The sequence below is a fragment of the Pezoporus wallicus genome, unplaced genomic scaffold (genome assembly GCF_028554395.1).
Source record: "Pezoporus wallicus isolate ANWC-B61680 ecotype Strahan unplaced genomic scaffold, APGP_CSIRO_Pwel_v1 contig_7613, whole genome shotgun sequence".
Classification (NCBI taxonomy): Eukaryota; Metazoa; Chordata; class Aves; order Psittaciformes; family Psittacidae; genus Pezoporus; species Pezoporus wallicus.
In genome coordinates this window covers 293,927-366,015 of record NW_026638362.1, presented here as the reverse complement: position 1 = coordinate 366,015, position 72,089 = coordinate 293,927, and the positions used below count along the sequence as shown (strand labels likewise).

Sequence of the window (72,089 nt, the reverse complement as noted above, 5' to 3'; positions counted from 1 at the left end):
AGTAAGTTTGTGTTAAATGTCTGCGTAAGTGCTATAAACTGTCTCCTTGGCATTGTCTCAGAAATGACTCAGTAAAACTGTACTGTGATCACTCAACTGTGCTTATAGAGTCATGGAACATGCCATAACACAGTTTCAATAGCAGCTGAATTATTAACCCCTCCAAGTACTATTGTATTCTGTAATTAAATGTGATGAGCCTGTGTTTGGTTTGATTTGGTTTGGTTTGGTTTTACTCCAGGATGAAGGGTTTTGTCTGTTTTCACTCTGATGCCCTATGAGCTTCAAAGCAGATAATACAGGGTCACCACCTCCTGCCTCTTCTAATTACTGACAATGCCCTCAGTTTTTGAGGTACTCCAGCACTTCCTAGGTCCTCTGTAAATTCACTTTCCATTAAAGGGAAGTCAGACAAATATGTCCCTTCCACTACTATTCCCCATCTCCTAGAACTCATTTTCTTCTTTTCTGCAGAAAATAGGTGTTAGAGTAAGTGCTGCTGAAAGTATTTTCATCAGGTTAAAACTTGTCTCTCTCTCTGAAACTGCTTTAAATGAAACACTTAAAAAACAAAATGTAAGTGGAATTTGTAAGACCTAAGCTAGAAACTGAGGTCTTTTAAAAATATATGACATCCTCCAAAGAAAAGTCATTTAAGCTAGATATAGAAAGGTACTGGCAAATTAATTTTACAAGTATTTTTAAAACAAATTTTAAATGAAGGTGAAAAAAAAAAAAAGAAAAAATTTGAGTTAATCCTGGCAGTTAAGATAGGCTGTATTTTCCCCATAATTTAGCAGAAAAGTCCAACTGCTAATAAAAAAAAAGAAGTTGCTAATAAAAAAAAAGAAAGCCCTGAAATATTTATAGTGGCACAATTATACATTTTGTGATGCTTTGATGAAACTTATTAGCTCATGGAGTAATTCTGAAGGAAAATGCTTGCAATATTTTTTGGTGTGCTGAATGCCTAATGCAGTGTAAGGAGAGAGAAATTCAGATTGCAGTTCGGAAGCCAATACTAACTCAAGACTTGTGTACCCAGTATAAAGATATACAAACTTAGTTATAATTTTCTCCATCCTGATTTATCCATATCTTGTAAATCTACAGATTTGTTCCTTATATCCTTTCCTTTTATTTCATTCAACACTGTGACAAAGCCAGAATAAAAAAAGTTGTTTCTGAAGAACTCACCTTCTTGGTGTTGTTTCTTTGTATGGCTCTAGCCATATTGTATTGTTACCTCTAACAAGCAAGACATGATTTTCCACTGAGACAGAACTGAGATTTTCCAGTAACAGTAAATGAGTGTCACCTATACAAAATTATGTTTGTTATTTCTGCTGTTCTAGGACTGAAGGAGATAAATGAGTGTATTTTTGAACTAACATACTAATAATAGAAGAGCAACATCTTGGCTAATGAAAATACCGTGGAAAAAAAAAAAAAAAAAAAAAAGAGTATGTTGAGAATGGTAACATTTACCCTGTCTAAAGTTAGTACATTCTCAAAATATTATTAAAGTTATGAAGGTGAGATAAAATTGATGAGGTAAAATCGACAAGATGAAGTAAAAATGTTGCATTACCAGAGTTCTCCACTGTGACACATTGATCATGCATGGTGATTATCATCTTTATTTACAGTTTGTGTTTTTCTTTGCAGATCTGGTAAAAACTTGCATTGCTGTTTTGCTGTCATGTCTTAAATGTCTTTGGTGTGAATATGGAACTTTAATTCTAAAATCAAATTCCTTAGTAAGAATGAAAGGAACAGACAGAGACAGGGATGTGTAAACACAGGTGAAAAATCTGTATAAAGTGTGTGATTTGAATTTCTTTTACCCATAAGATAACATAATTTGCATGACATTGCTTAAAACACATTTAAAGAGCACAGGCTGCTTGCTTGGATTTTGGCAGTTCACTGTGAGAGCTGAGACTTCTGTTATATTAACAAGTGTCTTTCTCACTATTTCTTGTTGATTTCAGACAAGCCAATTCTTTCAGCACACCATAAAGAAAAATGGAGACTCTGCATTCGTACAGAAGGAGGCAATAACAAATATATCGACGACAGTTCTCAGGTGAGACAGAGAATATGCTTTCAATGGCATCAGAAGACAAGTCCAAACATACTTGGCTCTTGTAATTTTTCATTTCATACACCTGATGATGAGTAAATAAGTAACTCCCAATTCTGAATAGTTTCCCATTCCTACTTAGCAACTGAGACTCATTCTTCTTTTAAGGTCCTTTTGTCACTTTCAACTAAATCAGACCAAACTGGTTCTTTGCACCCTTCATCAGAGAGGGCCAGTAAACCCTGCAGCTCTACCTCCTTCCTTGCTTTCCTGGCAAGTGTAATTCTGCATGAATTGTCATTGCCATCTCCCAGCACTTACAAAATCACAGGGCCATCTTGTGGTCTCTGGTGTGCCAATGGCAAACACTCAGCAGATCTGTTGCCTCTCAGCTAGTTTCATCCAGCAGTGAATCAGGGGTTCCAGTCAGGAGAAAGACGACAGAATAATAAAGCAGTTCGAGTATGTCTATATCTCATCAAGATCACTTTCAGCCCAGAAATCCAGTGAAACACATTTGTTCAATAGAGGTACAAACATTTCCTCACTCTGTGGTGCCCCATGTATACATTTGATCTCACAGCTCTGGTCCTTGATCCTACCTGCTACTCTACTTTGCTTGCTGTCCTGGATACTCCTTGCTCTGTTCCTTGCTCCTTTAACCACAAATATTTTGGTTATTTAAATCATTTTAGAATGCATATATCCTGTAAGAGTCCACATAGTCCTATTGTTTGTGAAGGTCCAAGCAACTCTGAAATAAATTTTCTTCCCCTCTTTCTTCTTCCCAGGCTTTAACATTTATACCCCAAAAACTTGGGCAGACTTACTAAAGTCTGTTAACCCAGGTTTCTGTGCACAGTTGCAGTACATACATTGAAATACTACATATATTTTCTGAGCATACTCTTACACATCATGATTTCTTTTATTCACAAAAGTGTCTCCCAAACACACAAGAATGGAGTGAGAAGTTCTTCTTCTTGGAAAAGTCAGTCTAGCCCACTGGCCACATGCTGTGAACAAGAAGTAATGCAGTGAAATGGTGCTGCTAATGATAGGTCATGTTAATTCCATACCTGGAAGTGGAAGTGAAAGTGACCTCAGACTGCATTTAATACCAAAAATAATCCTTCCTGTGAGACCAGGAAGATCAGATTTTAAATATATGCTAGTCATAAAACACAAAAATGTAGCTGTTTCACTAAAGCTCACTCAGCTAGAGCTGTGGGAGGGGTTGAAGCACAACAAGGTGCAAGATGATTTAAATACCAAACTTAAGCACCAGGTATTTATTGAAACACTGGTATGTCAGAGGAAACAAAAATAATGACTGAGTTTTTTAACACAATGATCCACCTGTGTTTAACCAAAGTAATTTTCTTTTCAGCTTTATGCTAGTCACAGCTTCTAAATGCAATTTCAATTCATAGCTCTTACATAATCAGAGCACATTTTCAGGGGAGAATTTGACCCTGAGGGTGGCAGGAGGACCAGAGAAACTTGCTAATAGTCATGTGGTAAAAATAGTCTTTTCATAAGCCCTGCATGAAGCACAGAGAATGCCTTGAAACTTGCCCTATCTAGTGTAAGAAATAGCTGAGCCAGAGATGAAAAGTATGCTTCTGCTTAAATGTAAAGGAAAAAAAAAAAAACCCAAACCCTAAAATATTTTATAGTAATCCTTATGAGTCACTCCAGTGTGCTAATGAGTTCATCATCAAGCTATCATATCTGTAGAAGAGGAACTGGTTTGAGACCATCTTAAAAATCTGAACGTGCACAAGTCCATGGGTCCTGATAAGATCCATCCACTGGTCCTGAAGGAGCTGGCAAATGAAGTTGCGAAGCTGCTGGCCATCATATTTGAGAAATCATGGCAGTCAGGTGAAGTTCCCAATGACTGGAAAAAGGGAAATATAACCCCCATTTTCAAGAAGGGGAAAATGGATGACTGTCCTGGGTTCAGCAGTAGCAGTCATGTTTCTCCTCCTTGGTAGCTGGTGCAGTGCAGTGTTTTGACTTTCGGCTCGGGAACAGAGCTGATAGAGATGTTTTGGTTTGGCCAAGGACTTTGTGAGCCTCATGCTCTGCCAGGGAGGAGGGGAAGCCGGGAGGAAGCAGAGACAGGACACCTGACCCAAACTGACCAAAGAGCTATTCCATACCACAGCACGTCATGCCCAGGATGTAACTGGGAGTTAGCCGGAAGGGCTGGGAGACTGCAGGGTTGGAGGAGGTATCGGTCGGAGCTTGGTCGGGCTTGGGGGGCGAGTTATCGATCAGCGGGTGGTGAGGTGTTGTATTCTGTTCCCTTGTTATTTCCTTTATCATTATTATCATTGGTGGTAGCAGTAGTGATTTGTGTTATACCTTAGTTACTAAACTGTTCTTATCTCAACCCGTGGGAGTTGCATTCTTTTGATTCTCCTCTCCGTCCCTCCGAGAGCAGGGGGAGGGCAAGAAAGGGGGGGAAGTGAGCGAACAAATTACCTGACTGGGTTTAAACCACGACAATGACCCAGGGAATTACAGACCAGTCAGTCTCACCTCTGTGCCTGGCAAAATCTTGGAGCAGATTCTCCTGGATGGCATGCTAAGGCACATGAAAATCAACAAGGTGCTTGGTGACAGCCAGCATGGCTTCACTAAGGGGAAATCCTGCCTGACCAATGTGGTGGCCTTCTATGATGGGGTATGGAACTAATGGACAGGGGCAGAGCAGTTGATGTCATCTACCTGGACTTGTGTCAAGCGTTTGACACTGTCCCACATGACATCCTTGTCTCTAAATTGGAGAGACATCAGTTTGATAGGTGGACCACTCGGTGGATAAAGAACTGTCTGGATGGCCACACGCAAAGAGTTGTGGTCAATGGCTCAGTGTCCGGCTGGAGACCAGTAACGAGTGGTGTCCTTCAGGGATCGGTGTTGGGACCAGTCTTGTTTAACATCTTTGTCAGTGACATGGACAGTGGGATTGAGTGCACCCTCAGCAAGTTTGCTGATGACACCAAGCTGTGTGGTTTGGTTGATATGCTGGAGGGAAGGAATGCCACCCAGAGGGACCTTGAAACACTTGTGAGGTGGGCTGATGCCAGCCTCATGAAGTTTAACCATGCCAAGTGCAAGGTCCAACACCTAGGTAGGAGCAATCCCAGGCACAGCTACAGGTTGGGCAGAGAAGAGATTCAGAGCAGCCCTGCAGAGAAGGACTTGGGGATGTTTGTTGATGAGAAAATGAACATGAGCCAGCTTCAGTGTTCACTTGCAGCCCAGAAAGCCAACTGTATCCTGGGCTGCATCAAAAGGAGCGTGGCCAGCAGGTCGAAGGAGGTGATCCTGCCCCTCTGCTCTGCTCTCGTGAGACCTCACTTGGAGTATTGTGTGCAGTTCTGGTGTCCTCAACATAAAAAGGACATGGAACTGTTGGAACAAGTCCAGAGAAGGGCCACGAGGATGATCAGGGGACTAAAGCACCTCCTGTATGCAGACAGGCTGAAAAAGTTGGAGCTGTTCAGCCTGGAGAAGACAAGGCTGCGTGGAGACCTCATAGCAGCCTTCCAGTACCTGAAGGGGTCCTATAAGGATGCTGGGAAGGGATCTTATCACAGTATCACAGTATGCTAGAGAGTGGAAGGGACCTCGAAAGATCATCTAGTCCAATCCCCCTGCCGGAGCAGGAATACCTAGATAAGGTTACACAGGAATGTGTCCAGGCGGGTTTTGAATGTCTCCAGGGAAGGAGACTCCACAACCTCCCTGGGCAGCCTGTTCCAGTGTTCCGTCACCCTCACTGAGAAGAAGTGCTTCATTAGGGACTGTAGTGATAGGACAAGGGGTCACAGGTTAAAAAAAAACTTAAAAAGGGGAAGTTTGGATTGGATATAAGAAGGAAGTTCTTTACTGTAATTTGGTGAGGCACTGGAATGGGTTGCTCAGGGAGCCTGTGAATGCTCCATCCCTGGCGGTGTTCAAAGCCAGGTTGGACAGACCCTTGAGTGACATGGTTTAGTGTGAGGTGTCCCTGACCATGGCAGGGGGGTTGAAACTGGATGATCTTAAGGTCCTTTCCAACTCTTAACTATTCTATGATTCTATATTATGAATGACTGCAACAATTGACATTGGTCAAGAATTAAGTGAAACCTGTCATTGTTAAGAAACTAAAATGCCTGTATAAATTATTTAAAAAGTCTCTAAAACTACAGCCAGTCTGAAGCAGATATTTTTAAGTAGGTGTGTTGCCGGAAATCAGACTAAATCAGTGATAATACTGTTCATTTATATACACTATAGAAACCCCAGAAAATCCCAAGATAGTGATAACATCTGTGTTTGAAGTTAACTATGCATAGAATTTGTAAACTATTTCTTGTTTGCTCATAAAGAGTAAGAACCTTACAATAATCCACACTTGCATTTAGAAAGAGTTTATTAAAAAATGGTGTAGAAAGGTATATCCATGAGATTTTGAGCAAAACATTTACATTTTCCTTTCTGGTAGAATTCTTCTTTGTGGCTTATTTACTTCTTATTTTACTGCAGCATTACAGCTGAGGTGTCCTTGTCACTGAACAGCAAGAGCAGGGTGCTCCACAAGACAGGGATATCCATGGTGACAGCAAGGTAGTGTCATACCAAACAGAGCCCAGTGCCTGCAGAAGGCAGACGTAGACGGTTTGTAGAGGAGACAAGTCCACAGTCAAGCAAGGAAGTCAAATCCATATATCAGGGTCAGGATTCAGATCAAGAGGCTGCTTGGCCAGGTATGGTTATAAGTGCAGCATAGCTCTGGCAGAATACAAGTGTTCTTGCCCAGTAAAAGCAGCTCCTGGTGAAAAGTGGAGAGCCCCTATAAGGGCTTCTCAGGCAGCTCTCCCTCATACAACTTTGCTGGGTAGCTGCCCTATCAGTGTTGGCCCTGAAACCAGACAGCATAACTTCCAGGAGAAAGCGGTATGCTTAGGGTCCTGGTAGCATCTCTGTTGAAACTGTGAGCGTTTCCTTTTATTACTCACTGTAGGAATACTTGCACAAAAAACAGAGGAGGTTTTTCCAAGGAGTAAGTGACATTAAATCATGAGCAGATTCAGTGGGCATCAGGCCTGTGGCTGCTATTTATGCTTTTGAGAATTTTAGAAAACGAAAGATTATTGTAACAGAATTGAGGTGTCTGGAGGGAAGTGCACAGTGAGAACACAGAGCTCAACTTCTAACTAGTATTTGTCAGAGCAGAGCAATGACATACTTCATGGCAGAATTGTACTGACACACCATGCTTCTTGTTAACCAGACTGCTCAAGCATTAAGCATATCCTCTCCAGTGCTGTCTGAAGGAGGAAAGATATCAAAAGACAGAAGAAAAAGCTTGTTAGCTGGTAGCCCTGGGCAATACAGGGGCAATACAAAAGTGAAATAAATGAAAATAAAAACCCTCTGTATAAATACTAACTTACTATGCCTATGTTTGTCTTCGCAGAGTGTTCTCAAGTTCTCCATTCTGGGACTAGCATGTAATTGGAAAAAACAAAGGCATGTGCCAGAGATTTCAGTGAAAGTGAAGCTGAGCCTTAAATTAGATGATGGTTGCATGCTACTACAAAAGGATGCCTTATTTTATCCCAACACATAAGTCACATCAGGTATTTGGATTTCAAATTCAAACTAGTTTTCTTTCTTTCTCTTTTTCCTGCCAGCATTAGAGCCACTGTTCCTTGTGTCAAAGCTACAGTGCAAATGGTAGGTTGATCTCTGTGTGCTAAATGTGACAGGAAAAGAAGATGCTGGCTCCCCAGTGTTTTCCGTCAGAAGGCATGTCTGACTTCAGCAGAGAAAATAGTGTACCCAAAGAACCAGAGAATCCTGAATGGCAGAAAAATCTTTTCAGGTTCAGTAGCATCTGAAAATCCTCGGCTTCTCCCAGAAGACTGGTTCTGACAACCAGCCAATCACAAAACAGTCTGCAAAATGGCTTTGTGCCAAAGGACATTTACCAAGTTCACTCCACTTGATCAACAGATTTAGAAAGCTCATTGAGACAAAGTCTCCATCAGTATAAAGTCTGTGATGTTAAACAAACAGTTTTTTTACTTTCTGGAAATGTGACATTTATTTTAATTACAGTATGAGAGTGGTCTCATGATTATGATCCTGGGCTGCATTTGGAATCACTTGTTTACATCCAAAGATCCAAGGAGAAAGTGTTCAACCCTACTGTTGAAATACCTGTTCTGCTTAGACTTATACATTTTATCACTCTTTATTCCTGTACAATGTTGCTGAAACTAGGATAGTTCTTTTTCTCTCTGAAGAAATGTGAGAATACATTTGTGTTAGTAAAGACTTCAAGCATGTAGCAACTATACAGTACATACTAACTGTTCTCTGTGTGGCTGGGATAAGTACTGAACTGAAATTACAGCAAGATAGAATTTGGTGGGACCACAGAGAAAATTCTCTAACATGAAAGTGTAGTGAAGCACAAAGGAAGGGGTAGAGGCTCCGCTACTGAAGGTTATTAAAAACAGGTTAAGTACCCTGACATATGCAGAAATTATCTTGACTTGGGAAAAGGAAATAGTTTGGACCTCTGTTTCAATTTGGGCCTGTTCTGAAGAGATGATCCAAAAGGCTAAATGATCCTTCAGTTACAATAGCCAAGAGACCCCCTGTCTTTGTGACCTCTTGGTATTTCTTGGGAATTCCTGTTTATGTGAGACCTTAGAAATTTGGAAGCAGTTGTGGCTTATGAGAGTGTCTTTAGAAGGGGTGGAAAATGCAATGTCCACAAATTTGCAGTGCCAATGTGCAAAAAAATATGGGCAGAAAATCATTCAAAAATTCTGGAAAAAGAAATGAGTCAAGCAATGACAAGTGAGGAGGAGAGAAAAAAAACATTAAGGCAAAATGCAGATTTCAATTGAATGCTGCTACAACCATGGAATGACCAGTGGATCCTAGGAGAATGATGCAGGTAAGAATAGAAATGTCCCTCGGCTGCTATCTGTCACTGACACACAGATCCTCTGCAGCAGATGTTAAGAGCAGCCAAGCTTGCTGTCCTTAAGCACTGCAGATACCCATAACATTTCAGCCTGTGTGGGATGACTGAAGATGGGAGACATTTGAGAACATCAGTGATGTTCTGCTCAGTTTCTTCCTAAACAGAAAACTAAAAATTATTTTGTGTTAAACTGAGACCAACTCTTCTTAAGCCTCTCAGGCAATCATCCTGTAAAGCTGAAATTTATTCTCACATTCTCAGACTTGCTGAATGTCCTTTGAACAACTACGGCATTGACATGCTGCATTATAGTAACAGAAACCCAATGATTTATTCAAGCAAAGCCCTGGATGCAGAAATCTCTTCTAAGTTATGTAATTAAGCTAGGGTTTTCTAAAGGTTAACTTGGATCACTTTGGAAGTGAAGTTTCTGTTGGCTTCTCTGAGAACTGTGAGTTCTCTTATCCAGTCTCCTTAGAGGTTTTCAGTCGTGTTATATCAAATTACTAAGACCAACATAATTTCCACTAGAGACATAATCACTGTTACCTGTTAGTTTTCTATCTGTGAGTATTCTCCTTGCAAAATTCCAGATCTCATCATTCATTCTTTCCAGTCTTTCTCCTTAGAGATTTCCTTACACAATGAAAATACTGGAATGTTGCTTTCCTTCCACAGCAGCTCAGCTGCTGGTCAGTCCCCTAAACAGAGAATAGTCCATATTCTTAAACAGAAATATTTCTTCATCAAGTCTGTGACATTTCCCAGATATAGTCTTTATACAGCCTTCAGGGAGTATACATGATATGTCTTGTTTCAAGTTTTTATGTATTTTTTGACATTTTTGAAATTAATTATTTAAGCTTGTTTAATGCTGCAGATCAAATCCAAACTGTGGCAGCAGAACAAGCCTTCCTGTGATGCCCCATAAACTAGAGTGGACCTGTGGAATGCATGTATAAAAGCATACATTTGTTCAGCATTCCCAATAACTTAAGAATCCATTGAATTTTACCTGCCACCTTACCAATAAATACTATTTGCATTTTTGAGGTTTCTGTGATTTTGTGAGGCATGTATAACATCATAGGTGGTAGTCAGAAGAAGCTGTTTCATAGCTGTGGTTTTCAGTGCCTCTAATTATCTTTTTACAAAATCTTTTTCTGATTTATTGTGCTTTCATACTGCCTCTCAGCTCTTTTCCTTTGTGTAAACTGTGTACCCCCCCCTTTTGCTGTAGTTGCATTCAACTGTCATCAAAGATTGATCTTTAGTAACAAATAATTACTTCTGTTTTGTTTTATGATTACCATTCTTTTAGCTCAAGGCCTCTTTCTTTGGAACTCTCTTAAACTTCCAGTATCTGGGAGAGTGTGTGAAATGGAGAGATACTACAAAATTAAGGAATGGTGTATGTGCAAGGCTGAGGAGCTTGCTTGCTGCTCACCAGCATTTCACCAGATACACAGCTGTTGCCTGTTCAGCAATCCCAGCAAACTGATGCCACTGGGTACTTCTGAATCTACTCATCTATCTCAAAACTTATGGCAATGTTTAGTCTTTTAATTAAGTTACCAAAAATTCTGGATAAAATCAGATGTTGTTTTTTTTAACCTTGCTAATCCAGGCTAATCCAGGGAAGGGGAGGGGTAGAAGACTATCAACTGCTGCCACCAAACTTCCAGGTGAGAGCCAGAGATCCGGCAGGCTGTCTGCTACACTGCTTCTAAGTGCTTCTTTTGTGGCAGCTGGTGCATCAACAGCAGGCTGTCCTTCAACCAAACTGCACACAGCAGGGAGCCTGCCTGCCGTTGTTCTGCAATGAGGCCACTAGAGGGAAGTGTCAGAGTGCTCTGGCCATGCCTGCTGACTAGCCCTGCAAGCTTTTATCAGAAGCTTTGCTGGCCTCTTTCTTTGGCTCCAGTTAAGAAAGGCTCTCAGACCCTGTGCCATTTAAAATGCCTTTTATTAGAGCTAACGCTATGAAATGAGAATAGGGTAGATATTCCAGGCTAGGAGCCTGGAGTGGTGTAGCATTGAGCAGGATGCTAACACATGTTCAGGATCAACATAGTCTTTGTAGTAGAGTTATATTTCAAGAACTGAATTTTTAACTACTGATTTCACAAATTACAACGCTGTTCTAATAAACACTATCTTTGTAATTCCATCATACTGAAATGTCAAATGAGTCTTAGTTATTATTTTTTTGAGATTGTTTCTTGTTGAAAATATGTATCTAGCTAGAAAAGTGAATCTAATTAAAGATGAAACAGTTTTAAAATCTCTGTTTGAGCTTCAGTTGTTATATCATCACAGGAACCATCTGGAAAGTTTGAATACCAGAAAAAAATAAATATTTTTAAGGATATTTGAAGACCTTATCACAGCAATTTTTGTTTTGGTTTATTGCTGGAAGTCACTTTCCTAAAATACTTGAAAGCATATAATTAGCAAATTTTATTCAGTAATATCAGCAATAATTATGTTGTAAAAATAGTGCATATTTTTATTTTACTTTTAAGACTATTATCAAAACATTAACTAAGATGCATGATTTTACCATTATCTACATCTCATTAAATGTTGAAATAGCTTTATTTTCCCTCTGTTTGATATTAGAAATTGTTAATGAGTTAATGAGCCAAATGGAAGTGATGTAGCTTAAGGGAGCATCTGAGCACAACAAACACAACAAAAAAAAATCTGTAAACATAAAGTTGTTTGATAAACATTTTAATCAGTAGAAATTACCTATTTTTATAGACTAAGAGATCCTTCTAGGAGAAGAAGCCAAAGAACTGTGTCATTGCACTAAGCCAGTCAAGTGTCAGTAGGCAGAATTTAGTTAATCTGCACTTGACTTGAGTCTGACTGTGTTAATAACCTCATTCATAGTATGATGCAATGTTGTTAATGAAAATTATGTGATTGCATATAACTTGCAAAGAGAAAAAAAAATGTAAAGCAAAGATTATTAAGTTTGACCATCTCACTTTATTCACATCTGTTTCTGTTTTCGTAAAAGAGTTGTAGACCTAAAGACTGTATTACTCACTAACCTGTCAATCCTTTCTTTTTACTAAGGTTCACATATTTATATTACAAAATAGTTCTCACTGGTTTTCTTTTTATAATTTCCAGTGCTTAAATGCAGAAGTGACAATGTGCTTCTCAAATAGCTGAGGTAGATTGTTAAATGAGAAAATCATGAGCCATTCCAACCCATACTTCTTTAATTCAGGATTTCCAGAGCAGTTTCTTGTACATTGCTGCTCTCCAGGAATTCTGAACTTGGTGGTATCAAGTAGCTATAAAAGTAATATATGATTTTTTGCAGTTTTTGAATCATGATATTAATGTCATGTGAATATTTGACCATCCTATTAAAGAAAAATAGAATCAGTCTGGTAGTCTTTTTGCTGCTGTAGGGTGTATCAAGATGTAATCCTTAGCTTCCCTGCCAGAAAAATCCTCATTAAGCACAAGATATCCTAAACCAAATCACCAGCAAAAACTCTCCAAGATGCTAATATATGAAGAGTTCTTTTAAGCAGATATTTCTCTTTCTACCAAATAGCCAGAGGAAATACTATATATTGAAATCTATGATTTGGGTGAAATGGTCAAGTGAAGAAGCAACATAAATCAAGTTTAGGATTTCACTACAAACATAATTCCAGCCTAAAATGTTAGTATTGATTTACACAAATATCTCTTATGAGTTAATCCAGACAGATTTTTTTGATTGATCTACAACTCCTTTCAAAATGAACTGGGCACACACTGTATTTTTTTATGCAATTTTTATGCAATAAATAGTGAAGTCCTAGCATTTTGATTAAGATTCCCTGTGTCAGTTTGGGCTGAGAGCCAAACACAGGGAAATATTCAGGAAAGCTGAATCGCAACTGAAGTTCTGTGTTGGCAATGATTTCAGCAAACAGAAATAGTTGTGGGCACATCTATGTCTTTATCATACCAATATGGCTTGGCAGAAGTGTTTCACCTGTGTATGTAATGGCATGCTTCTCAAGAAGAAATTGTCCTACACCTCCAGGGGCTGAGAAACTGACGTTGTAGGATCTAATACAATTTGGGTTAGAAGGAACCTCAGGAGATCACCTAGTCCAACCTCTATTCTTACAGTTTATCTTACATAGGTGAAATTTTCTTGCCTTGGAGCATACACACCTCTCCACCCCCAGGGCCACCTGTGTCTCTGTTATTTCCACAGTATTGATTCATCTACCTAAGGGTCAGATGCTGCCTAAGTTCGACAAGGCAGTGAAATAAAATCCTTCCATTGCTTTTCCAGCTTTGAGCTGACAGAGGCGCAAACCTCAATGTTCCGAGAGCAGGGCTGCCCCTAAAACAAGTGATGGTTTTTCAGAAAGGTTCAGCAGAGATTGAGTTTCCACCAGGCAGTGAGAAGAAGTGGGATAGGGGAGGAGAGTGAAGGAGGAGGCAGAACAGCTGCAGCAGCTGGAGTTGCCAGGATCAGCTTGCCTAGCAACCCCCATTCTTAGGTAAGGGCATCTAATTCAGTAGCAACAGCACATCCGAAGCAGCCCTGACTTGGTGAGCTGGGTGCATGCTAGGAAGCATGGGAGCTGTTAAAACACCAACCTTAGGGCTCCGAAGCCTTCTGAGTTTATTGGTAGGTAAAATATATAGATCCTCTTACCAGAACCTGTTCCTGTGGTCTGTTCATATGGAAAGAATTGTATATGGCTTATTTCAGTAAGACAGCTATTTTTATCATTTGTTGAATATTACTTTAGTAATGTAGAAAACAAGAGTAATATTGAAAAAATGAGTTGTATAGTTCCATCTTATTTCGTGAATGCTGTGATTGCATAACCGAGTAAATTATTACCCTCCAATAATATATGGAAAAGTCATAGCTGAGTATATGAATAGAAACTGTTCTCTTTTACTAAAGGTGGAATATGACCAGGGTGTATTAACATAACATTTTGTTCTGTTCATGTATACCCTGGAGTGTGTAGTTTAATATATGTTTAATATATCTATTGTAATGTATAATATGTATTTTGTTACTCTTGCAGTTCAATCTGTATCTATTTTGATGCTATATTCTACCTGTAATAGGCTTATGCAATATGAATATTATCTATAATTATATATTTTAACATTTATATAATTAACAGTTCTATTATTTTATTAAAGGTATAACAAAAATGGCTTTTTATGTATAAAATATTAATAGAAACTAAGTACTTTGGAGCAGAGGGGTTGCCATTTTAACAAATTTTAAACAAAAAAAGTCTAAATCCTAGAACCACATCGTTTTTTAGAGAAAACCTTTTGCAAGAGAAGGATTCATCACGTCCCCTCATTGCTTCAAGGCTAATTTCTGGATAGATCAAAATAATATTGCATTCGTATACCCCTAAAAAGTTGTCATTTTTTACTCCAGAAGTTGAAGAGAGTAAAATATGCCAGGCTATGTGTCTGCATTTGTTTGATTTCTTTGGAAGAAATGTAAACTTTGAAGGTAGAACTTATCCTTCCCCTATTTCCATACTGACTTTTTTGGGTCTATTCAAATGCTTTTTTTTCTGGCAGGTGATATCCGTGGAGGGGTGGCATGATTTAGATAACAAAGACTATGACTGTTGGCCCCTGGAAAAACCAGATGAGTATAACATGCTGGACTGTGGAGGTAAGTGAGTCCTGGAGCTGCTCAAGAAAGATCGTCTTGTGCCAAGGGAATGGTTGAAAACCCAAAAGTGAAATACTTGGAATCATACTTGACTCATGAGGAATGTTATGCATGGTGAAAAGTATCTGAATCGGTGTCAGCCTGTCTTGCTAGGGAAATAAGTGAATGAAAACAACCAAATACACTTCAGAGCTATTATTTGTCCAGTATTCATTTGTTCCAGAAGAAAAAGTAACAGCAACAGCTGAATCCCTTCCCCCATAAAGAAACTGAAAACATTTGATTTCTCATTAGAAAATCAAATGCAACTTAATCCAAACAAAGCAGGCAGGCAACTCTGCATTGCAGCAAACTCTATTGAGTCATTGCTGGCATTTTGCAGTGTCAGTTCAAAAGTGGACTGTGTTTAAACCCTCCAGCCAGGAAGCAGAATCACCAATTCTATACATCATGCTTTTCCACCTTGCTCAAAACTGTGTTCTGTGAGTACTTAAAAAACTTCTGATACATTTAACCACTTTTTTAGTCAGTTTCAAAAATTAATTCACATGATGAGATAATAAAAAATGGAGTAATTTTTTTCTTTTCTGTTGAAATGGATTGTTTGAGATTGAAAAATAATTAAAGAGCAACTGAGATATGAGAAATTGAATTTAAATATAAGAAGACTCTTTTAGACTGTAAGGTGATCAAACAGTAGAACAGGTTGCCCAGAAAAGTTACGGTTTCTCCATTCACAGAGATTTTCATAACCCAAGATCTAGAGCAATCTGCTTTAGGTGATCCTGCCTTGAGCAACACAGGGTTAGGCCAGATGATTTCCAGATATGTCTTTCAATTTTAACTATTCTATGAGTTTGTGACTCTGTAACTGATAAATAACTGATGTAAAGGAACACTTTTGTTTATGTTGTAAAAGGTAAGACCAGAGACAATGTGTTTCAATAGGTTTTTTCTAAAAAACTAGAACCCCTGAGAAAGTAACACTGGTAAAACACTCCAGGCGATAAACTGTTGGGTCACATTCTCAATTCAGTATTGCAGTTAAACATTTTCCAAAGAATTTTGTTGAAAAAGTGAAATTCAAGACCTATCTACATGATTGTCAGCTAGGACTTTTATACCTGTATTAATTTACTATTGCTGACACTGAAACAACTATTTATCAAAACAGCTGTTCTTACGAATAATCAAAGTGTGAATTGAGTATAAGGGAAACTAATATGAGCAGGTTGCTTAATTAGACTGTACCCTTTAACACCAACTTTAGAATGAACTCCAAGCTCTATTCTGCCTTTCTCTGTGGTTCTTCCTTGTCATATTCTGAGCACTACTAAAAGCAAAGCAAGAGCTTTGTATATTTGCCAATATACTGTGGCCTCATTGCTGGGGATTTAACACAAGATCTTCAAAGCATCTAGATGTGAGAGTATCTGTCATTGAAAGAAGTGTTTTGTTTATCTTTGTGAGAACTTTCAAGGAAAGTAGAAAGTAATTTAACTGAAATTTATGCTGACCTTCTCTGAAGCACAGCTCTCATGCCTTTAGTGCAAATGATTTTTCATATTTTTTTATGTTGTAGTTTCTCTCATAATATTAGCATTTATGATGTGTGTTTACTTTTCAAGGAAGATGTGAAATCAAGAGGTTATTTTACAATTTGCTTCTTTACATCTGAAAGGGAATTATGTTTAAGGGAAAAAATTGCAGCTTCAGTAACAGTGAAAGTGAAGAATACCTTGTAAAAGCAACTTCAGAGTAATAAAAGTTTATAATTGAAAAACAACAACAACAACAAAAAAAAAAAGGTAGGATCTCTTGAAGGTCAGGTTTACCCATCATCTGCAGAAGGGATTTAGAACTTCCTGACAAACTGAGAGCTACAAACTTGCATGATGTGAGTAATCTGATGTGGTGCAAATTAACACCTTCATCCAACAATATGGAAAGAGATAGGTGGATGGAGAGGGAAGATTTTGATAGCATTGTTTAACATATGGATTAAAAACTTCTCCACCTCTTATCTAAATTCATTCTCCAGCTCAGAGCAGGTAATACAGTGTCTCAGAGTCAAGACAGATGGCTGGGATAAATTTTCCCAGTAAGAGTGTGGAAATGGAAGATGACAGATGTCTGAGTAGCATTCCTTCCAGTCATCAGTTCTAGATGTGATACAATGTTATAAAATGAGAATGCTTTCTTAAATATATCATTATTAGTATATGTAATTCATGTCTCATGAGGTTAAGGATTTTGACTGAATTTCATGTGTGCTAGTTAGCTGTTCTTCTTCTATAATAAGGTGTGCCTCATTATGTCGCCAAGAATGAAGAGCAGTGTTGGCTTGCCTGACGAAAGAAGAAAGCAAATATATCAGGACAAGTAGCACTGAACTATACTGGGAGCAAAGCTACTTTAGATAATACAACCATATTTTTTGTCATATTTCTGCAGTTGTTTGATCTTTTCTAAGTGAATGTCAGAAGTGTTCAATTAATGTGTATTTGTGTTTAGCTATACAGCTACTAAAATGCATAATTGTTTTGGGCTCATAAAAAGCAATGGGACATTAGACACCGCAGAGAAAGTTTAACATTTGTATGCATCTGTAAAGTAGAAAAGTATAGCAAATATGTTTGCCCATGATTATGTTTTTTCTAGGCCTGGAGATGGCATGGGTTCAAAGGCCTCCAGAAAAGACTGTGAGTGGGGAATTCTTCAACGTGACCTATGCAGTCTTTGCATCAGACAGCTTTTTTCAGTATGCAGTGCAAAATGGAATCCTTTCTCACAGGTATTACCTCCTATAAGAATGCTTTCATGGTCATGAGTATATGAGGATTCTGTGCGTACGTTTTTAGTAGCAAATTGGAATATACCTCTGGGACTCCTTGCTAATTCCTTGCATCTCTTGAGGTCTCTTATAGTTATTTGCCAATGGCTTTACTCTCAGAGCAGCCATCAAGGCATGCTTACCTTGGATAGGGTACATCAACCTGTATCTGCATTACTGTCTCAGTGCAATTCTGAACATCATTTGCTGCCTTCTCTCCACAAAGAGTTTACAACTGAAGTTTAAGCACAAGTCCCAAACTAACTATGTATTATTTTAATCAGAAGTGTGTTTGAGGTGCACAGCATGTATATGAAAGAGGCTGGCCCAATCCTGAATCCACTGAATTTTGTGATGAACTTATTTTGATTTCTGTAGGACTGAAATCAATCCAAAAGCTTATATAGATCAACTCAGACACTGTGTTGGTAACTATGCAACAGAGGTTAAATACAGAATATTTATGTGTTCAGCTCCCAGTCACTGAAAGGGTAATACACCCTGATTTTACACTTTTGCCTGTACATAGCATTTCTCCACCCATATACAGCAATGTCTGGGACAAAGGCTGCAACTGCATTTCCCCATTTTCTGTGCTGTACTTGGTTAGTGTAAGAGATGTTTATGGAAAATGTCACATTTTTCTTTGCCAGTCTGTGTTCACATCACAAAGTTCAGATGTAGAAGCTGTTATCCAGAGATATTTTTTTTCATGTAGAAAGATGGCCTGTAATCCATTTGCAATGGCAAAAAAAAATTGATACTGTATTTTGATCGTCTGTGTACTCTGGTTACAGAGTTTTGCAAAACTTGTTTATCACATTTTCTGAAATTTATGGCTAGTAGTAGTTCCTGTAACTTAACCGTAAAGCAGGTTTTTTTCACTGTTTGGAAATTAATCTGTTTTTTTAGTCTTTCCAGGGAGACCCACTCCCTTAAATCAGTTAGGAATTCAGAAAATTCTGCTCTTTTTGTGCTTATACATTTCTTGCATATATATATATCAGAGGGCAAATATTTGAAAAGAGAGAAAACTGTGCTGCATTTTTCAAGGGGATCAATTTTGCACCTCATTTTAACTAGGTTGTCTGGTTGACTCTTACTTAGCTTACAGTGGTTCACTCAAATATGGCTGAGGCTAATAAGTTAACATATGGGTGTCAGCATAACTGGATAGAGCCATGATGAAGGTATTGATTAAAAAACACATAATACAGGGTGGATTTCTGAAAGCAGCTGTGAGGACAAATACATGATAGAATTAGGCACCAACTTGCCTAAGTATTTTCTTAACTGCCAAAATGGGCTCAAAGGCCAATGGATTTTATCCATTTGGATGTCTCAGGGATTTAAAGATTTTCTTACCTCAGGTTTCAAATATAAACCCTACAACTAAGCCTGGCTATATCGGCCAAGTAAGCCATGTTTGCAGAAAATTATTTTATTTTGAAGCCAAATTTATTGGGGTAATAATCAACTGAAAGAATAATTGAGGAAACAATGGGAAGAATTGTTGCATCACACATTTCCAGATAACTACATTTTTCTTTCAGGGATAAAGTTACAAAAGGCTTACCTTGTTTTGCAGAGCAGCCTATTCCTAAAGTCCACTTTTTGCTCTAAATTTTGGGTTTGGCAAATTGTATCTGATGTTATTGTCCAATATCATTATTTTCCGTGGTGGTCTGGGTTTTGGAGCAAAGACTGGAACTGAATAATATGTATGAATCACAAGCACAGATGAAGTTATATGATTGACAGCACTGAGAATGAAAATAACCAGGGACTCATATTTCTGATAGTGGTAAGAGAGTAATGCTATCTTCTGTGCCAGCTGTGGCAAAGCCAAGTGACCCCATCTGGTCATGAAGTCATTTGAGGAGACAAGTGGAGGTTGCTACCTGCTTGCTCATCTATGTGCCAGAAGTCTCTACTGCTTGGCAGTATGCAGTGGTCCAGTTGGACAGCAATCTTCATGGCTCCAGGAACGCTTCAACCAGAAGCAAAACAAAAGAGAAAGAAATGGTGTAACAGTGTTTATGTCATTGCATATATTTTTGCTGCTATTATTCCTGTGCAGGATAAAGAACAGGCTGTAATATGCTTGTTGCAGTTCTGAGGAATGAGGAATAATGTAAAAGTTTCTCTCTCTCTCTGCTGCTTGGCAAGCAATGCTACTGCTGCAAAAGAGTTCTGTGAGGAGCATGAATGTCCTGCCAGCTGGAAAGATGCAAATGGGGAGAACTGCTGTGTCTACCACGCCAATATCCACTCCTGTCCTTTGACCTTCATGGTTAGTATAATGTGCTCTGTTCTTGCTACTGGATGAGACATCATTGTAATAACCAATTTCAAGTTCATGAAGTCTTTCTGTGATTACAGTTAGATCAAATCAGTAGTTCACTAAAACCACTGTGGGAATATCTGTCAGGATTAGAATATTTTGATCTGCATTATGAGGTTGCGAAGCAAACAGATATTTGAGCAAGGCGCTATTCAGAATCTCTCATTATGTATAGTGGGGCCAGTTTTATCTGCTTAAGATTACTTGACCCAGGTCTTTGTGTAGTCAGTAGAGAAAGAGAGATCATTTAATTTTAAAGCAAGCAGGGCAAATTGTCAGTTGGATTTGTTACTGTCTCTAAAGCTTGCAGAGGGACCCTGAACCGAAGGATTTGCTTGAGTTACTGAAATTTCATGCGGTGTGTATGGCTGACTTGTGAAGCCTGTATACACATGTCCTGAGATGGATAGTTTTTCTGTGTTAGATCAGAGGAAAAAAAAAAAAAAGAGAAAAAAAAAAAACCAAAGAAGGAATCCAAATACAAGATAGCAAAATTTGTTCATACAGTGTAAGTAGGATCCATTCTTAACTTCTTCGCTGAATGAAAAATTAAAGTTCTGACTCTGACAACCCTAACCCAGTATAATCACCTTCAATGCAGTTGCCCAGTCTTTCTAGTTGATCTCCCTTTTGGCAGTCTGATACATTTTCTGTGGTCAAAAATGGTGCACTAGAAGACCTAGTCTACGTGTCTTGCAGCTATTTCATGTACCGTCCTGTGTGAAAGCTTAATGCTTCCACAAGAGCTCCATCTTACTTCTTGGCAGTCCCTTCTTAGGGAGATGTTTTACTCATGACTCCCTGGGAGCCTTAGCTGATACCAGGAATTTGGTTTAAAAGAAGAATCCCTGCTGGAACCATCACATCAAAACCTTTGTGTAGAACTGTAGTAAAGAACTTCAATGCCCCATCACTGTGCTGACCTTTCAATTATTCCTTAATTTTATAATTAGCTCTGCTTGTGATTAAGGTGTGGAAAAGGTGAAAACATGTAGCCAATATCCATCATCTTGGTTCCTTGTAATACTGTAAATATTTCAGTTCCTGCTTAGAAGAAGGCTAAGCAGGTTGGCTATCATGCAGCAAGAAGACTTGAAGTCATGAAGACTTATTCATTGCATAAAATGAACAATGCACTTCAAAGCAATATTTTTCCATTATTCAAGAGGAGGTTTTTTGGTTTTTTTTTTTACACTTTTGTAACTTTTTACACGTTGTATCTTGGTTAATATGAATACCATTTCTTTTGATTTGATCTGTGTCTTACATTGCATTGAAAGAAGTGCCTGAAGAAAAAAAAAGAAAAATTAAAAAAAAAAAAAGGTGCAAGATCTTTAGACAGCCAAAATAATGCTCTCTGGTTGCAATTACTAGAGGTTTACACCTTAAATGCTTTACTGAGAAATGGTTTGCAATCAGGCACAGAAGAGTTGCCTTCCTTCCTCAGTAAAGAAAAAAAAATTAAAGCTGCTGTATAAAAGGCAAAACCACAATAAAACCCCCTTAGAAAAATATTAAAAATGAGTTATGATTCTGGTTCTACTACATCAAATCCTGAAAAAGTGTATTAGCTTCCTAGAATTACTGTGGATAAATTTGGGTCCATATTTTGCTTCATCTATTAAAAAAAAAAATTACAATATTTGTGAGATTTTAACTCAGTATAGGAACAGTTGCTTTTATCTTTTATCACATAACACTGTTGCTTGCATTTTGGCATCTTAATAGATTTGGCTGTAAAATATCGCTTTAGTTGCTGTTAGAGAACACAAGTAATTTTAAGAAAAGAGGAGGAGCTAGGATTTTCATTGTGTTGCAGTTCACTGACATGACCAGTATGTTTGATAAAGGGTCGAGGAGGAATATGTGGTCCGTGGATCCCAGATGATGGCCAGATATTTACTCACACTTTGTCTACAGCTGGCAAAATGAGCCAAAGAAACTGGACGGCTAAGGTAAGGTACATTTATTGCATACAAGATTTTACATGTTTTGCTCTTTTCAGAGCTTGCTAGTAGTTTAGTGCTGTTCATGTACTTGTTCCCAGCCTCACTGTTTGTCAGTGTTATATCTGTACATGATGTATGTGGCTGAATAGTATCAATTGCCAAATGACAGAAGTAATAGCTTTATAGACTACTACTCTTCAGGTAGTTAGTAGAAGTAATGGGGATGGGAGGGAAAAGAACAGCCTAGTCTGTCCATTTAAGGTCTACACTAACAATATGTTGCATTACTAACTGGACTGTGTTGCAGGTTAATATGGTCATTAAGGGGCTTCTACCCAATAGAAGCAACAAGGAAGCGAATAATGGCAGTGCGCATAGACTGATAGACCTGCTTGGTTAAAAGAATACATACCAGCAGGGGAATCAGACATGCCTTTCCCACAGGAGTTGTCTCTCGTGCTTCTGTTTGTCTTGTTAGTCAAGGATACCTGTCTTTCCTGATTCTGAAAAAAAAGAAAATGCACATATTATCATAGAATCACAGAATGGTTTGGATTGGAAGGGACCTCAAAGATTATCTAGTTGGGCAGGAGCACCTTGCACTAGATAAGATTGCTCAAAGCCCTGTCCAACCTGGACTTGGACACTTCCAGGAATGGGGCAGCCACAACTTCTTTCACAAGTCACCACAAATGGATAGTTGTTATAATAGCCTACTGTATGCAAGTGAAGTTTTGATGCTTGATGCTTTTTCACTTATTTGGCAGGTTGTTTTAGTTCACGTGGGTGTGACTTCTCTTATTGCACACATCAGAGTTGGGAGGATGCAAGTTGCTCTGGAAGCGAAAACCACAGTCCTTCCTGCAGTAGGTATGATATAAAATGAAGATGTGAGGGAGTTGCTTACTGACTGCAAATATCAATGCTTTTATCACTCATGTGTGGTTACCAGGAGCAAAACAGACTCCTAGCCCATACCCCGCCGTTGAAGCTACACATAAGTCTTCCTAAAATTTTTCTTCACATAGCAATGAACATCTGAAAAAGTGAGCTTCTAACCTGTGTATGAATCCAGAACAGTAGGAAACCAATCTTGTCAAACAACTCAAGTCAAATACTACGACCAACAGCTTCAGGTACTACAAGGCTCATCTACAGTTGATGGGGATGTGAAAATATTCTTCCAGCTAGTATGTTGTGAGGATCCGGACAGTTTTCATCTGAAGGGTAGCAGACTAGCCTTAAGCATATTGCAAAGATAGAAACCCATCTTGGTTCCCTTGTTCACAATATTCAGTTGCTCCCAAAGGCATGTCTTTATTTCACTTTAGTTTAGCTGTATGCAGGGAAGCAGAAGTAGCCATAACAACTCTCTTAATAATGTAAAAGTTAAAAAGTGGACTCTATTTAATAAATTAAACACACAACCTCAAGAAAAATACTGGCTAAAATAGGAATGTCATCACAGTCCTCTTCCTGGCCACCCTTCTGTAAGGTTGAGAATATATTTCCTGACATTATGGAAAAAAAAGGAACCAAAGTGACTGCAATGTGGATGGAAGCATTTAGCTATAAAATTTACTATTCATTTCAAGACAGTTGAAGCTGAGTTTTCCAGGAAACTTGTAATCTATCAGAAAAGAAATTTTAAAAATGCAGCTCTAACCTTGAAGGCAGAAAGTGATTTCTGTACCTATTCTGGTATTCAACTGGAATTAAATGGATAGAGGCAGAATTATCAGTGAGCAGTGGATTTTGCTTTGTTGAGGCTTAAAAAAAAAAAAAAAAATTACCTAGTGACAGAATAATACCTTTGGCTTCTCTCATAAGGCTGAAGTACAGCATGATATTAGTTTAGTCATAAAGGTGAAATTGAAACACCATTCAGAGAGAAGGAGAAGGAGTTTTGTTATTTAGGGCTTTTGTTTTAAATCTCATCTGATACTGCTGGTAATTTTCATAAGGCCTTGGAGAAAAATAAATCCTTGAAGTATGGGTTGTAAGGTTTCATTCTGCAGTACTCTTGTCATCATCTGCTGCTGCTGAGGAAGGGTCACTGGCTTCAAGGGATCTCAAGGGCTGAAGTAAGTACAAAGAATACAAAAGACAATGCCTGGCTTGAGGAACTTAAAGTCTCAGAAAAAACAGATGGGCAATGAGAAACAGAGTAGTAATAAAGTGATTTACATACAAAACATGTCATTATTAATCTGTTCATAGTGATCCTGTATCACTTTAAAAATTCACATTACTCTTTCAGCTGCTAGGATGCTATCTCTGGGTTCTTCAAAACTTAATCTTCCCAGTAGTCTGAGGTTTCCCAGCTCAAGAACCATGTATTTTAGTTTAAATACAATATCATGGATGGATAAAACTGCCTTGAATATTCAGATATGTGTTTTCTTTTCTAATCAGTCTGTGGAAATGACTTTTGTGAAGAAAAAGAAGGATGCTCTACCTGCCCAGTAGACTGTGGGGAATGCCCGCTGTCTGCTGATGCTAGGATAGCAATTGCCTTACCAACATGTTTAATCTTGACAGGCTTCATTTTCACAGTCATGGTAAGTATTCTTCTCTCCTATTTCCTGTTTCTTCTATTCTTTGGTTAGAGTGACATTCCCTCTTTGTAAAGGGATAGATTTTCTTCTGCATTCAGAAGCTGTAGGCTATGGAAGAAAGCAGAAGGAAAAGAAACAATGGTTTTGGCCTCTTTATGAGAGGAGGCTCATTCCATGGGCTAGGCATTTTCATCCTGTGAGAGAGAAGACTGAAGAATGTAGCAGTGGAATGGATATATAATGGAAAAAGAAGTTTTTCACCACATGAGAACTAAGAAGTGTTAGTAAAGTAAGAGTACTTTTCACTCAGAATAAAACTCTGTTATGAAATCAGCTGCTTCAAACCCTTATGGAAGTCAGGAGTATAAATGAATTCAAATACAAATTAGATAAATTCATGAAGGGATTAACTCCACCAGTGGCCATTAAACTCAGAGTCCAAATGCAATTTATAATGGAAAACATTTGACTTGGGTTATTCTCAAAAGAAATAAAGATAGGAATGAAATAATAATTTGGAGTAGGTGGGTGGTCTTAGTGTAACTGAACCAATTTGATTAATTTTACATGATAGTTGTCAATTATAACAGACTCATGAAGAGAGTAAAAAAGGGGATAATGACAGGGGAGTGTATGAACATGGAAGAAGTAGTTTTGGATTTCTTTGACTGAAAATGTCTGTATAATGTGGATACAGCATAGTATTGTGGCATATTACTTCACAGGGCTTCTGGGAAAGAGGATCTACATTCCTTAAGTGTCTTCATCTTTTTAAAAAGTACATTTCTGAATTTCATAACAAGGATTCTATGATTTAGCAGATGGGTATGGCAGTTGTAGAAGCATTATATTGACTTTGTAAATAACAGATAATTTATTTGGGGTTTGGCTTAAGAGTCCTGTAAATTGATAGGCTCTTATTTCCTCAGGGATTCTTTCTCTTTCCATCTTTATTGCAGTTGCAGTAAGTACCTGAATTAGGCAAGTATGCTGAGAGGGAATGAGCAGGAGAAAGTTCCAGCATTAGAAGCTGGCTGGATGGCTAAACCCAAACAGTAGTGATAGATGGTATCACATCTAATTGGTGAGAGTGACTAGTCACTAGAAGTGTCCTTCAGGGCACAGTGTTAGGGCCAGTAAGATAGGATCATAGAATTATAGAATAGTTAGGGTTGGAAAGGACCTTAAGATCATCTAGTTCCAACACCCCTGCCATGGACAGGAACACCTCCCACTAAACCATGTCACCCAAGTATCTGTCCAACCTGGCTTTGAACACCGCCAGGGATGGAGCATTCACAACTTCCCTGGACAACCCATTCCAGTGCCTCAACACCCTTACAGTAAAGAACTTCCTTCTTATATCCAATCTAAACTTCCCCTGTTTAAGTTTTAACCCATTATCCCTTGTCCTATCACTATAGTCCCTAGCAAAGAGTCCCTCCCCAGCATCCTTGTAAGGCCCCTTCAGATACTGAAAGGCTGCTATGATCTCCACACAGCCTTCTCTTCTCCAGGCTGAACAGTCCCAACTTTCTCAGCCTGTCTTCATATGGGAGGTGCTCCAGTCCCCTGATCATCCTCGTGGCCCTCCTCTGGACTTGTGCCAACAGTTCCATGTCCTTTTTATGTTGAGGACACCAGAACTGTACACAATACTCCAAGTGAGCTTTCACAAGAGCATAGTAGAGGGGCAGGATCACCTCCTTCGACCTGCTGGTCACGCTCCTTTTGATGCAGCCCAGGATACAGTTGGCTTTCTGGGCTGGAAGCGCACACTGCTGGCTCATGTTCATTTTCTCATCAACCAATACCCCCAAGCCGTTCTCCACAGGGCTGCTCTGAATCTCTTCTCTGCCCAACCTGTAGCTGTGCCTGGGATTGCTCCAACCCAGGTATAGGACCTTGCACTTGGCACAGTTAAATTTCATGAGGTTGGCATCAGCCCACCTCACAAGTGTTTCAAGGTCCCTCTGGATGGCATTCCTTCTCTACAGCATATCAACCAAACCACACAGCTTGGTGTCATTGGCAAACTTGCTGAGGGCGCACTCAATCCCACTGTCCATGTCACCAATATGTTGGAGAAGACCGGTCCCAACACGGATCCCTGAGGGACACCACTCGTTACTGATCTCCAGCCGGACATTGAGCCATTGACCACAACTCTCTGTGCGGCCATCCAGCCAGTTCTTTATCCACCAAGTGGTCCATCCATCAAATTGATGTCGCTCCAATTTAGGGACAAGGATGTCATGTGGGACAGTGTCAAACGCTTTGCATAAGTCCAGGTAGATGACATCAACTGCTCTACCCCTGTCCTTCATTTCTGTGGCTCCATCATAGAAGGCCACCAAATTGGTCAGGCAGGATTTCCCCTTGGTGAAGCCATGCTGGCTGTCACCAAGCACCTTGTTGTTTTTCATGTGCCTTAGCATGCCTTCTAGGAGAATCTGCTCCAAGATTTTGCCAGGCACAGAGGTGAGACTGACTGGTCTGTAGTTCCCTGGGTCATCCATTTTCCCCTTCTTGAAAATGGAAGTTGTATTTCCCTTTTTCCAGTTGACGGGAACTTCACCTGACTGCCATGATTTCTCAGATATGATGGCCAGCGGCTTCGCAACTTCATTTGCCAGCTCCTTCAGGACCCGCGGCGGGATTTCATCAGGCTCCATGGACTTGTGCACATTCAGGTTCTTAAGATGGTCTCGAACCAGATCCTTTCCTACAGTGGGCCTAATGTTTTCATTCTCACAGTCCCTGTGTCTGCCCTCCACAACTTGGGTGGTGTGGTCAGAGCATTTGCCAGTGAAGACTGAGGCAAAGAAGTCATTCAGAACCTCAGACTTCCCCAGATCCAAGGTAGCCAGTTCTCCTGGAAACTTACAGAGCAGGCCCACGTTATCCTTCACCTCTCTTTTATTTGTAATGTACCTACAGAATCCCTTCCTGTTATCTTTCACATCCCTAGCCAAGGGATTAATTCTAACTGGGCCTTAGCTTTCCTAATCACATCCCTAGCTTCCTGGACAACATCCCTGTATTCTTCCCAGGCTGCCTGTCCTTACTTCCACCTGTTATAAGCCTCTTCTTTCCTCTAAGTTTCCTCAGCAGCTCCTTATCCATCCAAGGAGGTCTCCTGGCCCTCCTGCTGCACTTTCCTCTATTTGGGATGCAACACTCCTGAGCTTGCAGCAGGTGATCCTTGAATATTAACCAACAGTTTTGGGCCCCGCTGCCCTCTAGGGCTGTATCCCATGGAACCTTACTAAGCAGGTTCCTGAAGAGGCCAAAGTCTGCTCTCAGGAAGTCCAGGGCAGTGAGCTCACTGCACGCTCTTCTCACTGTCCTGAGGATCTTGAACTCAACCATCTTATGAGCGCTGCAACCAAGGCTGCCCTGGAGACTCACATTTCCAGCCAGCCCTTCCCTGTTGAGCATGAGGTCAAGCATGGCACCTCTCCTTGTCGGCTCCTCTATTACTTACAGAAGGAAGTTGTCTTCCACACAATCGAGGAACCTCCTGGATTGCTTGTGCCGGGCCGTAACGTAACTCTCACAGAGAGAAGACTCTGCAGAGGGATCTGGACAGGCTGAATTGATGGGCTGTGGTCAGTGGTATGAGGTTAAATAAGGCAAAGAGCCGCGTCCTGCACTTGGTCCACAATAACCCCATGCAACGCTACATGCTAGGGGAAGAGTGGCTGGAAAACTGCTCGGTGGAAAAGGACCTGGGAGTGCTGACTGAGCACATGAGAACATAAGCCAACTTGTGCCCAGGCAGCCAAGAAGGCCAGCGGCATCCTGGCCTATATCCGCGGTAGCGTAACTAGCAGCACCAGGGAAGTGATCATCCCCCTGCACTCAGCAATGGTGAGGCTGCACCTTGACTCCTGTTTTCAGCTGTAGGCCCTTCACTACAGAAGAGACTTTGGGGTGCTGGTGCAGGTCCAGAAAAGGGCAACAAAGCTGGTGAAAGGCCTGGAGCACAAGTCTGATGAGGAACAGCTGAGGGACCTGGGGTTGTTTAGTCTGGCGGAGAAAAGGCTCAGGGAGGACCTTATCGCTCTCTACATCTACCTGAAAGGAAGTTGTAGTGATGTGGGGGTCAGTTTCTTCTCCCAAGTAACAAGGACAAGAGAAAGTGGCCTTAAGCTGTGCCAGGGAAGGTTTAGACTGGATATTGAAATTTGGGAAAAGTTGCTTCACAGAGAGGGTGATCAGGCATTGGAACAGGCTTCCCAGAAGAATGGTAGAATCACTGTCTCTGGAAGTGTTCAAAAAACATGTAGATGAAGCCCTCAGTGATACGGTTTAGTGGAAGTCTTGACAGTCCTGGAGTAATGGTTGGACTTGGTGATCTTAAAGGTCTTTTACAATCTAGTTGATTCTACGATGCTCTGAGTCTGATGACCCACTGAGTAAGAAGATCTGAATCTCAATTAGGTATTTTTTCTGCTCTCTGCCCTCTCAGTGTTGCTCTGCAAGTTAGGGATAGAACTGTTGAAAACTGGTTTAAAATTTATAATCCACAGGGCAGTTGTGACAATGCGTTTATAGTCTTTCTCCTGTAATCCGTACAATCTAATAGAAATTGGACAAATGTGAAGTTCAGACACTTTTAATCGTCATTTTAGAAAGAGCAATAGTTTCTTGGCCTTGCGTAGGTTTATCTAATGGTCTTGTAGGAAAAATTACCTATTATTTCTGCTATTTTTCTGGATTTTTTTCTTCTTCCATTTCTATATACTTACTCCTGCTAACTTCTGTAGTATCATCTTTGTTTTTTATGCTTTATTTAGATGATAAGTAAACAAGATCCTTTTATCTAGTTCAGTAATTAATGTAAAAAAAAAGGTAAATCTGAAAAACTGATGCTTTCTTTAATCGTACAAGTAGAGGAGAGGATTTCTTGTTATCAGTGTCTGTAGCAAGCCTAACTGTCACTTCTAGCTAATATTTGTTCAGTCATACCTTTGCAAGATAAAATGTAGATATAATTCTCAGAAACTTTTGAAATTCATGGGAAGACTTAATTTGATTCAGTGAGCTCTATATTTGTCATAAATTTCTACCAAAATATTGACACAATCTCCACACCATGTTCCTTGCAAATTATCTGGGCTTTTGTTACCTGTTTCAATGAACACCCTTATGTTAAATTCCACACTATAGTAAGTTTTATAAGGATGGTAAAATGCTGCTGTGGTTTGACATTTTGTCATTGACTGCAGCAATAACAACTGAATAATTTAGTCTGCTGCTCCTCTTTTGAAAGCTTGTGTTTAGACTTTGTTAGTTTCTCATGTCAGCTCTACAGAAGATCTACTATTATACCAATAACTTCTTTGCAAAGGGCCGACAGGTTTCCTGCCTAATACTCTTTGTGCTAGAGTATCTGACATAGTATGACCTCATTTGTGGATTGGGGACTAATTCTGTTGCAGGACATAAATTATACTGCTTCTTAACTTGGGGTTGGGAGGTTATGTGTTCTTGTCATGCACTTATACGATATTTCCATGCCATGAGACGATGTAAATCTCTCATCTGATGTCCAGGATGAGATGTAAATTCATAAGATATATTGACAATACAGGAGAGTTTTTAACCAATGCAAAATATGACAAGTAATTAGATTCTAGAATGCAGACTGTACAGTTTTTGAGATATTTATTAGATACTCTTCTCTTCTAAGCCTGTTCTTGGTTCTCATATTACTCCTAAGATACATGTTGGATGCTTAAAAATCAGATTTTGTTTGCATACTTATAAACTTTCCTATGTAATAAAAAATATTCACTGGTTTGATTCCTTCAAAGACACTAGGGCTACACCAGGAATTAACTTGATTTATTTTTGTAGTGGTTTCAATATCAGAAACAAAAGATGTTTTGGGATGAAAGCTGGATTATAGACTTCACTTGCATCAAACAAGGTTAGTAACTTGTCACTTGATACTATGATCAGTTTCCTAAATAATTTTGAGAAATTATCTCAATCTCAATTACATGTTTTAGGGGTCTTACAAAAGTGAACCAATTTGTGAAAAACATATCCAAAGTTTCATCCATGTAACTTCTGTGGACTGATCACTGATGTTTTTATTTATTGGAACTTTAGATGTCAAAGTAATTTGAAATAATTTCCTTCTTTTTATGGTGATTTGTTAATTAAAAAGGAGAGGCCTATCCCAAAAAAGATGACTTCTGTACTTGGAAAAAATAAATTACTGTTGCTTCAAAGGATGTATCATTCTGTATAATTGCTCTCACTAAGTTCCTCTGGATTTCCACAAATAATGAAATCTTAATTTCTCTTACTGTCTGCTGTGTATGACAGACTTGCTGCAAAAAGTAATTCATTGTGGCCAGAGTTTTTTTTTTTTATTTTACAGCTGGATGTAAAGTATGATTTAACTGGTTCTAACTAAACATGTTAAGAATAAATCAGATGTTATAATGTGTTTTAATATACTACACTTAAAAGAGGTATAGATTATTTACTTTGTTGTTCATTGTTCTGGCCTTTGTAAGGAAAACAATGCCTAGACCCTCAAAAAAGAGTAAACATAAAGTAGAAATCTGCTGATGTTGATGGATCTGTGCTGGTGTACACTTTCTCATTTTCTGTCTCTGTGAGGAATTGCTAGAAAGATGTCTGCTTTATCTGTCTTATATCCCTGTGTTGGTAGTAGATATGTCAAGGTGCACTTGTGTTAACATATTGTAGAGATACTTTCAGCCTTGGACTTGAACATTACTTTCTGTGTAGTTTTGATATGTTACCCTCATTTCTGTAAAGAACAGATGTTGGCTAGGTATCATGCCTAGGAGTGCTAATTAACAGTAGTGAGTAATGAGGAATGATAATACGATGAGATCTGGAAACAGACAGTATGTCTTCTCTGGACAGAGCTGTTCAGAGATATCCATAGTAGACTGATAAAGTTATCTAAATGGAATTGGCTAAGAAGGCCAACGGCATCCTGGGGTGTATTAGAAGGGCGGTGGTTAGTAGGTCGAGAGAGGTCCTCCTTCCCCTCTACTCTGCCCTGGTGAGACCGCATCTGGAGTATTGTGTCCAGTTCTGGGCCCCTCAGTTCAAGAAGGACAGGGAGCTGCTGGAGAGAGTCCAGCGCAGGGCAACGAAGATGATTAAGGGAGTGGAACATCTCCCTTATGAGGAAAGACTGAGGGAGCTGGGTCTCTATAGTTTGGAGAAGAGGAGACTGAGGGGTGACCTTATAAGTGTCTATAAATATATAAAGGGGGAGTGTCACGAGGACGGAGCCAGGCTCTACTCAGTGGCAAACAATGATAGGACAAGGGGTAATGGGTACAAACTGGAACACAAGAGGTTCCACTTAAACTTGAGAAGAAACTTCTTCTCAGTGAGGGTGACGGAACACTGGAACAGGCTGCCCAGGGAGGTTGTGGAGTCTCCTTCCCTGGAGACATTCAAAACCCGCCTGGACGAATTCCTGTGTAACATTATCTAGGTGTTCCTGCTCCGGCAGGGGGATTGGACTAGATGATCTTTTGAGGTCCCTTCTAATCCCTAACATACTGTGATACTGTGATACTGTGAAACACATGAGCAGTGCTGTTCCCAGGGTATGTACCCTGTACTACGAAAACCTAGCTTTATTATTTTCAAGGTAACTCCTTTTTTGGTGCATTGCACCACACACAGAAACATGTATATACATATATATACACGCACACATATTATCAAAGTTATCTCAGGGATCTCTAATATGTTTCTGGGTGGAATCCCATAGAATGACTCCAGATGTCAATGCAATTTGGAACTGCATATGGATAATACTATTGTGTGGGATCATGGCAATCCTGATGCAAGGCAAGATGCTGAGCTTCCTCAGCCACACTTTACTGTATACTGATACCAGGGAGAGTTAAGAGTTTTCAGCAATGCTGAGACTAATTGGCTAAATCTGGATTTCAAATGGAGATGGTGAAATGTTATGTAATTAATTAAATTTCATTTTAAATCCATTTTTTTACCTTAAGATGGTCAATGAAGATTAAAAACATATATTGAGATCACTGACTTTTTTCCATCTGACTGTATTGTGGCTCTTCTCTGGCTTCCCTCTGGTGTTAGAATCACTTCCCACATCCCTGTATGTTACAGTCTTTTAGAAGCTCCAAATAGACTTGCTAAAGTATGGCGCAGGGCTTGCTCTGCTTCCCTCAGCCTCAAAGTAGCAACAAAGGCTAGTCGTCCCAAGAGTAGAGAAACAAAATTTGCATCCAATCCTGAGGATTAATGGGAAAGTGCTGTGGCAATGAATCACCTCTGGAACTTTTTACTTTTGGCTTTCTGTCTCAATGTAAACAAGACCAGCCAAAATGCAAATATTTGCAGAATTCCTTATATTTGTCTGCCTCTGGAGTCTCTACCTTGCCAATAACATGCATCTTTGGGTGCTTTTTCTCATCCCATGTCCCATTTAGATCGCATAGTACAGAGAGCAATGGGAAGCATCATGAGTGCTCCCCCAGTACCCAGTGAATCCAATGCTAGCTGTATCACAGCTCTGAGCTCCTGCACAGCTGCTGCTAACGTGTCCAGGAAACAGTACTTCACCCAGACTGGGAGATAGTAAGTCAATATATTATTCGTTTAATGCATTGCCTATTATACCATAGTTTCGCCTTTCTTTCTGGTTCTTGCCGCTTTTTACTGTTGACAGAGTAAAAGCTTGCATTTATCTTGTTAGATCAAATTCAGTAAGTTAATACCATGATCTGACTTCTATACCATACACTGGCTGTGGAATATCTTACATCTAGTCTTCTGTTTTTTCTAGTCTTCTGCCCTTTTTCTAAAATGTGGGCAGAGAGCAGCTAGGTTCTTTGCACTAAAAAGCGGCATCCTATACAGTAGTATATTAAAAATCTTGTCCTTAAACCAGCTAATATGGCTGAAAATACTGAGCATTTCACCTCTGGATCACACTATGTGCATTTTATAATACTACATGGCAAAGAGTATAGCCATATTCCGCTATCCAGAAAGCAATTTTCCACATAAAAATAATACAAGTAGGGGGTAAGGACAGAACATGTGCAAAGATAAAAGTAATGTCTACCATTTGTATACACAGGGCAGGATCTGTGCTTTGCAGGGTAGAGAAGCTTACTTAGAATCTTCAGCTTAGGGGAGCAGCTGCTTTTTCAGCATAAATCACTGTGCTGGAAAATTACAGCCACTTCATTGATAAGACACTGTGTCTAGCATTATAGCTTATAGATAGTGAGCATTTTTGCTGTTTCTTTCTGAATGATGACATTTTCATCATCATCATCATCTTCCTTGGATGAGTCAAAGTCAATCACATTCATCAAGGGTGAAAGGTGTAAGAATGGGACATCAGTCTTCTCAATGAAGCACCTACAACTGCTACACCAGAGCCCCTGTTCTATTTGTATGGTGGGTAACACTTAAATTCCTGCATGTTTCTCCACTGGATTCCTTTATTATTCCAAGGAAAGTTGCTCTGCTGTCTATCAAACTTAGCTGATTCATCACAGTGAATGCTTCATCTGATGAGAACAAAAGGATGTTAAATATCAATGATGGGTCTTCAAAACAGTACGCAGAAGCAACAGATAGAAGGAATTTCACTGCATGTGTTTCACTATCTCTGACATTTTCTTTTGCTGCTGCTCCATCAAACTGCCTCAACTGACTAACAGTCTTACATTCTAAATGTCATGCACAGATCAAGGATGCTTGAGTATAATATCTAATGTTTCCCCTACCCTACAAAGAAGACCCTGTCACCTGTCATATACTCAGATTTACACCCATATATGCACATGCTTAAATTCTGTGCCTCACGTCTAGAGCTATGAAGCTGCCCACTGCAGAAGAAATATCCAGTCCATTTTCATAGTCTGTTGGGTTATGAAGTTGGCCTAAAACTCTGTGAACAGCATTTCATTCTGTTTCAGTGATGGTAGAAGAGTGGCCATAAAAAAAATAATGAAGAAGGCATTCACGCTGTCCAAATCCATACGCAAAGAAGTAAAACAAGTGAGGTAAGAAGTGAAACCTGAGAATTGTACGTTGTTCCCTTTTACACCAGTTCTTTAAGGGTTCCAATCTGTCCAAATGTGACTGTTAATTCATGTTCCTTTTTTTTTCAAACTTTGTTTTAAAACCTGTTTTACTTTTGTCTCTACCTTGTGAGACAAGGCACTTGGTTTTCCAGTTACCCTACAAAAAGCAGGAGGTATAGCCATGAAAATTGCAGGTGTGCTTTGATTTCTGTTGATTTTCACAGGGAACTTGACCATCCTAATCTCTGCAAATTCATTGGAGGTTGTATAGAAGTGCCAAATGTTGCCATTGTGACAGAGTACTGCCCCAAAGGCAGCTTGAGTGATGTTCTACTCAATGAAGACGTTCCTTTGAACTGGGGTTTCAGGTACAAAAAACCTCCTGAAAAGCTACATGAAACAAACTGTGCTATGTGTAGTTTAGGACAAGGTGTTTATTTTAGATAAAGTCCTTGGGTAGACAGCTTGCACTGTAACATGGAGAGAATGAAAAGAAAGAAATTGAATTTAAATATGCATCTCAACTTGTCTTCTGGATTTTGGAGCAATCATATCTTTAGTGATGGACATGCTAAGCCAATGACTTTTCAACCGAGTCCAATTATACTGCAAAACTGCTTTTAAACCTTTTATCTCAAGTAGCTTCATTTTGTTCTGAAATATCTTTAGCATTCCCATTTTATTAAAAAACAAGACAGAAAATAAAATGTGAGAAAATAATGTAAGAAACTTAATAAAAAATTCTTTTTCTTGTAAATATTTGGACTCCCTCTCAAGGATACAGAGTTAGTGGGAATTTCTAGAAGAAACTATCCTAAAAGAGACTGTGGACTCAGACAAACTGAGTGGGAGTTAAGGGCTTTCAACAACCCACTGCAAGTGTTTTGGTAAAATGAGCATGGGGGGACAAACTGAAAGCTACTGCAGTCACAGAGAAGTTTCCTGACAACTTCAGTAAGCTTTAGAGCCATTTAAGTGGACGTTGATTGGAAATACTAGCTCACTGATTTTTGTCTTTCAGGTTTTCTTTTGCTACTGATATTGCACAAGGAATGGCTTATCTTCACCATCACAAAATGTATCATGGACGGCTGAAGTCAAGTAACTGTGTTATAGATGACCGATGGGTTTGTAAAATAACAGGTAAAAAGAAGACACAAAATTTCAAAACTTTCCAGCTAACCCACTAATGCATATCCATTTCACACTCAGTCCTCCTCCCAAGCACTTCCATGTTGACATTTCATGTGGAAATGCTGACTATGCCAGACTTCACTATAACTCTCTCATCTTGAAGCAAGTTTCATGTTATGTTACCATGTCAAGTCATTTATCAGGTGTCACTGATGCACACAGCAGATCCCAGAAATGATTGAGTCCATCAACATCAGTCTGACCAGAAATTCTCTCTCATTCTCAGTTTTGATACAGGGAGAAAACTTGAGCCATGGACAGTGCTGTGAGCACATGTAGTAATGCTGACTGATTGATAAACACAAGATAGTTTCATGGAGAAAACCAGAATAAAGTCAGACCTTTTTAGTCCTGTACAAAAAACTGAATTGTATTTTCCTAGCAAGAACTACAGGTCTGGTCTGCTCCTGGGTAGGGGAAGACAGCTTGTGAGGACAGAAAAACCCCTGGAGAGTCTAGTTTAGTTTGCAGATGCCAAAGGGAGTGAAAGCAGTGATCATCTCTTCTGCTTCTTTCCCAAAGTAGTTATCACACTGTCTAACCCACAGTCATATCAAAACCAGCAGCAACACATTTGTCTTTCAATGGTTCATCCTATGACTATGTCTCCTTCACAGGGTCATGCCTGCTTCTCCAACTCATTTAGTATCCTGCTGCTTTCAGAACTGCTTAGAGCCTTTTCTGGAGAAAAGCACAAAGAATTGAGATAGCTGGATTGTATCAACTGTACCACAGTAGCACAGCTCTTCTGAATTAAGTGGGATCTCTGAAATTGTTCAGAATTTAACTGGTGGCACTGCAGAGATTTCAAATATTCATGGTGTATTTGGATGCAATAATGTTAAAGATAGCTCACAAATAGCCAATGTGGGAGCTATTTGAAAACCTCCAATAACCTCCAACATAAAGAATGAAGTTCTAGGACCATATTAATTAAAGGTTATTCCAGACAAACCCAGACATCTGCATCGTGCCTTCCCATCCCCCTGCATCGTGCCTTCCCATCCACTCAGCAGAGTGCTGTTTACATCAGAAAGAAAACTGAAGTCAGTTGGCTTTTTCTCCTCTTCAATGCTGAGTCACATGCTGGGACTCTCTTCTATGTTATATTAAAAGTATACCTGCAAAGATGTTTCACATTTATGCTGCTTTTGTTTTGAAGCTGATGGTGTGCAAGTAAAGCCCACCATCTGATTTTCAATAGTTCTGGTCTGTCTAAACTATAATTACTGTAACAACCTGCCATCACAGATAAAGATCAGGGGATGAGTAGGAGAGAAACCTACATTTGCAAGCTAACTGTTACACTGAAATGAGCCTGTTTTCTGAATATAATTTTATAAAATCATAAAATAATTCTGATTGGAAGGAGCCATGTAGTTCAACTTGCCTGCTATCATGTAGTCTAACCCAAATATTTATTTTCCAGATCCTATATTTGCAATTGCATTAAGGGGATGAGACCACCAGACACACACTATTTTTAGACTAGGATGTGTATTTCAAATAAGGAAAATTAATTCCTTTAGATTAGTTCTGTTACTGCCTACTAATGCATGTGTTTCAGAGAAGTACCCATTGAATAGTTTGCTTCCTGTTTTCTTCCATGTTAGATTATGGTTTGCAATCATACAGAAAAGAAGATTCTCTGGAGGGGTCAAGCTCATACCAGCAGCATTTGACACAGATTTACACAGCTCCTGAAATCCACTCCCTTTCAGACTATGAACCCAATTCTATGACAGATGTCTACAGGTAGTTAATTTTTGCTCTTTATCACAATTAATAATCTAACCTCAATTGAGTATTCTTTAATCACAGTTAGGCTCAGCATAATTCTGTGGTCACCCTGGTAAATGTTTGGTTGTACATTTAAAAGCATCAGTCTTGGAATACAGAACAGAGAAGAGATCACAGATCTTCTCTTTCAAGGGTGTTAACCAAAGACCGAATTCATTGACATCATATAAATGCAGATTTGGCCTCATAATTTATAAGGAGTTACTCTGGACTGGTAGATTACAAAGGAATAAAAATCTGCTGTTATCTAGTAATCTGTTTTTGTTGCCATTTCTTATGAAAAAGCAGATTGTTTTCAATAATGGCAATACTTTAAAAGTTAATAGCGTCAATTTTCTAGAATGTCATAATGCACATACACAACCCATAATTGTGTAATTACTGTCAATACGTTATTTTGCTGCATAGACACCGTGACAATGTTTGGTTTGTAGTGAAAAAAAGAGGTAGGAAAAAGGAAATAGATACACTAGTGAATAGCTTCATTCCTTTCCTTTTGAAAACCTTTATATGAGATCACTTTGCAATGTCATATTTAGCTATCAGATTTAGCCTTGACAGTGATGGATAGTTTCTATCCAAACACTTTTCAGATAACAGGATTACAATTGAATTTTCAGAAAATAATAATCTGATGACAAAATCATTGAACTAGGTTTAAAAAAATCCAAACCTATACTTATTAGTTCTCATGTGATTTTTCTGTGTAAGTATAAAAACCACTGTGTTCTTGTCATATTCTATTTCATGACAATTATACTTCCTCTGCTTATTTCCAGTACTTTGCTAAAAGCATTTGAAAGGGGGAAATGCAGAATGGTACTACAGGATATTTCTGGCCCTTTTTTCTTACTTCTTGTTGCTACATTCCCAGACCAGCAGAAGTTTCCTATTTCCTGGTGACTTTGGCAGCTAGCAGAATGTAAAGAACTGGAATTCAGTTAGAGATTGAAATGCTCATAGAGCGACACAGCTAAGCATAAGAAGGCATGATTATTAGCACAGTTTATCAACAGCATTTACCAAAGGGTAGCTATTATTGCTTTTTAGCAAAAAAATGAGTTTTACTCTGGCTTGCCCTAGGCCACAACAAATTCTTACTGTCTTAAGTAATTGTTACAGGGCTTTCATTGAAGAACTAGTAGCAGAAATAGAAAACATTGTTTAAGTCTTCCCCTTTTTTCAATTAGGATTCATTAAAAATTATATAAAGACATAATTTTATAAATAAGATTTACTGGATTAATACATGTTATTCCCTTGTAAAAAATGTATGCTTATGCAATGTGCTTGAACATTATTAATTGTAGTCCATTCTGTAATGTTATGTAAGCAATAATTTGAAGTTTCATGGTATTTATAAGTTTAAACATGACTTTAGAATTGTCTTCAGAATAGCTCAGGTAACAGCAGTTTGTCACTGTGTTGATATTTCTGACTGTTGTCATTTGTCCTGTGTCAGTCTTTACTTTTTCAACATTCACTGGTCTTAGGAAGTATTGTCCTCCAAGTAAGCAGTAATTTTAGGATTGCCTTATAAATTGCAGTTTATTGTTGCCGCACAGCCAGTAGACATTCTGTAAAATGTTTCCTCAGTGCTCATCTGGTTTACACATGGCCCCTGTTCAGGTTAGATATCATTACTTGACTCTGCAGTCAACCTGGCCTCCTGAAGCTATTTCTTGCCAAAGCACTCCCCTTAAAGTAGTGCTAAGAGCTGGTTCACTCATATCATGGATGACTACAATGACCTTTTGACAGATTCAGTGAATGCTTGCTAAATCCATCTTGCTCTCAGTCCCATGTCTGCAAAATCCAGGTCTTCTTTTGTTACTGCAGTTAATCTTGTCTTGGTGAAAAAAAAGAAAAAAAAAGCCAGTAAGAAATGAAAACAGAAAAGACAGAAGAGCAACATACAGTCAGGGAAGAAAGGAAGAGATGTACCGTGTAGCATTAAAAGGGTTGTCTTCTTAACTGAACTATTTTTCAGAACCTGCATTCTAACACAATTGAGGTTTGATGATGTGAGCATGTGCTAAGCCTTCTTGATATATGTATGTGAGCTTATTGGGCCAGGGAGCAGTGTCCCAGTCTTGGAATCCTTAGTTTTTATCTGTGTCCATTAGTATTCCAGAAGGTATGGCCCAAATGAAAAATGAGTAGCAACTGCAGGAGTGTCACTTGCAATTTTGTGTGCCTTTACAGATGAATCACTTGTTTTTAAAGTTCCTCAGGGAATGTGTTGGTCAGATGGGAAAGCTAAAATGGAAATGAGAACAGGAGCATGAAAGCAGCTCCTCTTTGAGCTGAAGAGGCTGTTTCCAGTCACAGTTTCTCCTAGATTGGCTTCTCCTGAGTTGCAATTGTTACGTGAATTTCACTATCCACTATGTTAGGACTTTTTTTGAGCAGTGTTGCTAAAGCTGAACAAAATCAGTACTGCTTTTATCAGAGTCACGATCATGTAAGTACTCTCCTTGAAAATCTGTTTCAGCTTTGCTGTCTCACCAGGATTGCTATTCCTTTCTACTACCGAATAACCCCCAAATTAACACATGAATCTCATCAGATTAATTTCTACAGTTTTCAGTGTAGTTCATATGCATTGCTTTATTTGCCAGTGGTGGTCCACAAGTGAACTGAAAGATAAATAGACATACCCCTTATATAGGCAGAATTCTTTACCAAACAGAGCAACCCTTAGCAAACAAAACAGCAGATTGCAAGCACCATAAAAATAAATGTTATTAAGTAGTGATGCATGCTGAGAGTTAATTATTACATAGTTTAAATACACAAAAAGCCAAGAGCATCTTTATCAGGAGTGCTGACTAGAGGAGGTGCTGGCTTCTTAGAAATCACTGTTCTAGATCTTCAGTGTCTTCATTGAGGAAACTGAACACCTAGTTGTTATTCCAGTTTTTTGCATTCTTCACCCTTGATGAATGGGTTTGGCCTTGGTTCATAGAGGAAGAAGATTATGATGAAAATGTAATTCAGAAAGAACAAGCAAAAATACTGACTGTAAAAGATATACTCTGCACACGCTGTTCTCATTGACTATGGAGATTCACCAAAATGCTGAAAAGAAGCTACTCCTCCAGGTGATAATACTGATGAACCTGCTTCTGCTTGTTGGCTAAAGCACAAACCTGTTCTGTATGTTTAATTGGTAGATATTATGTAAGTCCCTGAACATAACCCCTATAGATTCCACTAATTCTTCCAGGGAAAATTGCTTTGCTGTCCATTAAATTCAAATGCTTCATCTCTGAGACTCGTAAATGTGAGAAGAGACTGCAATGAAGTGATCATTGACATCTCTGAAAACACAGATAGCAACACCGTTGCTAACCTCCCTTTTGGGATACTGGGCTTTCAGTCATAAAATAGGGAGGAATAAGAAATCATGGAAAGATAAAATCACTGACTCCATTAACTGTTATTTCATTGAAATTTCGGTTTCTTTTTATTCTGCAGTTATGCCATCATTTTACTAGAAATTGCCACAAGAAGTAACCCTATGCCAGTAAGTAAAGATGAACTTTGAAGTTTGCTTGACAACTTTAATTGGTTCTGCTGAAGATACAAACCAAACTCTGAGTAATTGCACCTTTGATTTATTTTTTGAGTGTGTGTTTTCCTTTTGATTTTGTGGGAGTAAGTTCAGTTCCAAAGGGTTATGCAGTCAGGGCTTCCTCATGCATCTACCAATCTTACTTTCAGGACTTTGAAGAAGAGTGTATAAAAAAAATAATGTAACTCCAGGACTGCCTTTTGGTTAGCTATGTGAGGCTTAATGGTGGTTGGGGGCTTGGAGCAGTAAGGTATGCTGTAACAACCTTTTTCTGCTGTTGTTCCTTCCCTTTTTTTCCATGCAGTCTTACAGTGATAAAAATAAGCTAGAAGAGCAAACAAGCTGCTCTCCATGAGCAAAATGTCTACTTTGTACCTGTCTTGTGATCAGTGCTAAATGGCAAACACAAAAAAATGCACCTTTAACTTGAAACCAGATGTTGTGGATGCATAACCATATTCTGCCTGAAGTAATTTAAGAAGAATGTAACAATGAATCATAGAATCATAGAATGGTTTGGGTTGGAAAGGACCTTAACAACATCAAGTTCCAACCCTCCTGCCATGGGCAGCGGTGCCTCACACTAGACCATGTCGCCAAGGCTCTGTCCAACCCAGCCTTGAACACTGCCAGGGATGGCGCGTTCACCACTTCTCTGGGCAAACTGTTCCAGTGTCTCACCACCCTCACAGTAAAGAACATCTTTTGTATGAAGACCTGAATCTGCCATTCTTCCATTTCTGATAGTTTGTGATAGTACACCAGTGTAGGCCTTGTGGTTTCTCAAAAGTTTCTCAATATCTTGCCAGGTATTCATTTATTTCAAAAGTTTTTTACCTCTTATAAACACTGAGATTAAAGTCTTTCAGCCTTGAAAAAGCTTTTCCACAACACCATTCCATTTAGACTTATTTACATCTTTTTTTTTTTTTTTTTTGTATTCCTATGTAAAAAAGCTGATCTGGAAGTGACAATGAAGACATCATAAAAGTAATGATGATCACAGGAATATGTTTTCAATGGGTAGTATGAAAAACACACCACTTATTTCAACCCTGCTTAATCCCTTTTTCTCTAGAAAGATGATGTGCATTCAGGTGAATATTCTTCGTGCCCCCCTTTGGCAGAACTAATTTCAGGAAAGGCTGAGAATTCTTGCCCATGTCCCACAGATTACATAGAGGTGAGTGAGGCAGATACAGTATTTTGTACAAATATCCTTTACTGAAGTGAATTTAAGACATGTTCCAGAAGTCTTATGGTAATATTACCTTTGATGAATGGAAACAACCCAGGAGCGAAGTACATCTCAAAGAAAGCACAATGAAATGCTTTAATATCCTGTCATTCTGAAAAATGGAATATTTCTGTTCAAATATTCCCTTCTGTTCAAATTTCCCTTCAAATTGTCAGTGTAATAAATGATGGTTTTAATATTCAATCATTGGGGTTTGTGCATTTTAACTTTATTTAAAGTGATTAGTTCTATGCATATTTTATATTAATAATATCTATTTAGATTACTGGCAAAGGACTTCCAATTAGTGAAGCATGTGTCTCAGACAAAGTATGAGTTTGGTTTGATCCTCATGAAAAAGAACTATGTGTTCAGTAGCCTCAAGCTGTCTAATGAAACAAAGTACACTCCTTCCCAGTTCAATTAAATCACGAGACTGCAGCATCCTCATTCCAGCTTAAGAGCTATATAATTCACCTTTGGTGGCTTGTAGCACCCAAAATACAACAAACATTTCATAAGCACGCTGGATTTTAGTTGGGAGCTAACGTTCTTAAGGATTAGTTGAAATTTTAATCTTTTGTGCATTTTGTGTACAGACAAGGCCTCTGAAAACAGTATGTGACTTCAACAGCATAAGCGCAAGATGAGAAATTAAGCAGTGTTTGGCAGAAGGAATGTGATCATCTAATCCATTATTTCCTGCAGCAGCATTGTCATGAACTAACATCCTTCATTCAGCATAGATCTACAGAACTCCAGAGACCTCAGTATAGACCAGCCACATGTCGCCAGCTACGGATAGAGTTTCACATGCAGTTTGCACTGAGAAAATAGTAGTATTAATTAGAAACATTGCCTGTGTTTAGAATGACAAAATGCTGTTTGCTTTTCTCACTGTCTTTCTCTGCTGCAGTTAATCAGAAAGTGCAGAAAAAATAATCCAGCCCAAAGGCCTACATTTGAACAAGTCAAGAAAATGTTGTTCAAGATGAATCCTAATAAAGTTAGCCCTGTTGACATGATGATGACTCTGGTAAATCTAGTTTTTTAATCCAATCCAAGTCAACCTGCTCACTTGCAATAACTTTCACCTCTGTCCTTCAGGTCTTTTTTTTGATCTCATACCCCTTGTTTGATAAGAAAATCCAAAGTAATTCATTTACCTCTGATGGGCTCATTGTAGCTGCAGTTCTGCTTGAGAATCAGCTTTCCTTCTCATTCTATTTCTGTAATTTTTTCCTTAACTTTCTCCACTTTTGGGTGCTTAATACTTTTGTTTCTTCAGTAAAATGTTTGGGTTTTAATGAACTCACAGGTAACCATATTTCCCTTTTCCAAGTGGCTTCGTATTGGTCTTACAGTACTGGGGAAACAGAATCCTTGAATGCCACAAACAGCATGTTTATGGATGGATTCTTAACAGAATATCTTAAGCACCTCATCATAAAAAGAGACTGTCTCCACAGCCCACTGCATCACACAGAGCAAGGATGCAAAAAGCATAGCATAGAAGGGTAATTTATGAAACAACATTTTGAGCTTTTGATAAAAAATTGAGACTTCTGTACATTTGGTTTTGGTAACATATTTTAATCCATGTCTGCCTCTTGGTCTCTGCATTCAATTTGACCCCTAATGTTTAAACAGATTTTGAAAATCCTGGAATTTGGCTCTACCCTCTTACATGTAAGCAACAATCTCAAATCTAGACTCATAAATTTACCTAGGGAGAAATCTGATCTTTGGATTTGTAAGACAAAATTATCTATCTCAGACCTGAGCCTTTGCTTATCTGAATGTTTTGAAAGCAGAATCATTCAAATGTTTAAATCTTCTCCAACTATGAACCTGTTTCAGTAAAATAATTATTTTATTTAATTCTCTATGTTATTTAGATGGAGAAGTACAGCAAACATCTGGAGATACTGGTTTCTGAGAGAACCCAGGATTTAATGCATGAAAAACAGAAGACTGATCGTCTGTTGTATAGTACGTTATGTAGCAAAAATATTGGGTATTCTTAACAATAATCTGATTTTAACTGTTTAATTACGAATGGAAACCCTTTGATAGGTGATTCTTTAATAGATAACATTTAGTTGGCAATGTAATAGCAGACTTGTTTCTTGCAAAGCTGGAAAGATATTTCGGTGCTTTTAATAATTTCCTCCTAAAGATTAGTGCACTAGTCTGAGAGCTATGACTCCAGAATCCATAGTAATCTTACTCTAATCTTGAATGTCGGTCCTTTGTTACAGTTATATATGTTGGAAAATTGCTTTTTGGACTGAGGTTACTTTTGATATTAGTGTATCTTCTGGAATTCTACAAGAAAAAAAGGGCTAAAGGAACAGTTAGAACATCTAGGAGAAAAAAAGGAAAATGCTGTGAAAAGTGCAAGATAGGAGAAATACATATAAAAAAAAATCAGATTAAAGGTAGTAAACAAATTTAACACAGGAAGAAAACAATAGCAAAGAATTGACAAAGAAAGAGTTAGTAATACCCCAAGTCACACTATTAGGTTCTAACCTTACTCTTGCTTGGAAAGTATAGATATTGGTTTGTTTGAACTGAAGTTTATGGCTCATCTGAAAAATATGGACTTCTTACCAGTGAGATTTACTGTGAATTCTCACACTACAGCAGAGCAGATTTTGGTGCTTTCAACTTTAGGATATTTCACATTTATAAACATTGATTTTATACCTTGAAAAAAACATATTATGTTTATTGTATGCTTTTAAGCATGTCAAAAGAGTAACAATATTTTACTTTCTACAACAGGTATGTTGCCGAAGCAAGTAGCAGATGATCTCAGGCAGGGAAAACATGCACAAGCTCAAAGTTACTTAAGTGCCACCATATTTTTCAGGTAAACAAAAATGAAAGACAGGATTAGAACTGGCTCCTACTGAAGAGGCTTTTAGACTCCTAGTAGAGGTGAAGCTCCTACCTGAGTACAGAATTTCTGCCTACACTGCCATTTATTGTACTGGTGGCAACATGTAACTCTGCAAATGAGTGTCCTTCAAAATTTTCACATCTCCATTTTTCATTATAATTTATTAATTATAATTATAATTAATAATTAAGTGAAAAATGAGATTACTGTTGGGCTCTAGCACACAGTAACATGTCATTTTATGAGCGTTACACACATGCATGTATATTTCATAAGATAGGTCTAACTAAAGGTTCCAGCATTTAGCTGTGTAAAGGAAATGTGTCTATCCTTAGATTCCACATGGATTTACAGTCTACAACTTGTTATGTATGCACAAAGCAACATATAAATTGTATGTCTTCACTTGTCATAAATGAACAGCTATAAAATTCTCTTTTTTCAGTGGCACATAACCCAAAATTGAAGACAACTTAGTCTGTCATAGATTAAAGTCTATCTGTAAGAAGTGGTTTTCTGCATTTGTAAGCAAAAAGACTTAGGTCAGTCAGTCCTTTTGAATGGAAGGAGTCTCTTTTCCATTTAAGTACATTTCTGAAGACAAAACTATTCTGTAATATCCTTAGTGAAAGAACACTGAAAAAGATGTAAATCCACTGACAAATTATTACTGTGTATTTGGGATCACCAATTTGCAATGGTTAAAATAGTTGATAAGTTCTTTTTGTTGTGTTTTAACAGTGACATTGTTGGCTTCACTCAGCTGTCCAGCAGCAGCACACCTTACCAAGTGGTAGATCTCTTGAACAAGCTCTATACCACTTTTGATGAAATCATAGATAACTATGATGTCTATAAGGTGGAGACAATAGGAGATGCCTGTAAGTTCCTTGAGCTGTGGACAATAATGGGGCATGAGTATTTATTTCATCAGAATAGAGACTGATTTGATGTCAAGGAAGAACAGATGAAAGAGATTTGGAAAGTTTATTACCACTGGGAAGACCACACGAAACAGTTGGGGGAGAAGTCCTCACAGCAGAATCTAGACGTTTTTGGATGAGACAGACAGGAAATCCTACAAGAGATGTGAAAAAAAAAAAAAGCAGAAAAACACCCCAGTTTTTGTTGGGTTTTGTGTTTTGTGGTTTTGTGTTTTTTTTTCTGTGGCAAGGTTGAGCATTTTCTGGAGCATAAAATTCCTGAAAAAATGCGCCGAAGGGATCCTGAAGATATCTCTTTCTTGTTCTACACAGTAAAAGTCAGTGCAGGAAGCACAGGAAAATGCCTAGTGGGAATCATTGTCTCTCTTTATAATATCTGTCCAAAGACAAAAGGTGTTGAGCAGTCACTTCCCACTACCTGTCCCACTTCAAGCATCCTCAATGGAGGGATGGAGGAAGAAAGGATAGAAGGGAATAAATCTTATATAAGTTCCTTAAGTAAGAAGGAAATCCAGCATTCTTCAGAGCTAGTGTAGAATCATAGAACCATAGAATCAACTAGATTGGAAAAGACCTTTAAGAGCAAGTTCAACCGTTACCCCAGGACTACCAAGTCCACCACTAAACCATGTCACTGAGGGCCTCCTCTAAGATAGATTTGAACACTTCCAGGGACAGTGATGCCACCGCTTCCCTGGAAAGCCTGTTACAAACTCTGATCACCCTTTTGGTGAAGAAACTTTTCCTAGCATCCAGTCTAAACCTGTCCTGGCACACCTTGAGGCCATTACTTCTTGTCCTATCACTTGTTACATGGGAGAAGAGACCAGCCGCTTCTTCACTTCATCCTCCTTCAAGGTAGTTGTAGAAAGTGATAAGTGCCTGCTGAGCCTTCTCTTCTCCAGACTAAACAGCCCAGTTCTCTCAGCCATTTGTCATAGTTAATTACACACGTGAGCTGTTGCCCCCTCCTTCATTTGTTTCTGGCTTTCTCTGCTTAGCAGGCAAAACTTTGCCACAGAATATGAGGGAAAAGGGCTTTATTTTTTCTAGCTTAAGCAGCATCCTTTGGTAAATCTGTGTGTAATGCCAAACATTAACACAGTTGCATTGTTGTATTAAGATATGGTGGTATCAGGAGTGCCTAAAGAGAATGGGATCCTTCATGCTGGTGAGATCGCAAGCATGGCTTTAGACCTTCTGGATGTCTGCAAGACTTTTAAGATTCCACACAAGCCCAACACCCTCCTAAAGATAAGAGCAGGAATCCATTCAGGTATGTTGAGAGGGCTGCAAGAGTCCTTCTCTGGTTTAACAAATGTTTCTGGAGTGGCATTTCTTCTCCGTTAAAAATTAAGTTAATTTCTTGGCAGGGGATTGAACTCCTCATAGTAGTTTATTCTAGCAGAATTTATTCCAACAGGATAAATTACTGGATAACTCAAATGTTGGGAACACAACACAAAATACAGCATTGGAAACATGACATGGCCCCAGTGCCTTTGTTGATTTCAGTGAGGACTTCCATTCTGTGCCTGTTACTTGTCCTTTTCAACTGTTCTCTCAAAACTATGAGTTGCTTCTTACCTTTTTGATCTATCCTTCACTCTCAGACTTTCAGCTCCTCTATCCTTCACTCTCAGACTTTCAGCTCCCTGATCTAAGCTGATGTGTGATTGCAAATCCTTGATAGACAGTCAGAGCTGGGTGTGTGCTGTGCAGCACAGCATCTGCAAATTGAGTGTCTTACATTGTCTCAGCAGGAGATCATACCTCTACATTTTAAAAGTCCCTGTGGATGACATGAAGGAATCAAAATGCTCATTTTCTGCCGTTATCATCAGCAGATTACTTCCTGTTCTTGCTCTTCTATATGATTAGTAAGCATTGTGTACACAGCTGCTATTGGCAGCATTCTTATCTCACTGCCCCTCAAAATATCCTGAAACATGGATCTGCAGGTTGCTTAATTCATGCACACTACCTACATCCCATCATCACTTTCTCCACCATCCTCTTTTGAGGCCCTTTTGCAATTTTCCCCATGGCTCTGGAAGCCTTCTAAAGTCAGAGGTATCCCCCATAGAAGACAATTCTGACACTCAGTTTTTATCTTGTTAATGAATGAGATATAAGCTAACGTGGGATGCAGCCATGGTACTTTATGACTGATTATGTGACTTATAGCCACAAACGTCTTGCCTTTTTTTTTCTTTTTCTTTAACAGGGGCAGTTGTAGCTGGAGTTGTTGGGACCAAAATGCCACGGTATTGTTTATTTGGAGATACTGTGAACACAGCTTCCAGGATGGAATCTACCAGTGAAGGTAATGATGAGCAAACTGCAGGTGTGGTTTTGACTATCCCTAAATGAGTTCTGGAAAAATGTTATTCTGAGTTTTGATTCCTGTGCTGTTTAAATGACTGCAAATCCTGTAAGCAGGGTGTTGATTTCTGGTCCAGTCTGCCTATTAGAAAATTATGCCAGTGATATTCTCTACAGCCTTTGTAACAAGATCCCCTCATTCCCCAAATCTCAAAAAGGGATTTTCATGTCTCTGAAGTATTAAAAAAAAAAAAAAAAAAAAAAAGTGAACATCAGATAAAATGAGAGGTAAGCAGGGCTGTTCACTGTTTCTATTCCTCCTTGGAATCCAGCTGGATTTATTAATATTTTTTATATTAGTATTTTATTATTTTGTGACTCTTCTTTTTCACTGATAATTTCCTCTAATGGAAAACATAAGAGATGGTAGGACACCATGGGAGCTGTATCTGTCTTCAAGCAGTATAGAGGATCATATATGTGTCCTCCAGCAAAGTGATTAGACAGAAATCTCTAGAGAAACATGGAGATATCCTCACTTCCACTTCTTCCTAGGAGATAACAGAGCTCCGTGTTCAGTTAGCAAGCTTCATCTTTAGCCTCCTCCTCCTCCTACTTTCAAGCCCCTCGTATCATCTCATCTGAACTGGTTTAAAACTAATGCATTCAAAATCTGCTATTATCATTCTCCATATTTCATCTTTTGTTCTATATGCCAATCTGTTTCTCATATGGTGTATCAACACTAAAAACATAAGTATAAAGGCAGAGCTTTTTCTCTTTTAAGCCTTTGTCTTATCTCCTTCTTTCTCTAGCCATGCACATCTGAGGATCTCAAATTGCATTAACGTGTTTTAACTGTAAGATGGTAACTTTAAAATAAATAATTACTAGCAATGTAAATTAAAATTGCTGCCAGCTGGAATCTGAGTGCTAGTGTCTTGTTCCCAAGCAGCATGACCAATTAAAAGATCACATACCTACTGGAAAGAATATTTCAGAAATATGTATCTGGCTATATCGAAACTTGTATTTCCTGGTCTACAGGGAGTGTTTTGAGACTTTCAATAAAAAAAAATTTAAACAAACAAACAATAACAAAAAAGTGGATATTACAAACACATCATTTTCTGACACATGAAAAATCAGTAAGACTGATAGCCAGTCCTACTGTCATCTGTGATATTTTTAAAACAAAGAAACATAATGATTTACTCTGTGTCACAGAATGTTAAAGGCAAAAAACCCCAAGTGGTTACATATGGTTTTCTTTGCAAGATGAAAAGGGTGCTTGCTCGTCAGTAACTCCAGCCAGGCAGCTGTGAAAAGCAGACAAATAATATTAGATGCAGGATGTAAAGAATCGTGTTTGTTGACAGCTGTGTATTTGTCCTGAGATGCTCTCACAAATAGGCCAGGATACGGGAACTTGTGTGTGAACATTTCAAATAACAGTAAGGACAGCAAACACATAACAAAAGCAAGGGGGAGTTCATTAATGAGTCTTGAAGCCTTTGGCACACAGAGGGAACCAGGCCTGTCTCAGATTTTTAAATTGTTGCAATAATATGACAACTGTCTCTCTTTCCAGCTCTTAAAATACAGTGCAGTTCAAGCACGTACCAGCTGTTGGAGCAGATTGGAGAGTATGTGTTAGTATGTCGTGGAAATTTACAAGTCAAGGTGTGTATGCAACATTTATATTCAGCTTTTCAGAGAGGAGAGTGTGAAAGTACTCTGGAGTCCCTGAATTTTAACCCATGCAGTCCTCTATGTCTCAGAGCCCTTGTGTTAGACAATTTTCTATCCCTGAAGAGCAGGTCCAGGTTTTATATCAGTACTAATTCCAATGGCTTTTTTCGTGGGACAACCCTGATAATTCAGAGGTGAAGTACGCAGCCAAACTTGGAACTATTGTGTGGCAAGTCACTTTGTCATAACTGTTTGAAATCATCATAAGAGTTCCATAAGAGAATGAACATACTTCTGGACCCAGTTTTGGATGGGACTTCAAAGAACTGTTTTAGTTGGTAGTGCTGCTACTGTCTATTAACTAAGTTTCATGTGTCAGTTTTCCTGTGTGTAAAATGGCTAACAGGCACAGCAGCCTCTTTTGGGGACTTTATGTGAATTGTAATAAGATTATTTCATAGATGATGGGTAATATTATAACCCCAGGACTCATTTTCTTCCTTAGGGGAAAGGAGACATGGTAACATACTGGCTGGAAGGTAAGAAAGCCGCTGCCGCCCAGAAGGCAGTCACCAGCACTTCTGTGACTCATCAGGACCCCAACAGAGCTTCATTTAGTTCGATACCAGGTGTCCTTCCCAGTGATCCTCTCCCAAGTCCTGCTTACTAGCCACTCTCTAACCCCAGCATCCATCCTGCTTTCAGTCTGTTAGGTCATTTTTTCAGAAAGTAAGGAAAGATTATGCCTCTTTGGCCTTGTGGGTGTATTAGCTCAGACTTTATTCGCAGGTATCTTTTTCCCACCAGTGGCAGGAAAAATACAAAAGAGCAAAAACTTATCTCAAGGAATGATACATAAGAATGGTTCACCAGCTGCTAGGGCAGAAAGTAGCTCTCAGTGTTACTTGTTGGTGTGGTTTTGCTGGGTAATCCCCTGACAGCAGCCTCCATCACTTCAAAACTAGCTGGCTGGACATTCCAGCCTGTAAACTGCTTCCACAGGAAAGAAGGAGACAGTGTATTGCTATTTAGTGGTGTGAGAAACTTTGTGGTTGTGATTGGTTTTGTGCTGCGAATGGGAATAAAGGAGATGTGTATTGTGTAAGAAAGCAAGGCCCATTGGAAAAGGAGGATGAAGCAGTGCAGTCACAGTGGATACAAACTGGAACAGGAATTTATGCTCCTGTTTCTGTTTCATGTCCATTGCCTGGAGCATAGAAAGAACAACTAAGAAGAAAGTCAGATATTTCCGTAGAGTCAACGCTTAGTAATACCTGCCATCTTGGTAGAGAGATCTGAAAATCTTAGGAGAGAAATGAAAGACATTACATACTGTTAAACAGCAGAGAGTACTTTACAGCTGCTCTTGTCTTTGGCTGCTCTGAGATTTCTCTGAAAAACTGTCTTAATGTTTATTTATATTAAGAAGTCGCTTTTGACTAAAACAGTGGTGAACCTCCTATTGCTGTCTGTCTGACTGTGAAATCATGCAGCCCTCTGAGTCACTGTGTAATTTAGGACACTCTTTAGGAAAGGTCATTCCTGAGCAAGCATTTCCTGTAAAAAGAGACCTCTCACTACAAGCTGAGTAATCTGTTGATAAGCATGGTTCTGTAAGCACTGCTGGTGTTGACTTTCTTTAAAGACAAAATATGTGTACAATGGGCCCTGTTTATACTTTTTAGGGTTCTATTTATCACAACAGATTACCTTTCAAGGCTAATGTATTTTGAGGAGTTTAGCCAGTTTCAGTTGACCTGATTAACAGTCTGACAGAATTAGATACTTGAGATACAGGAAGAAACGATACCAAGAGTCATAGCAGTTCCACTATATTGTGAGCTGTACTGGTCAAAGCTAACTGGGAGGAGGTATAAAGGAAGGACTAAGAGAGACAAAGCAGCATTTACTCCTCCTTATTCTGCTCCCTTACCCTTCATCCTGTCCCTGATCCTAAGTGCAAGTACAAAACCACAGATGTAGATGTAATTTTTCTGGTATAAATTTAGGTAGCTTAAACCAGTAGCTGAGTAGTTGTCCATGTTCCCATGAAGCTAGCATACTTTTAATGCTGAATATGTGCTGTGTGATAGTAATAGGAGAATCAAATTAAAGTCCTTCTTCAGCTTGTACTGTGATAACTTTAGGTTTTTCAGAGATAATTAATAGACATAGAAAGGTAAATCCTTCTGAATTGTGGAAAGCTTATTTTAACTCCACAGAAAAATACAGAACATTCTGAGTAAAATTCTATCTAAGAAAGAAGTCTGTGAGAATACTGTCACTTGAATGGGACCAGAATCTCAGCAAGGGATTTACACATAGCTGTACCTTCTAACATCAGATCCCAACATAAAGTCAGCAAATTTTTTAAAATTGAAATTTTTAAATGGTTTCACATTGTTTTCTAAACTTAAAAGATTCTTTTCTCTATTTTTGAATTTCATATTAGTATATGGTACAGTACAGCTACAGTACAGCTATGTTATTTGTAATCTTAGCAAAATAAACCTTTCAGTTATCCAGAGCCCAGAGATGTCCTTTAATACAACCATTTCCTTTATCCAAATGCTGCCCAGATGTCATGAAACTCTCTGTTCTGTTTTAGTGCTGCATGATGTGTAATATGGTTTACATTATTCTTCTAATGAATTAGTATTTTTACATTTTTATTAGAAAGGTGTGTATCATCGGGTCTTTTATGAAGTGTGAATGTGCTTTGTTGTATGTTCATCTGTTGTATGTTGTTGTATGTTCATCTGTAGCAGTACTTCAGTTTTAACTCTTTTGCTTTATTTTAGTGTTGGTTTTAGAATTAAATTCTTTAAAACAGGTGTCTTCTGAGTTTAAAGTCATCTAAATAGCAATGAGTGATGAGTGACCATTAGCAAGCTGATTGGATTGGCAGCTTTCACCACAAACATGTCCTTGGGCAGTATTCAAATTCTGCTGAAGATAATAGAGACTTGCTGACTGTAAGAGGCTTAGAGTCTGGTGGTTATCTACAAAACAGGTACATCCTGAAGAACACCACTGTCAGGTTGCCTCTGCTTTCTTGTTATACCTAGATCCTCTCTTCAGAGCATCTCCAGAATGAGAACTAGATGCTTTTCTAAGGACTGTTGAATCTAGGATATCTTCCTGAAATTTCAAGCAGAAGTTCTTAGGAATGTCAGTTTGTCTGATGACTGTGATGATACAACTGTTCTTCCTCCAGAAGATAGAAGTACAGGTTAATGAACATTATAGGTGCAAACAGAAGTGTCCTCAGTTAACCGGCAAGTATTTAAGATGTATCATCTCAGGCATTTTGTTAGATGTATTTAGCAGCTATAGCCATGTTTCATTGTCAACTATTGAAGCAATAGGTGAGTTTCAGGAACATTTATTTGGTTACACAGATTTTTACCAGAAGTTAGAAACAGTGGAGCAATCATTAGAGATTGTATGACACAGCAAATTCAGCAAAGGTGATTGCAGCATGAAACTTGTGAAATGTGCTTTGCTTTTACCTCCTGGGGTGGCATAGCTGCAGAGATATTTTTTTCATGTACTGGTGTGGCCACACAGGCATACATATGTATAATAATTTATCTATATAATATATATATTTGAGAGAATTAAATATTCTTATATGCATAAAATATGTCTGGCTATAAATAAAACTGTATAAGAAGAGGTTAATGCAAATCAATATCTGGTATAAGGACATGAAGTTGTTGACAATCATCACCTCAGGTTTGTACTCTGCAAGCATCAGAACGCACCAAGGGAACACAGTGGTGCTCCGCAGACAACTTCATATACAAGAGCAGATGGTCTTTATACAAGAGCACCTGCGAAACAAAATGCTGTCCCATTTCACCACTGTAAATCTGTATCCTTGTGTGGGGTGGCAATTGTGACTGATGTTACTGCAAATTCAGATCTCCAAGGTCCTGTTATAGCTCTGGTATCTCTAACTGCTCAGGAAATATAGCAAGGAAGCTTATTGTGGATAACACTGTAGCTGCTGAATAAAGTCCTGATAACCTTGGCACTGCAGCAAAGCATTTACTGGCTTGTGAATCTGAGGTATGGTAACCAGCACAGTGTTCATCTGTGGGATGCCCAAAATCCAGAGGTTCACATCCCAGATGTGGAGCTAGTCAGCTAATTTAGCAAGTGTTCTTTTCTAAAATGGCACTTTATACAGATAAATATTTGATGTGTTCCTCCTTTCCTTCGAAATTATATCCCTACCAGAAAATAGGGAAGCAATTGTAATAACAGAGCTGAAGAACTGAAGGTGGTATGTACTTTATAGATCAACTCAGTTCTTCCTTCAGTGACCATTCATTGTTTGCAGTCATGCAAAATAGTGCAGAGGATGCTAATACCGTATTAATGATGAGTGATTTTATTAGAAGATTGTGTATTTTGATTATTGTTTATTGCAGCTCAATCTGCATATAGGTGAAAATGCAGGCACATTAAAAAAAAATCACACAATGCAAAAACTCGCTCAAGAAAGTCTTTAATTAGATTGATAAAGTTTCACTATATTGTTTCAGTTTGAATGTTGAGGAATAGATTGAACAACCACAATATTTATAAAAAAATACCAATAAGTAAAAAAAAAAAGGTTAATGTATTTCCAAGTGTAAAAGTTCCTAGATTTTATTCAGCTCACTGGCACTTTAAAAAGACTGTGTTTTGCCACCAAAAAGTTAGTCTTTATCCCCTAGATAGATAGCAAACATCTTTTATTTACCTTGGTATCAATATGTGCAGAGGGTATCCAGTTCCATGGTTCTTTTTGTGTAAACAGAAAAGTTATCTATTTATTTCTGCAGCTAAACAGTCAAATCAGAAAAAAATATTTTATTTAATTTATTAAAAAAAATAAATCTGGTGTTTTCTGCAAACAGTGCAAGGGCATAATGTGATTGTTGAGCCTGACTGTGCAGTCAGAGGACGCAAGGGCTCGTGAAGATCTGTATGTGAAGAAGAGGTTGGTATGAGGTTCCCTAGCATGTAAAACATCTCTCTCTTCCACCCCACTCAGACCCCTAAAAGTTATTAATAGACCTTCCTTCTGAATTGACCTCAATAGTAAGAGCCTTTGATTTCTTAATAGTGTACTTCTCGTGCTATGTCATGGCAGGCTGTTATAGTGGACTAGTAAAAAGATCAGGCTATGCAAGATTATTCTGATTATTTTCAGTCTGACTACCATCTGCTTTTCAGCTAATGAGTAACCTGTCCTCCTAATTCCTGTCTGAACTTTCCCCTCCTTCACACCAGTCAATGTAAAACTTTGGATTGTACATTATTACTTTCTAAATTGGAATTCAAATATAAAATCATATGCAATCCAATGTTCTTGCCAAAGAAAATAGGGGAAAATTCTTTCTCCTCCCAATTTAAAATTTGCTAAAATGCACTTTCTCATGTTGAGATGTAAACCAACCAGTTTGAAATCTGAGGGAGTGGTTTTGTAGAATTTGTTGGGAACCCTAGTGACTGAAACCTTCCAATGAGCATGCATGAGTACAAATGATGCTATTAAAATACAACACAGTCCTGGGACATCAAAATCTGTGTATCCTCTTGGAAGAATTTTCTCTCTTTAAAAAGCCACTATGGAGTTCTTAGAGAAATTCTCCTAAAGGATGGAAGAATTTTGCAACAATAGGCTTGAGGCAGAAAATTTGAGTGAGGTATTGGAAGACAGAGGGGTCATCTGAACAAATCTCAAATGAATATATTCTATGCTTGTGCATTTTGTGACCTGCTTTTCAAACAAATGTGTGATGTTTATACATCTATGCATGGTGCAGTGTTTGTAAGTAAAAACATTAAGCACGAACACTTCTGTGTGCATTTCACAATAGCATGGTCAGAGCTAATCCATGCAACTATTCTAAACAGAAGAGGAACCATGATTTAAAACACAGCAATAGCTGGATCTCCTTGCTTGGTAAAGACATACAGGGTCTGGATTCCTTCACTGAGAGGACTGATAAATTAAAGGTAATGCTTGCTGATGAAAGTTTGCCAGAGAGCATTAAAAGTGAATTCTAGGTTCCTAAGGGCCCATAGTACCAGAGAAGTAACAAACCTTCCGACAGTCATCCCAGTAGGGACGGCATGTTCAGTGTTGCTGCAGAGTAGAAATGGGCTCAGCATGAGCTGCTTTACAGCTGATACCCCATGCTGTGTCTTAAGAATGTGTCAGGAAAACTCTTCCAGCCTACACATGAGGAAACTGCTCTACAAGTTTTAATATGATTGATATTAGCAACTTTCACAGTAACCTTTCAAGACTCAGAAAATCCCCCATGTCAGAACCATTCTCTAACAATATGTTTTTACTAGCAATGTGTTAAGATTAAAGTTTCTGAGTACAGACTGTACTCTGCATATAAGTAGATCAGTCCCTAAACATTCATGAAAATCAGGCTGGAAGTGCCTTTGAGGCCTGACAGTCACTCCTCTCTAACCTACCCCTGTAGCACCTTTGGCATGAAAGGTATTACACAGAGATGCACAATCCCATGCCTGTGCTGCAAGAACTGGCAATTTAGTTGGATGTCTCAACATAACAGCTTACTTGGGATGTATAATATATATCCTTCATATCCTACCACCCTGGTCAAGAGCAGGAGCTCACTCTGCAGTCTGGTATGTACCAGGAGAAATACTGAGAGGGGGTCTTTGTGGCTGTTACTCTGCTAATTACAACACAATAGTAACTGGAGCCAGAACTGTGGAGAGGCTGGATTGGATGGGGAATATCTGCCTGTGAAAAAAACTTCAATTTCTGCAGAACACAGATCAAGAATACAATATTGGTCTCAAGGGGCACACACCCAGAGCCCACTCACCTCCCACTCCTTTGGATCCAGGCAGAAAGGACTGGCTATTATTTAGTGTTCCAGGAAAAAAAAAAAATGAACACTGTTCAAAACTCCTAACTTTCTGTTAAAAGCTGTGCAATGATCAGTATGTATGACTATAAAAATGGTATTTATGACAACAGAAATTTAAACAAAGCAACACAAAGTTGCCCTGTGTATGGCTGATCTGTGTATTACATTTTTTCTTAAAAGGTAAACTCCAGTGCAACACTATGAGAAATGCTACTCTAAAAATGAATTTTATGTATCTTAGGAACCTTCTCTGAATGTCCAAATTATTGTTTTTCTTCAAACGCTAACATATGCCCTGCCACCCATACTGTAGGACCAAGAAGCATGTGGAAATTGACTTCAATGAGCTCACAAACAGCTCCACTACAACTGCACTAATTGTTTGGAGGATACCACTGAGAAGTGGGGTTTTGCCCCCGAGATGTTTTAAAGGTACCAAGGACAGAAACAAGCTCTCATGTCCAGGTCATGGCTTGGAATCACATCCCAGGCTGTGGTATCCTAAAGCCAGATTCAAACCCGGGACTAGAAGCTGCCTCTGAAAAGCAGTGTGATTATGCCTGCATGTGTCAAGATCAGCACTGGTCCTAAAAGTTCTAGTGGCCATCAGAAGAAGCCATATGAGCTGAATGAAAATAAAGCCCCAGTAATTCTCTAGCCTGGGCATGGTATCTGCCTGAAAAGGTTGAAGATGCTGCTGCTCACTTTACTTCCAAAATAAACCACACACAAAAAAAAATCTTTACTTTTAAATGTCCGATTTTTTTTTTTTTTTCCAGTGGTCTATTTCAATTTCTGCATAACTAGGAAAAAAAGAAAGGAAAAATAGAGAAAGAGATTTCAGAGGCAGTGTGAATATATTTAACTTCAACTTCACAGATGTTCAGTGAAAAACTTCAGTGGATTATGATGGATTACCCTAGAAATATCACTTAAATTTACATTTTGTTATGAAATCTTACCCAGCTAACTGAATGGAGGAAGGACATTGCTTGTAAATATCATGTTTTCAGCACATATTTTTTATATCTCTTTCTATATTGTGGGAAATTTTACTCTCATTAAACTTTGCTTTAACACAAACATTCTCTTGTTTTTATACTAGGAATGGAATGAAGCACATGACTCAGATTGTGGAGTGGCTATATCTCAGGTTATATATTTACCATTCCGTTTGTCACTAGAGTTTGCTGCCTTACCTTGTAAAACCCCATATAACTCTTGAAAGAGAACATCTAATCCCAGACAAAATGGAAAAACTTGACCTCTTCCTATATATATTTGCATAACTGTACAAATCTAGGTTCCCAGCGGGCTGACGCTTTGCTCTCTTATGCAAGGAGAGCTATTGCTCATAACCCTGGCAAAGGCAGTAATGTACCTACCTGGTATTCTGTTTTCTCATGTAGTGTCTGAACTTCAGGGATGCTGAGCACCCCTTGGCACATGCTGAGACCTTCACCTGCTTCTCTTGGGAAGAAAGTGATGAAAGACCCTAATCCCCACCACGTTCATCAGCAGTAGTTTAGCTGTTGACTTCAGAGGTCACGAAGTAAGACTTCCCAGTGCCATCAAAAAGCTGCTCTGTACATTGCAGAATAGGGTCCTGCAGTGACTACGCCTGCAAGAGACAACCTGCCAGACAATAATAGAGTGCTTTTATGTGGCAGTGGGAAGTGGAGTGAACATGTCAGGGAGAGGGCCTGTAACTCCTTTGCTCAGTGGATGAAACTTGGACTGTACAGAGTGTAGTGTTTATTTATTCCCAAAGCACTGTAGGCACTTATTGAGAGGCCTTACCTGACTCAGAGACTATTTTTCTAATTTTTCTACCAGCACTCTGATTTGCCACCAAAGCCTGGCCAAAGCATTAATGTCTTGTTTGGTCTGAAAAAAAACAAGTTACCTTATGTAAAAAGTCGTCTTTCTGGAAATCTCTTTGGAAGCTGATTCTTTGTAATTATTTGACTTAAGTTTCCAAATAAACAAACACACTGGTGAATGCATAAAGTTTCCATTCACTTTCCAAAAGATTCCATGGGCAGGTTGGAATAGTTCATTTTAGTGGAAAAATCCATGCCACTTTCTACAGAACAACTGAGGTAGCTACAAAAGAGGCTGTTTTTCTTCTTTCCTGCCCTGGTAGTTCAATACACCTGTCTGATGCAAATTAAGGTTGACTAAAGGCCAGCTAAGCAAGAACAGTTATTACTACTCCCATCACGAGGAACATTCTGGAGTTGTGAGGGTTTACTTATAAGAACTGGGACTTTGCGACATGCTAACACGTTACTCTATGGTTTAGTAACTGTTAGCCTAAGAGTTTAATCTTTAGTGTAGCTGCTTAACATTTACATTGTATGCTACCACATCTCTGTTACCTATGTAGTAGAGGCCAGGTAAGATTTTTATAGAAATTGTGTACAAAAACATGTAATTTGCTGCTGGACAGAATACCCAGGATTTGTTTTTTTCTGTATGTAAGCTACAGGTTCATATTTTGAATGGTTAATACTCACTACTCACTTCATACTTCTCTTGCACGTATCCATAAACTGTGAACAGAAACATCTGTCACCCACGTCCTCTGTTGCCTCCCAAAAGCAAAAGTACAGCTTTGAGACCCCTGAGTGGACTGTAACCATTCATCACCCACAGAGAAAGATCTGGCATTTTTAAAAAAGCATATAAAAGCGACATTTTTTCAGGAATCAGACTCAGCTCTGAACACAACCCACAGAAGTCTATCCTCTAAATGACTTTAGAGGTACTGAGGTATATTTTTAAGACCTGCATCCACTGGCATCTGCTCCTTGTCTCTGCAAGAAATGTGTCTTGATCATGTCATAATCTTCTAGTCAAGTACAACTGTGAAATCCAGAAGTGTTAGAAACATTTCAGAGAACTCTATACCAGTGGGGAATGAAGCTAAAACCTGTACCTTGCATGCTATTTGGATTAGCCTTTGAAAACTCCCTGGAGCCTATCTGGCTGCTAGGAGACTTTCAGAAGAGCCTACACAGGGTCAGCACATCGATTCGTTGAAGCAGAAGAAAATCAAATCTTGCTAGGAAGAAGGGAGACAAATCCTTTCTACACTCCCTAACATCAGTCTGTTGGAGTGCATGCTGACATCTCTCAATCCTTCACAAAGTGAAGTGACGCTATTGCTGAGACTCATTCAGCCATAAAGCACCACATTGTTCCCTACAGACAGCTCCAGACAGCTCTTGATCTCAGCTGATGGCCACTGCTGCCCTCATGCCATTGTGTCTACGGGCTTGGGTACAACAGGCAGAAGGAAAACAAAAGGGAGGGGAAGGGAGAAAATAAAATTAAAATGTAATTTCCTTTTTCCAAAATGAAAAATTGTATTCTTTAACCTTTAAACATGCTTTTTTACTTACAGAAAGAGCATTTCAGGCACACAAGGTTTGAGTATCAGTCACATATCACGTTAAACTGTAACAGTATCAGGATTGTCCCATGCAGTCCTGTAAGCTATATTATCCCCTATCACGAAGTTGAAGTTGTTGGTTTTGTATACATACATATATATAAAGTATGCATCTTTCACACTATTGTCTCTTGGTCTGAGTTGACTTCAGTGGGGTTTATGTAACAACAGTATTGGTCATAAGGGCTGTTTTCCTTGTAAGAGCAGACTATGATACTGTCTTTAGGAGCAACAAAAATGTTGTCTTCAATGTCTGGGCAGGCAGTGCTGTCCCCGGTGGGAGAAGAGCTCTCCTTTTCCAAGGCACTGTACACTGTGCCATCTCTCACTAGCACATTCCCTGGCATCTCTGGGTAACACGTCTCCAGGTAGCTCAGCATCTCCTCCTCCACTTTTCCGTTGAAGCTCCTGCACTCTCCCATGGCGGCAGTGGTGGTGGTGCAGACGGACACAGAGTCCTTGCCCCGCAGCACTCTTCTGTTCTGGTATGCCTTCTTCGACAGCCTCTTGCATCTCATCCTACCAGACTCCAGGTCTGAGGGGGTTCTCAGCAGCCTCAAGACATCCCGGTCCCTGACTTGCTTGTAGCACGAACACTTGTTTTTCTTGGGCCATTTGGTGCAGCCGTCGGTCTTTTTGGTGAGGGCAATAGCGGCTATGCCTGGCAGGCAGATGGCTGGCCCAATGGCCAGCAGCGGGATGTCCCCCAGGGTCTCCCCCTTCATGCCGGACACGGTGAACATGAAACCAAACACCAGGAAGACGCTGACCAGAGCCACCACCATCCCCGTCCGGGGGTTAATGTTGTCGGGTCTCATGGTCCTCGCCATTCTGATGGCTTGCAAAGGACCACTTCCTTTCACCCAGGCGGCCGCTCAGGGCAGAGGATGGGTACTGCCCGGCAAGTGGCTGAAGTTTCTCTGGCAGTGAAGCGCGGAGAGCCCCGACGGCTGACACCGCTGCAGCTGGAGGGCGAGCCGGGTCTGAGGAAAAGCAGGAGCAGAGTCCGGCTCCGGTCAGTCGCTTGTAGTTCTGCTGCCGTCCGCTGTGCCCACCTCTGCTCTGAGCCTCGCTCTGCCCTGAGCCCCGCTCTGCCCTGAGCCCCTCTCTGCTCTGAGCCCCTCTCTGCCCTGAGCCCCGCTCTGCCCTGAGCCCCTCTCTGCTCTGAGCCCCTCTCTGCTCTGAGCCCCTCTCTGCCCTGAGCCCCGCTCTGCCCTGAGCCCCGCTCTGCCCTGAGCCCCTCTGGGCTCTGAGTCCCTCTCTGCCCTGAGCCCCTCTCTGCCCTGAGCCCCGCTCTGCCCTGAGCCCCTCTCTGCCCTGAGCCCCGCTCTGCCCTGAGCCCCTCTCTGCCCTGAGCCCCGCTCTGCCCTGAGCCCCTCTCTGCCCTGAGCCCCGCTCTGCCCTGAGCCCCGCTCTGCCCTGAGCCCCTCTCTGCCCTGAGCCCCGCTCTGCCCTGAGCCCCTCTGGGCTCTGAGTCCCTCTCTGCCCTGAGCCCCACTCTGCTCTGCCGGCCGCTCCTCTGAGGCGGGAGCGCTCCCCCGCCGGCAGCCCCGCCGCGTCCTCCCTCGCGTAACAGCGGAAACGCGGGAGCTCAGGAGTGGGAGCTCGAACCCCAAAACGCGTCGGAGGGAGGGGAGGGGATTGGAAGGGATGGACCCAGCGGGCGGAGAGCGAGCGGCCGCAAGGGACACCGGCTCTTCCTCCTCGGCCAGCCCCCACAGCAGCCGTGAGTACGTGCCCGGGATGATAGTGCTTTTGGGAGCGGGGGTCTCGGGGGTTCCCCCGGCCTCATGGCCACCACGGCTTCGCTGCCGCCACCCGGCCACCTTCTTCCCTTCCCAGGCGGAGGGGACCGGCTCTGGGAAGCCCCCGCGGACCCCCCGGCAGGGGCCTTTTCCCCGCGGGCACCGGGCCCCGCTTCGGAAAGCCGGGACTACGCTCCCTCTGCATGTCGTGTCGTGTGCCCCCCCCCCCCAAAGCCCCTGCCCTGGTGGCGTTGGGGTTTGCGGGGTCGATCCTCCTCCGGACAGAGAGCCGTCCTGCCCCAGACTCTCCTCAGAAGACTTAGGTGCAAGCGGAGAACAAGGCTTTAGGAGATGCCGTGGTGCAGCTGAATTTCATCCCGGAGGAGAGCCTTAGAGATAAAACCTCTCCCAGTGTTGTCTGCTCCCAAAAGTCCTCAGAATGAACTTGCCTGTTGGGATGCACCTCTCTGGTTTTCCCTTGGTGTCTAAGGACTGCCATAAATCAGCTGTGATAGTAATGTTCAGTGTCTCTGTGTTTTGATACACATTGAGATGTTAATGCTGAGTAAGCCCCACCATCTGAATTAGTATAGGAAAGGATCTGAAATGTGTGGGAATCTGGAAATACGGGAGGAACTTTATGAGCAGCAGCATTTTCAGGCAGGTTGCTTTAACATTTAACGTGCCCGTGCAAAGGAGCATTGGTTTTCACCTTGGGCAAAGATACTGGGAGATAGAAAGAAGTGATACCAGAAAGCATACAGAAGAACTAAGAGAATAAAAAAGGGCACTCTAAACTAAATCATGAAGCCATGGTTTCTGTAAATTCTCCCATTAGCATGATTCATTTTCCTTATACTTGAAATTTGGATAGCTCATCTTTCAGCCATGAAAAGGCCTGGGTTTTATCCATCTTCCCTACAGTGCAACATGAACAAATCACCTCTGTGTTGTAGATTTCCAAGCTGCCTTGCAGAGAGCAAGATGAAGAATATCCTGTCAGTAATGGGCACACCTCTTGCCTTGCAGGACTCTTTCTTTATAAACGGTGTATCAAGCAACAGCCTCTGCTGTCTTAGTTTGAAGCACAAGTAAGGGTGAGAGCAGAAGTACACATTCCGAGGAGAGGTTGTTTAAGTGTAATGGCCCCTGACCATTGTTTAAACTTGTCCTTCAGAAACTTATCCCATAAAATCCACACTGAGCCTCCCACCTGCTCCTGAGGGGGCTGAAACAGGAATACTTTGGACTCTGGTAGCTATATCACCTGTCTTGGCTGAAAGTCTTACAAACCAAAACCTTCTGGTTAGTTTTCAGCCCAAGTTAACTTCTACTTTTGTCACTGTGACAGAGTGAGAAACGACTGTAGCATCTCAACTTGTATTTTCTGGAGTGAGAATTCACTGCTTGTTTCCATCTGCTGTTATTCAGACATACAGCTTTTCTGTCATTAGAATGAAAAGTTACTTTTTTTTACCTGTCCGCTAAATTCTGGGGGAAGGGAACTGATTAACCTTCAGCCAGACTGTCCCACTTAGCTAAAATGTTGTAAAGGTTGTGTTATGAGCAGGGTTATGTTGGTAACTAATGCCATGAAACTCACCATTCCTGCTCCCTGACCTTCCTTCACCTCCTCTTGTATATGAATAATCTTTGATATTTTTTTGTTGGGTTTGAAATTGGGCTGGAAAACAAACTATGTTGCTTGGGAATAGCAATTAGTTGTAGCTGTATTCATTAACAGTGAAAGGAAAAACTACATCAATAAATGACACAGAAATGTAAATATCATTAGTGGCAGCAATGGAGGGGAAAAATACTGTAAGAACTGCAGTAAATGTCAGAATATCTAACAGTAATAAAAATGACCCTTCAAATTTAAGTGACAAGGTCACTGAGATGGAAGAGAGAACATCTACTTTGGAACAGAAAGCTGTTAGGCAGAAAAATACTCAGAGAAAATGTCAGGACAAAGGTGGAACTAACTGCCTCCAATTTGTCCCTTTGTGAGTGGTTTTCAAGACTAACAGTATGAAGATTGTATGCTTCCTGGGGCGATAGAAAAGGCAAACCAATCACCCTGTTCCCGGAAAACATGCTACAATTATTAAAATTGTCTTTCCAAGCTAGAAGTCAAGAGGTCAGCAAGTATTCACTAACAACTGAGCAAAAATGCAAATGGTTCAATTTTCCATCCTGTTTGTAACTAGAGAAAAGAACTACTCTTTTGAGGTGAAGCATGTTTTTGTTGTTCTGCCTTACACAAGAGGTTTAGATTAGCTAGCATAATGACTGAAAATTCAAAGTATTAGTTGAACAGATGATGGTGGTGACTGATGGTCTTTTATTGCAGTTATCCATAACTTTTGAGTGTTCATTTAAAGCAAAACTGGAAGCTGAATTTTTTTGGGAAAAAACCCATGTTCTTATTCTACCCTGTGATTTTGTCAGCTCTTGTAGGATTGGTCTAACTGGATTAATCTCTTGCCGCAAACTACATGGACTCAGAGATCAATATGGTCAGACAAAAGCTGTTTATTACAAAGCCTTAACTCCTTAAACACTGTTTCTTACATGCACTTACAGTGATTTGGCATATTATGATTGGATACATGTCTTGAAGAACCTTTGCAACTAACATATAATTGGTTAAGCACAGGTGTGGGAACTTGACCTCGAAATCTTGCCAACAGTCCACAGTTCTCATTAACTTGGTGAATTCCAGCTTCTTATCTTGCTTGTTTAGGCTTCTTCGGGCCTCTTATGGCCTTGCTGTATCTTTCAGGATTTTCAGAGTTTATGTACCAATTATCCATTCTCCTGTGAGATCACTGTCTCCACATCTCCCCCTTTTTGTTTTATATATGTTTTGGGTGACTCTACTTGAGCAGGGGATTTGGGCTCGATCATATCTCCAACATATGCCAGCTACAGGCTGCTGGGCCTGCCCCTTTTTTCTGCTGTATGGCTCTCTGACAACAGGGGAGGCCATCCCTCACATCAAGGTCTGGCATGGCATGTGTCCCCACCGCTCCACGCCTGCAGGGTTGCAGCCAACAGCGGAGCTAAAGGTTCTTCTTGGTGGCAAACACAGAGGCCAACCCAGTCTTGCCCTTGATTGTGGTAGCAGGCATTTTGTCAGTCTCAGTCCTTGCACCTTGTTGTCAATGCAGAGTTTCACCTGCTTCATCCAGTAACAAGTTGCTACTACAGCAAGGCACACACAAATTTACATTAGCAGAGTAACTATTACAGGGTGCAGCAGCATGTTGAAGATGCTGATGGCAGCGAGGGACTAGCCAAAGAAATTTCTTACCAGTGGAATTCTCCCACCCTCTTAATTTGTTCCATTACCTGCTTTATAACACTACCATTGTATTAGAATCTTTCCGGCTTTTGCCTTAGCATTTTCTAGCAGCTACTGCAAATTTCCATACTCTAACATCTCTTTTACAAGTGACAAATCTATACAATACAAGGCATAGTTTCTTATTAGCAACTGGCTAGTAAATACAGGTGGTTTTATACACAAAATCACAGCCTCTAAGAATAGCTACTTTACAAGCACACATATTCAGGATGTTACTTTTCAGTTGTCCCCAGGTGATGTTTTGCAGTCATTCGTTTTTCTCTTCCTCTATCTCATTCTGCTTGGGGCATTTGCTGTCAGCTCCTGTAGCTGAGGCATCAGGTTTTTCCATTCGTCTGTCCAGCTCATGGCAAGGCTTGACAAACTTTGCAGGCAGTCGCGATGGACCTGTAGGCGGGAGGACACAAATATACCCCCTCCCCAGGTTATCAGTTCTTGAGAAGCACACAGGTTAAACTGCACATTGTTCACAGTCGAGGTGTTTGCTGCATCATTGCCTCCTTTTTTTTTTTTTTTTTTTTTTTTTTTTATACAAAGTTACTCAGCCTACAAACGCCGGCCTGCTCGGCAGCAGCTACAGCTGTCTGCCTGCTTCAGCAGCAACTATGGATACCTGCCGGCAACCGCACTTTTGCATTAACCCTAACATTTTGCATTAACCCTAACATTATGCATTAACATAACACCATCTGCCCTCAGCGCGCATACACACACACACACACACGCATGGGATCCCACAAGCACACTCCACACAAGTACAATATTTGAAGCACAAAATCCAGACAACCATTACTCCCACTACGCAATCCCACATACAGAACGTGGCACAAGGACCCTGTGGAGACTAACAGGAAACCAGCTCCGAGAAGCACCATTGCAGTGCGAGGTGGCAGGCTCATCCTTAACAGGCATCCCCGCAGAGGCTCTGCCTCCCCCACATCGTATGAGGCTTGGGCTTTTATGCTGACCAAAATGCACACTCATTTCGACACAGGTGGCCAGCTTATGTTGGAAGAAGTGGCCAGCAATATCTACAAAGGTCTACAAAGGTTGATAGAAACCTGGACATACTTATATTTACCAACTTCTAGTTCATGAGTATCACAGAGAAACTGTATTAAATGAGTTGTATAGGGGCTCCCGAGTCCATGGTCCGTTACACTTTGCCCAATACCCCTGATAAGAGCACAAGAGAGACCTTCCCACCACCACAAAACACACACAATACATCTGTATCCCGTGCTGGTCTCGCTTCCCTGGAGGTTCAGGAGGGGGGGTGGTGGGTGTTTTTTTTGTTTGTTTGCTTGCTTGTTTTTTTTTGTTTTTTTTTGTGTTGCTCCCTTCACTTTAAGAAGGACTGAAAACATACATAAAATGGATGTCCTAAGCTCTAATTTCAATTAATTCAATCACTGACAAGGGGGGTGCCCTGGGGTGGTGCTGACTCTTTCCAGGGTTTCACCCATCGAGCTGGCACCCACCGCAGACCGGAATCTGTAATTTACACACATATAACCTCGACCAGTTAGTTTTACTTCTGCAGGACCTTTCCAAATGCCGGTTTCCAAATCCTTGTACTGGACCAGAATACCCAGAGTTTTAGTCATATAACCTGAACCTAATGCCTGGCCATGTATTATAGCAGGGGGATCATTAAAGTCTCCTGTCAATCGCACATATACATATACAGCTTTCTGTATCCTTGCTACTGGTGTAAGTCCTTCTTTCCCCGTTTTTTGTTTTTCCAAAAACTGTTTCAAAGTTTGATGTGTTCATTCAGTAATAGCTTGTCCTGTAAGAGAATAGTGTCAATAGTAACACAGACATATTTCAATTTCCCAAAAGAGGGTACATGAGTCACATCCATTTGCCAAAACTGAAGAGGCTGGAGGCTTCGAGGGTTGACTCCAAGGCCTATACCTACTGCTTGGCCTTGACAATCGGGACAAGGTTGCACAATGCCTCAGGCATCTGTTAGGGACGGTCCAAACTGTCGAGCTAACATTTTTGTTGATTGATGGAAGAAGCCATGGGATGCTCAAGCTTGTTGAAAGATATTTACAGAGGGTCCTGCCCGTGCTGGGCAACTAATTTATCCACTTTGTTACTGCCTTCACTAAGGCTTCCTGGAAGGCCTGAATGACTGTGAATATGCATAATAAAATATGTACATTTATGAGTATTCACAAGATGTAATAAGGTTTTTAACAAGATCCACAACCTGTGATTAGCGACTTCTTGTAAAATTGCCCTTTCTATACGTTGAACAATGCCTACAACATATAAAGAATCGCAGACGATATTAAGAGGGGTGTCAAGCCATCACTAAAATACTGCAATAACAGCACTTAGCTCTAGTGTTTGTAGTGAAATGGAAAAATGACCAAGTATCTTCTGCTCTTTCCAGCCATCATCTCTTTGCCAAACATATCCAGCTGTGTGATTGATTTTGCTTGCATCTGTAAAGACACTTAATCCTACAACAGGTTTACTAGAATAACAGGTAACATCTTCAAACTGATTGTTCTTTAGCATTGTAAACATCTTATGAGGTGGAAAATGTATATTAAGAGGACCAACAAAACCTACCAGAGCAGACTGAAAAGCTGAGCTAGATTGTTGTGCCCAGTCTAACCATACCCTGGTAAGTGGCAAACAAATTTGTGATGGATCACAGCCCATAATTTCCTGACAAAGTGAATGACCTCATACAATCAAAGGAGCAAATACTTCTAACTGAGTAGTTACAGTTTTACGTAATCGGTAAGGCAGGAAAATCCATTCTAAAATGCATAAAGGATCAGTCTTTTGAAGATCCCACTGTGCTAGTAGACTAAATGGATGATACTCACTGTTGACAATAAACAGAATAACCTGTAAATCTGGATTCCATTGAGAAGCATAAGAGGTAGTGATTTTTGTCATGATGTGATCTAAGGCCTCATACTGAGCTTTTGACAGAACTCTTTTTTGTTCTGCCTTTGACTCACCCTTTAAAAGGGGCATGAGACCGGTCAGATCATCATTTGAGATTCCACACAAAGGGCAGAATCATTGGATATCACCCATCAATTTCTGCAGGTCAGACAAGGTTTTTAACTGTGTGGTAATTTTAACTTTTTGAGGCCTAATTTCAGTTCCGGAAATGATCCAACCCAGATATTTCCAAGGGGCTTCATGTTGCACCTTGTCTGGTGCAATTACCAGTCCTGCTTTCGCTAATTCTGATTGTAGCAGGCAGAGCAGATGGTCCTTGTTTAAATCTTTGCCTGCAATTAGGAAATCATCCATATAGTGATAGATAACACATTTTTGCAGTTTTTGTCGGATCGGTATCAATGCCCAGGCAACATACAGTTGACAAATAACAGGAGAATTTTTCATGCCTTGAGGTAAAACAACCCATTCATACCTCTTAGCAGGCTCTCCTTTGTTAATTGTTGGGACAGAGAAAGCAAATTTTTCACTAAATCAATTATTATTAAATCCCAACCCTGAGGTATCATTGAAGGGCTAGGCAAGCCAGGTTGCAAAGCTCCCATATCTTTCATAACTGCATTGATAGCTCTGAACTCATGTAGCAGTCTCCATTTTCCATTTTTCTTAGGAATGGTAAATATTGGAGTATTCCATGGACTCGTGGATGGCACAATATGGCCTGCTTCTAACTGTTCATTGATCAATTGGTGAATATGGGACAGCTTTTCTTTTGTCAGCAGCCATTGATCAACCCATACAGGTGTTTCAGTAAGCCATTGTAATTTATAGGTTAGCTGTTCTTCAATGGCAGCCACTAAAAATTTCCTGTGGTCAGTTTCATTCCCATTTGACTGAGAACATCTTGTCCAAGCAATGCAATAGGAGAAGGCATAACATATGGTCTAATTTGGGTATGACTTCCATCAGACATAAACACATCCACCAATTCTTTACTGATTTGAATTGATTTCATTCCCCCTATTCCAACAACTCCTGCTGAACACAGACAGCTTAATTGTTTGATTATCACAACCTCTCATAGAGACTTGGTCCTCAGGTTTGTGCTTTGCTATGTCTAAAGCAAATAAAATTTGTGGTATTCCCATGGAACCTCAGGCCTGACTTCCTCTAATTTTTGACCCCGTCTGAGGGACTTTTGCCTCAAATGGAATTAATTGAGCTATTTTCAAGTTTTCAGGGATGTTGACCAGAGGAGCATGCGTTTGCACAGTGATCCCAATATTTCCAGTATAGTCAGCATCAATTACACCGGGTAATACAAAGATTCTTCCTTTCCTTGATGTTGATGATCATCCCAGTAGCAAAGCACATAACCCATGACCAAGGGGCCCATTTAATTTAGGTGGAATACAGTGAACAGAAGTATCAGTTATGGTAAAATCTATTGCTGTTGCCACATCCACTCCGGCACTCCCTGCAATGGCAGAGGGGATGCAGTCCAGACACCCTGATTTTGTGTCATCACGCGGGGTGGCATCGCACTCACATCCAAGTTTCCCAACGGGGTTCTGTCTTTTTTAAACTTTGAATGACATTCAATTGTCTTGTGGCCAAATTTGTCACATTTAATACATTTGTATGCAAAATCAGTAATACCACACTGAGGGGGGCAGGTTGGTGAACTAATTTTCTTTACAGTACCCTGCTTTTTAAAATGCCCCATCCGTCCACAATTATAACATCTCACACCTTTAGTACCCCCACGATCACCCTGACCTTGTTGTAGAAGGGGTTTAACAGCAGCAGCGAAGGCAGTAGCCATGTATCCAGCCTTTTCCTCTGCTGTGCCCACTTTAGAACATGCATCCATCATTTCTTGAAGACCAGCAGATTTTGGCAAAACCTGCAAAATACGCTTACAAGCTGGGTTAGCATTTTCCATAGCCAGAGACATAAGCATCGATTCTTTAGCATTAGATGCCAGATTAATATTCTTTTCAATAGCCTCTGTCAATCTGTCAATAAATTGCATATAGGGCTCGGTAGGTCCCTGCTTTACTGATGTATGTGAAGGATTAGGCTTTCCTGCTTCCAGCACAGCTTTCAGAGCAGCTAAAGCCAATTGCTGTGCTTGCTGTAAAACTTCAATTTTCATACAAGCTTGTACTCCATCAGGGTGAAATTGTCCCTTTCCCAGTAACATTTCAGATGAAACACCGTGCAAAGGGTGATGAGGATTACACTCTGAATTCTCATCTGCAGCCCTTGCAGCAAGCTCCTCAAACCCACTTTTAAAATGTAGGAGCTGTGAAGGAGTTAATAAAATTGCAGCCACTCTGAGACAATCATTTGGAGTTAGAACATTACTAGAAAAGAAAGCAGATAACATTTGCTGTGTATATGAGGAAGACAACCCATACTGAGTAATTGCTCCCTTAATTTCTTTCATAGCTTTCCAGTCCATAGGAGTCCAGACAGACTGTCCTGAGTATTTATAATAACAGGGAATGCAGCAGGAACATCTATCGGTAAAATAGTACCGTCTATGATTGCATCCTGAATGCAGCCTCGCCATCTCATGGATTAGTTTTATTAGATGTAGGAGTTGGTGGTAACGGCACATCACAAGGACTGATGTTTTTTTTTCCGGTTTTTCTGGGGCTTGCTGCCTCTCCTCCCCCAATTTGTCCAGATGGTCCCGCAAGTCCTGCAATTGTTTATCTAAGGATTTTGTCCATTGTCCCCAGTTCCACTCAGTTTGCAGCTCCAGTGGGAGCAATGCAAGCGGTGGTTTATGTGGCGGAGGTGGGTATTTATTCGGAGTTACACTCTCGTCCTCAGGAGACTCCCACCCCGGCAAAAATTCCTGGGGATCAAGTTTAGGGGCAGGGTTAACATCAGTTTGTTTCGGGTGCTCAGTAGCCGCTACTGGCTCCTGAGTATCAGCTGGAGCTACCACTGGTAAAGGCATTGTTGACACAGGATAGGGGAAAGGCGCAGGGTCCTTAAATTTTCGTACTGTACTGTGCGCCGGTTTTTGACCAGAATGTTTTATGCCCGAAACAGACGACACTACCATGGCTGTAGCACCGGGTGCTGAATCTAATGTAGGTGCCGAGCCCTGCTGTTGTGAAGGCGAGTCAGAGAGAGCTGTAAAAGTGGATTTTGCCGCCTGTTTCTCAGCCTTCATTGCGGCTAGAGTCCCTTTTAGTAGTAACCAGGGGGCAGCAAGAGACTTCGCCTCCTTAAACCCACAAGTAACTTGATCCCACAGGCATGCCCCAATTTTTTTCCAAGTCCCGAGATCAAAAGCTTCATTAACCCCCTGGATCAGCTCTTTTTCTTTACCCAGAGCAACAATCTTTTTAACAGATTATCGTCATATTCTATCCCTCTCACTGAGAGGATATGCTGGAAGAGCTTAAGGATA

At 39.9% G+C, this 72,089-nt stretch overlaps 2 protein-coding genes across 2 annotated transcripts; one reads left to right on the top strand and one right to left on the bottom strand.

Annotated features, from left to right (window-relative positions):
- The first annotated feature begins 13,651 nt into the window (after window positions 1-13,651).
- On the top strand, window positions 13,652-50,926 carry LOC130599795 (atrial natriuretic peptide receptor 2-like). Its single transcript, XM_057410562.1, has 23 exons — window positions 13,652-13,752; window positions 14,685-14,781; window positions 17,443-17,575; window positions 19,784-19,907; window positions 21,809-21,913; window positions 22,675-22,777; window positions 24,323-24,468; window positions 30,331-30,403; window positions 32,946-33,093; window positions 34,449-34,535; window positions 34,781-34,924; window positions 35,578-35,699; window positions 37,364-37,505; window positions 41,031-41,083; window positions 42,225-42,310; window positions 43,281-43,400; window positions 44,263-44,356; window positions 45,155-45,242; window positions 46,014-46,153; window positions 47,340-47,492; window positions 48,444-48,542; window positions 50,133-50,224; window positions 50,739-50,926. Exons 1-23 carry the CDS (start codon window positions 13,687-13,689, stop codon window positions 50,901-50,903), a joined length of 2,580 nt encoding a protein of 859 aa, XP_057266545.1. The 5' UTR covers window positions 13,652-13,686; the 3' UTR covers window positions 50,904-50,926.
- Window positions 50,927-60,575: 9,649 nt separating this feature from the next.
- TMEM215 (transmembrane protein 215) lies at window positions 60,576-61,559 on the bottom strand. The gene has a single exon (XM_057410561.1). It carries the CDS (start codon window positions 61,432-61,434, stop codon window positions 60,721-60,723), a length of 714 nt encoding a protein of 237 aa, XP_057266544.1. The 5' UTR covers window positions 61,435-61,559; the 3' UTR covers window positions 60,576-60,720.
- Window positions 61,560-72,089: the final 10,530 nt, after the last annotated feature.

What these genes read in the sequence shown, in the direction of transcription:
- LOC130599795 (XM_057410562.1), top strand. Translation starts at nt 13,687, where the DNA reads ATGCTAGGAAGCATGGGAGCTGTTAAAACACCAACCTTAGGGCTCCGA. An exon ending in TAACATGCTGGACTGTGGAG is followed by an intron (nt 14,782 to 17,442) that starts GTAAGTGAGTCC and finishes TGTTTTTTCTAG; the next exon opens with GCCTGGAGATGGCATGGGTT. An exon ending in GACTGATCGTCTGTTGTATA is followed by an intron (nt 44,357 to 45,154) that starts GTACGTTATGTA and finishes TTTCTACAACAG; the next exon opens with GTATGTTGCCGAAGCAAGTA.
- TMEM215 (XM_057410561.1), bottom strand. Translation starts at nt 61,434, where the DNA reads ATGGCGAGGACCATGAGACCCGACAACATTAACCCCCGGACGGGGATG.